Source organism: Haemaphysalis longicornis, unplaced genomic scaffold (assembly GCF_048455015.1).
Source record: "Haemaphysalis longicornis isolate Haplotype H1 unplaced genomic scaffold, Haemaphysalis longicornis Haplotype H1 scaffold_8, whole genome shotgun sequence".
NCBI classification, from domain to species: Eukaryota; Metazoa; Arthropoda; class Arachnida; order Ixodida; family Ixodidae; genus Haemaphysalis; species Haemaphysalis longicornis.
Window position 1 is genome coordinate 24,796,991 of NW_027526445.1, and position 72,089 is coordinate 24,869,079.

The following is a 72,089-nucleotide window of genomic DNA, read 5'->3' on the forward strand; positions in this document are numbered from 1 at the left end:
AGGCGCTGCGGAAGGGGCTGGTTGAGCTGCAAGGCGCGTGGCGCTTCCTGCCACAGCTTTCCCACGGGAAATTCAGCATCCCCCTCTAAAGTTTTCAGTTCGTCGTTTCCGTTGACGTTCAGCTTCGCGCGCCTTCGTTGTATCAGTAGCTTCTTGACGTAGTTTGAATGAGTCAAGAGCATAAGGCGCGTTCGTAGCACTTGCTCCTGTCCCGGATTTGTAGCGTAGTGGGAAGAGCACCGCGTACCTCCCGGTCCGGCCAGAGAGTCGTGGGATCGAAACCGGGCGCCGATAACTATTTCTTTTTTTATGGTGTACTATCCGGAGCTGTGGGTGTAAGGAGGAGAGTTGCGGATGCGCAGTGAGCTTGTGGACGGCGCCGCCATCAACGCCGGAGGACCACGCGAGCCTAAGAAATGCTCAGCATTTAAAATGTGCTAAGTTATATGTAACTATTACGGCATTTCATAACTGACATTGAGCGCGAGTATTTTGTACGCGATAACGTTGTAAGCGCCGGTGTCAAAATACGGCTTTCCCATTGAGTTCCGAAGTGGGAGTTATATTCGCAGACCTATCCGAGGGTGAGAATCGGCCACGCTTACTAGAACTGAACCTTCGCCGTTAATCCACGCTGACCGTGGTCTGGAGAGGTAAGTCAAACGAGTGCTAGAGACACAACGCGATGGCTAGGGCGCAGCCCTAACGAGTGCCGAAAGCAAATCCCGGCAGTTCGTTTTTTGCACTCTGCATAAGGTTGGTTAATGAGCTAGTAAAATTTGAAGATGCACAGTTTTATCATAGCAGAGCTACTGCCAGAATAGCTGAAAAATCCAACTACATAATATCTGAATTAGGTACGTTAATTAAAAGAGTGACAGAATTATATAGAATATTTGCATCTATAAAGTACTCGCGGCGAGGCCCTCGTCTGAGCAGTAAAACGTAACAATATTTATTTCTGGATTGTACCGACAAATTATGAGTCACATTAGTTAATTGTAAGTATACCCCTCCCGTTCACGCACCTGTAGTTACTGCGGAGGGTAATTTCTCATTCTTTACACCATCGTGGTAGTGAGAAAAAGTAAATGAATCACAGCTCCCGTCTAAGGGCACAATTTATTATCGCTTCTTGCGCGATTTTACCTACAATCGATTGAGAGCTACTGGTCATCGCGGGAAAGTTGTTTTTTCTGCCACCTTTTTGGGAGACGGAGGGACCTAAAGAAAATCAGCCATCCCAGTACTACCCAGCTTATCTGTACCACAAAGACCAGCACAGCAACTACCACTTCTCCTTTGAGAGAAGAGAAGTTATACAGGAAAATCTGAGGCCGGACGTTTTCCGGCCACTCTGTGGAAACATTGAAAGCGAGGTGTGAATCACGGAGGAAACACCAGCCACGGTAGGATTGAGATAAACAGGATTGGCAAAAGACGTCTGCGTGCTCTCATTCGCCAGGTGAAACGCCAGTCCCGGGACCGCGTTATTTTTTTTTGTTGTTGTTGTTGCAGTATTTCCATAACATCTAGTTCTATCCGGGCTTTGAGTTAAATGAGCACTGCACGTCTTGCGTTATTTGTCGCAACTTTTGAAAAAAAGGCGCAAAAACTCCTTTCTGTGGAACTTTTTGCATCAATCAGGCGATTTTTAGGAATCTTGTTGAACAAAAGGTACTTGTCTTAGCACGCTACAAACAACAGTCTGTTAGTGTTCACGGCTGTAATCATGACATACGGTTGTTGCAAGCTGTTCGGAATTGTTCAATGGTGTTGCGATCTGACACAGTGTGTAGTGAGTGTGGTGTCTGCCTGAGTGACATTTTAGGGGCACATCACTTTAGGGGCCCGCCTTATGGTCGCCGCTCATTGGCTGTTACGCTGTCTAGTCACCGCCACCATCAGGCGGCGTAGAGAACCCTAACGGAAGCTTTGAAACACAAGCGGCTAACCTAGCCATTACCGTTCGAAACTCCTCAGCCTTAGGCACTTGTCTTTCATCTCCCCATTATTTAGCGCTACGAAAGATGCAGGCACAGTTGAGTCGGAATCTCCGTAATTAACCGGATTCCACCATCCATTCATTTAGTTAGGAACGGTCATTGGGTTGGTTTTTATAAATTATGCTGGAAAGTAGCCGCAGAAGTCACCCTTTCAAAACTGCGCAGTAAAACTCCGGAATGTGTTAGACATACCCAAGCACAACAAGAACGCAACTCCTGCTCCGGCTGTTGCAAGTAGAGGCACCGCTAGCAGTGCGAACACGGGACATTTTAATTGCGTTAGACAAACCTCTGCTGAATTCATCAACAGAGGAGTGAGATAGGGAAGGGAAGAGCGTGAGCGGTGCTATCAATCCGCGAATAACGGCGCCACAGCTTCTCCGGCCAATCACTGCTCTGCACTTCGACAGCTTTCACGTTGAGTGAAACTGGTTTAATTTTTAAGTGTGATCTCGATTTCATTGATTCGAACTATTGTTATTTTTGACAACCCATGTCGTATATATTACAGCGGTTGATTGCATTGGGTATTATAAAATTCTTTCTAAATGGTAAGCCAAGAGAAGCACAGGCGTTTTGTCATAGACAAAATAAAACATTTGGTCGTACATCTCCATTGCAGTAGACCAGAATGGCGTGTTGCCTGTGCTGGATGGTACTTGGGTGAAAAAAAGCGAGGGATATTACATACGATAGACTTCGGCCTTAAGCTAAACTTTTGGGATGGCTGTCGTTCTGTCGCTCGTTGCCTTGGCGTCGCGCTGGCAAAATATTAAGTGTGTGGCACTTTGCTTCGCTGCAAAACAACTACAGCCCGAGCTCATACATGCGAGTTTACTGAGCGCGAAATAAACGTCAGGCAAACTGGCAGACAAAAATAGGTACATACTCGACAGGACCAATGCTTACGTAATGCGTAACACACTTTGGGGGTTAACAGTATTTAGTGAAAAAAACAACGTGGTGAAAACGGCGTAGAAGACATGCGAGATAAACTCCCGCTATCCGAGCACACGGTGCAAGAACAGTGTGAGCGCGGGAGAATTGAATTTAATTTAGCATTCCTTGCATTCATCATCATTGTGTCATTGCAATCATAATGGGAAGGAGCAAAAGGAATGGAGCACGCTGTAGGGGTAAGAGTGGGACGAAAAGGAGATACGCGGCGGAACGGCAGAAGACTCACCTTCTTCAACGACACTTGTACGTTTTAACTACAAAAGCTTCTTTTTTAGTCATAAGGCACGTTCCCAGTCACTGAACGTTTTAATTATCCTTCTCCGTTTTATGGCCCTTTGAGTTCCCCTAAAAAGTCGTTGGAAGTGCTTTGTAAAATCCCGTCTCGGCGTAGGGGTGTTACCAGACTAGGCATCATTAGCATGTATTTATTTTTTGTGATATCTGTGAAGTACCCTTTGTTATGTGGGTGTGCCTTGGAGCGCACTGTATCCCGTCTTAATTTTACGTCTGATTTTTAACGGTCCTTACATATCATCATAAAAATCCACCTTCATTTCTATAACGCTACGCACCAAAGGGCTTATGTTTCCACATGTTCTTTAATTAACGATGTATGCGATTGTTTGTTTATTTCAGGCTTTCGATTGAGATTCCCTTATGGGATGCCTGAATCTTTGCTTCGTGGTTTACCCGGATTCAATTAACAGATCGATTGTGGATGCCTCAATGAATTTATATATTCTCAGCTTACTTGTATCCCTCAACTTTGGTGCTGACCCGCCGAAAAAAACTACTGTTCGAAACAAAGCTATATTGCCGCGAACCATACATTGGGTTTGTTTATTTGTGTTTTGCTTTTACCGCCCGACTGCGCCGGTCTGTGTTATCTCTGCGCCAAGGGAAGCGCGTGTTCCATTCTTTCTTTCTGTGCCGCATGTGTTATCTGTTGTGATAGGGAAAGCATTCCGATCTAACGTGAACAGCCCAGAATAATCTTCTTGGATCTACTATGTTCTCGATGCAAATCGACGTTTCGAGAACCACGCGCGCCAAAAGATAAAAAGCCTGCAGTGCGGACGCCGGGGCATTCGATTCGACGAAACTCAGCTGTGCAAGTCACTTTGTTGACCGCTGCTTCGCCGCCTCTGTATTCTTTTGAGTTGTTAGGGGAGCACAAGTTCGCTCCAATAAACGTGTTTCTCATTCAACACAACTGCATCGTCCTTGTCTTCGTGACATCTGGTGGAGGTGCTGGGTATGAAGGGTGTGTACTTAGCACCTTCACCAGACAAGAAGGGCGTGCGGAGATTTCTCGGGCTGTGCGCATACTACCGGCGCTTCGTCGCAAACTTCGCACGCATTGCAGAGCCACTCACGCGCTTGACGAAAGATAGCACCCCTTTCAGCTGGGAAAACGACCAAGAAAAAGCATTCGGCGAGCTGCAAAAACGCCTGCAAAGCACGCCCGTGCTCGCTCATTTCGACGGAAATGCCGAAACGGAAATGCATACGGACGCCAGCGATATAGGCTTGGGTGCCGTCCTTGTCCAAAAGCAAAGCGGTTGCGAAAGGGTAATTGCCTATGCTAGCCGTGGTCTGTCGAAGGAGGAGAAAAACTATTCTGCCTCTGAGAAAGAGTGCCTGGCTATTATATGGGCGATTTCAAAATTTCGCCCATACGTGTATGGAAGGCCATTCAAGGTTGTAACAGACCACCATGCGCTGTGTTGGCTCGCCAATTTGAAGGACCCCTCTGGCCGTCTTGGGCGGTGGAGCTTGCGCCTGCAGGAGTTCGACGTTACAGTCGTTTATAAATCCGGCAGGAAACACTCCGACGCCGACTGCCTGTCCCGCGCCCCCGTCGACCCACCACCACAAGACTCTGATGAAGACAGCGCGTTGTTCGGGATCGTGACGGAGAGCGACCTAGCCGCCCAGCAGCGAGCCGACCCCGACTTACGCGTCATAATCGAGTACCTCGAGAGATGCAACGTTGCCGTTCCTAGGACCTTCAAACGCAGCTTACCAGCATTCAGCCTAAGAAACTCCGTCCTTGTGAAGAAGAATTTCAGCCCCGGAACAAGAGCGAATTACCTTCTCGTCATCCCCGCGGACCTTCGTGACGACATTTTGGAAGCGTGCCACGACGACCCGTCTTCCGGACATCTGGGCACAGCCCGCACTATTGGAAAAATGAAGGCGAGGTACTACTGGCCCGGCCTTACCTCTGACGTCACCCACTACGTCCGGAGCTGCCGTGACTGCCAGCGACGAAAAACGCCGCCGACAAGACCCGCCGGACTTCTGCAACCGATCGCCGTCCCATCGAGACCATTTCAACAGATTGGAATGGACCTTTTAGGCCCGTTCCCTACGTCACGATCACAGAACAAGTGGATTGTCGTAGCGACAGACTACATGACGCGCTACGCAGAGACCGCCGCTCTTCCGAGGGGGACTGCACAAGAAGTGGCGAAGTTCTTTATAAGCCAAGTTGTGCTGCGACATGGAGCCCCGGAAGTCCTAATCACAGACCGCGGAACGGCATTTACTGCGGAGCTGATGCAAGGAGTATTACGCTACAGCAACACGGATCACCGAAGAACGACGGCGTACCACCCCCAAACGAACCGACTAACAGAACGTCTGAACAAGACAATCGCAGATATGCTGTCAATCTACGTTGACGTTGAACATAAGACTTGGGACGAAGTGCTCCCGTATGTTACGTTTGCGTACAACACGGCTATCCAGGAGATGACACAGCTGACGCCGTTCGAGCTTGTCTACGGTAGAAGGCCGACTACGATGCTCGACGCCATGCTTCCGCACGTAGAAGACGACGACTTCAACGCCGACGTCCACGGATATCTTCAACGTGCGGAGGAGGCCAGCCAGCTCGCTTGAGTTCGTATAACGGACCAGCAGCTGGTGGATGCGGGCCGCTACAACCTCCGACGGCGAGACGCCGAGTACCAACCAGGGGATCGTGTGTGGGTTTGGACTCCCATTCGACGACGCGGACTCAGTGAGAAGCTCCTGCGACGGTATTTCGGACCCTACCAGATTCTAGGACGTGTTGGCCAACTTACCTACGAAGTGATCCCCGATGGTGACTCCGGCACATCACGACGACGCACGCGGCCTGAAGTCGTCCACGTGGTTCGCTTAAAACCTTTCTACGGACGATTACGAACTTTTATTTTCATTTGTTAGGACTGTCGCTTATGTTAGCATCGGGTCGATGCACTCTTAGAGGGGGGGGGTAATGCCGCGAACCATACATTGGGTTTGTTTATTTGTGTTTTGCTTTTACCGCCCGGCTGCGCCGGTCTGTGTTATCTCTGCGCCAAGGGAAGCGCGTGTTCCATTCTTTCTTTCTGTGCCGCATGTGTTATCTGTTGTGATAGGGAGAGCATTCCGATCTAACGTGAACAGCCCAGAATAATCTTCTTGGATCTACTATGTTCTCGATGCGAATCGACGTTTCGAGAACCACGCGCGCCAAAAGATAAAAAGCCTGCAGTGCGGACGCTGGGGCATTCGATTCGACGACACTCGCCTGTGCAAGTCACTTTGTTGACCGCTGCTTCGCCGCCTCTGTATTCTTTTGAGTTGTTAGGGGAGCACAAGTTCGCTCCAATAAACGTGTTTCTCATTCAACACAACTGCATCGTCCTCGTCTTCGTGACAATATAATATTGTTTTGTAGAATAAACGTGAGCACCCATGAACTTACGTAAAAGGAGCATTTGCATGCAGACGAACATTACAAATGCCCACGCATTACAAAGGACTTGTCACCCGTCTGCTAGGAAAAAATGCACTACGATTAGCTACTGAAAAGGGAAAAATAACATAGAATGATTCAAAATTTCGTGCCTGCAGTTATGGCATGAGTGTCAACACATGATTCCTTGCATTTTACAACCGAATTCGAAGGAAACATGTGTCGAGGATCTAGCAGTAAGTACATGCATGCATTCGTGGCGTTATTAACTATCTTTTCCAACGTCGTATAAACCTGTCCTCGACAAATATTGATCCACAGAATTCGCTTCTTCATATCAACCTATGAAAATAACAATGGAATCGTTTGTCACTCCCGAGGTCACTATTCAGAAGATATGGAGTGCTTTACGATAGTGATGGGGCGCTCAAGGTCATTTCTTGCCTTCTACCTAATTCCAAGGACGGTAGTTTGCACATGGTGAACAATTGATTGAAAATCAGGTTCTGGTAATGTTTACTTGCGAACACTTTTAGCATTACGAGTGATACATGGCGCCCGTGTTTTTACGTCGCAGCTGAAGACACAGACAAAGATGACGAATAAACGTATGATTTGTGTTCTACGTGGTATAGATTTTATTGGCTTACTTTTATTATGTTTGAGTGCCATCAACATGTGCGGTGACTGCGACAGCATTGACCATGATTGCATTGTCGCTTGCCCATCCACACACCCATGAAGAAGCGACGGCGACAACCATAATACTATTTCGTTGAGTCGAAAAATTTTGCGTGAAATTGTCTAGAAAAAACTGAACGCAGCGATGCTAAGCCCCCCACAAACTAACCCAGCAATCTGCCCTACTTCTTTTCTATTGGACAACTATAAATACCACTTCACTTCAAGACAATGCAGCGTTTTCTACCATTTCCTCAAGCTGCTTCTCATTTAACGCCAATGGCGTTTTTAGGGGCGAAGCACCTAAAGCCATGGGTCTGTCCATCCCTTGTCTCTCGTGGTACGTGACCGCCGCGTGCTATCGGAGATGTCGCAAAGTGGGCCGCGTTGCACTCGCAAGAACCGGCTGCAACCGGCAGCGCAAACTCGGCACCGGGAGCGCGAGCTTGTCTGTGTTCGCCAACGGAGGCGCGAGCGCACGTGCACTGCGAGGGGGAGATCACGCAAGAGATCACGCCACGAACGCAGGCAGTCGCAGGCAGAAAGAAATAAAAGTTCTTTCTTCAAATACGCACTCAGATGTATCCATATGAACCCTACCACGATCCGAGGAACGTGTATAGACTTAGTGTTTGCAAACTTCCCATTGCAGCCAGTACAAGAACCTCTGTCACTTCATTTCACAGATCATAAAGCCATCGTAATGAAGGGACCTCGCAATCCAGTCATGACAACGACGAAATGAAACGAACAAATGAAAAAACGAACAAGAACAAAAGAAAAGAACAAAATAAAAGTTGATTTGTACAATGTATGCACACAGTCTTAAGTCTTTCTTAATGATGTAATGGGCGAACTTTCACGGGAGAGTTACGGTTACCGATGATCTCCCCCTCTCGAGCTTCGCCCCACTTATCATCTTTCATTCCGTGGATATGGCGTGATTTTTTTTCGAAATCAGTTTTCCTCGTTTATTTTTATTCTCAAGTGACCTGCGTAGATGGAAACGACATAGCCGACGACGATGATCACTTTGGCCCTGCCGATTGACTGGACCACCCAGATACAAAAGCTGTAACGAGAACGTCTGGTGTTTAAAAAAACTAAACGACTTTGGGCTTCAATGCCATCTTTTGTGAGGTATGTTTCGGTATTTCCCAAATGAATTGGTTCCGCTTTTATTTTTATTCGTTCTGTGTTGGAATACCAGCTGGATGCCGTAATTAGTGAAAATATACTTCTTGAAATCAACTGAATTTATTTTGAACTAATGGAAAGGTGTAATTTGCTCTATACCTTTACACTTTATCGCTCCTTTTTTCGCTCCCTTGCTTCATTGTGGATGGAAACGACATGCTGCTGCCGGGGTTCTGAATGCTTAGGATGTTGATGGCTCAGACTCTATAGCTGTAGACTCCGCATTTCCAGGAAGGCTGGCTTGTCTCGCTTGAGATTTTGAGATTGCCTGAAATTGCTGTGGAACGCATGACTGCATTTCCAAGTAGCTCGCACTGCTTTGCCCTAACTAACCGAAGCACGTTAATAAGTCAGGAAAAACGAGCACGTTTTTGCTGGGATAACTGGCGAATGCTTTCCAGTGCAAAAAAGACGGGAACCTAGACGGGAGTACGGACTGGATAAGAGCTGGACATTACTGAAAGTAAAAACATTGAAGCATGAGAGCGCCGGGCCCCCGAAAACCACGCTTCCGCTCACATTACATCACTATGCGCAAAGCCCGAGCCCCTAAAAGGGGGCAGACCTAACAAAAGCAGAGTCGAAGCTAGGGAAGACCAGCCGCGCCGTTTTTCCTCAGGCTTAGCATCTCCACGGCAAACGTGGGAGTATTTTGTAGCGCCAACGTACACTATGCTACCCTGGGGCAGGATTGGCGGTGTGACCAGTTTTGCCCTTGAGAACTAGAGGTCAAACCACACACCCTTCCGCAAGCGCCTGGCATGGAGTAGCGGCCCAATAACGTGGAGAGATAGGCGGCAGGGGAGACATACGCGAGGAAAGCGAGGAGGCCCCTCCGCAGCGACGAGCGCGCACAACGAACGAAGGCCGCGAGGCCACGTGCGCGGCAGAACGGCGGTGGATGAAGGAACAAGAAGATCACGCTGTAGTGCCTCGCACAGCGGCGAGGCTAAATCAACGCCCTGAGGCGAAAAAGAGAGGAAACGGTACTACTGTGCATAGCTTCCATACCTTCAAGTCTTAGGAATTACCGTGGGCTTCCTTCATTTTTTATCTTACGTCGTTGGACGCACGAACGTGCATGTCCAGCCGTATCAACATCCACACTTTACTGCTGCTTCGCTCTTGGACCAGTTTCCACCAGGTCAAAAAAACTGGCAACGCACCTGTTCGCTTCGCTGAAATTGAACTTCTGACGTGATCGTTGCATGTCCACGCTATGCAGCGCAGAGGGTGTCTCTGTCTTCTGTGAGACAAATGGCGTAACAAAAAGTACCAGCGTTCTTTTATTCCCAAATTCAAGTTGATCAATTGTTTGATTGTAGGGTTTAACGCGACGACGTAACGCAGGCGATGAGACGCGCCGTAGTAGACAGCTCCGGATTAATTTATACCAGCTGGGGCTCTACCGTGCGCCGAAATCTGGTACACACGGGCGTTTGGGCTTTTCCCCTGAATCAGAAAAGTGGCCGCCGCGGCAGGGGATCGAACCCGCGTCCACGTGCTCAGCAGCACAACGCCTTAGCCACTGAGCCACCGCGGCGTGTACAGGAATACCCAACCCAAACACAGACAACCCAAACTCGCTTGTGCTTGTTAGATAACAACAAGCCATCAAACATGTATTCCGTCATATAACGTAATCATTACACCACTTCACAACTGACAGTGATTACTGCTAGCAGAGTCCTTCAATGCTTGATAGACCCTGCTGCTATTCTGTCAGCGAAAGTTTTTTAGCCGCTGGTGTAAAAATACTGCTCTCGCTTAGAGTTAAGCAGAGTGATATTCGGTACCTACCCGAGTGGCAGATCACGCTTGCTAGACCCCAGCCCTGACCTCTAATCAACACTGAGAATGCCCTGGGGAGCGAAGTGAACCCAGCACCACACACCAAATGAGGCTGACTAGGGCGCAGTCATAATGAGTGCAACGAACAAACCCCGATAATTCGTTTTTTCATAATCAGCATATTTTTTGTTTGTGAGCTAATAAAACTTGAAATGCGCACACTTTTATCAAAGTAGAGAAACGTTGGGTGGCCTTTTTCACGGTACCTTCATGATGCTACGGCAATGACTGAAAAAATACGGGTAAAGGTTATCTGAATAATTATACGAGTGATAGTATTATTCACAGTATTTGCTGCGATAAAGTTATCTCGCTTAGGTCGTCGCTTGAGCAGTAAAACGTCAAATGCATTGTTTGGGAGTCGTGCCGATTAAACATAAGTTACCAAATGTATTTGTAACAATATCTCTCTCGTTCACGTACACGCATTTAAAGCCGGAGGTGCTTTCAAATTCTTTACACCTTCATGGTACTTATGACAAGTAAATTAAACTCGGCTTCTGGTCGTGCTTGCAAAATTCTTTATCATGTCTTCCAACATACCTACAATAGTGTAATATCTACTTGGCACCGCGGGGAAGTTGGTTTTCCTCGCACGGTATTGGGCTTAAGGAAAGACCCCAAGAAACTCCGCTATCCCACTCCCATTTAGCCTCTTTCTAACACAAGGAACAGCGCAGCTACTCTTAATGTGCATTTTCCGAAGCGAAGTGTGCGTAACATCTTGGGGACGAAAGTTCCCACGACGTGAATAGATGAAACACGTGCTGCAGACCACTGAGGAAACACCGAAGCACAAGCTAGATAGACATAAAGGCACCAAAATAAATTGAGTACCAACGCCCGCGACACCAAACGCCACTCCAGCAAACACCCTTGGTGGAGCGGTAAAAGTTCATTTAGGCTTTCTTATACTATATTTGTAATGTCAAGTGTTATCTGTACAAGTGGTTAAAAGAACTTTGTAGAGCGTGCATGTGTCTTCGCTGTTTTATATAAATTCAATAATGATTCACCCAGAATATCTCTTTAGAATGGATGTTCTGGAACACGTGATTCTAACCCCGTACTGTGTGTCAAATGAATGCTGCAAAAATTGCCGCTATCGCAGCAACTCTTAATGACATCCACAAAACTACTTCTAAGCTTACCCACTTTTACGTGAATGAGGCAATCTTTAGAAGTGTGTTATATACGTGGTACTTCCTTCGGCTCTCAATTAGCCTCCTGCTATTCAGTGTTCGGTCGACTCGTAGTAGAAAAATAGTGGCTGTAGTAGAGTGTAGTTGTAAATGTATTGGTGTAGGGATATGACACAGCGTGTAGTGAGCGTGATTTCCTGCCTGAGAAACATTTTTATTTTTCTTATTTCAATCATTGGACAATTGTTATTTTTGCCAACTTTTGAAGCATTTTCCAATGACAGGTCTCTGTGCTGGTTATTATATCTTCTTCTTTCGGCTGTAAGCCAAGACGAGCCCAGAAGGATCATGGTTTATCAACGACGAGAAAAAACTTTCGCTCGTACAAGTCCATTGCACTAGACGACTACACACTGTTGGGTGCGTGGCAATGAAACTCAGGTGAAATGCCGAACGCTACACGAAACATGATGGTTTATCTTCCGCAATTTTTAGCAAACATTTTGGTACACCGGTACTTGTGTCGCTGGTTCCACCTACTTGCCGCAGGCAAGAAATCAGGTGCACATCTGTTTGCGTCAGTGCAAAAGAACTGCGGTGATCCACGGTGGTCTCTGATCACGAGTAGTGTGTAAGCGCTATTGTTTTAACCACTAAGGAATAATACCGCTCCCACCTTGACTTTCGAAGCGGAGTGATACTCGGACACCTACCCGAGGGGGAGATCTGGCAGCGCTTACTAGACCCCAACCATCACCCCTAATCCACGCTAAAACGGGCTGGGGAACGAAACCAAACTAGTACGAGACACAAAAAAATATTGTTTCGGGCGCAGTCATGACGAGTACAAACACAAAACCCGAATGTTTGTTATTTTGCAATTAGGACACATTTTGTTGGTGGCCTAGTAAAACTTGGCAGGCCAACATTTTTCTCATACAGGCAAACGTTGTGCCGCCCTCTTTACGGTAACTTCATGGTGCTGCTGGAACGGCTACATTTCATCTAATATATTTGAGTGATAGTATTATGAAGAAACGTTTGCTGCCGAAATGTTTTTGTGGCCAGGTCGTCGTTTGAGAAGTAAACGCAACATGATTTCTTTCTGAATCGGGTCGATATATATGACATACATCAGTAATTTATAAGTATACTACTTTCTTTCAGGCGCATGGGCTTACAGCCGACGGCAATTTGTAGTTCTTTGCACCTTCATGGTACATGTAACATTTATATGAAACTCGGCTTCGGGAGGTTAGGGAAAAATTTAGTATCACGTCTTCCACGATACCTACAATAGATTCAGAGATATTGTGAATCGCGGGAAAATTGGCTTTTTTCCACGGTATTACGCTTACGGAAAGACCTCAAGTAATTCCGCTTCCCGAGTTCCTTTCAGCTTCCCTTCAACACGAAGAACAGCACAGCAACTCCCATGGACTCTTTCCGGAGAGAAGCCGACGTAACGTTATGGGGACCAAAGTTCCCAGGCCATGCCGTAGATGCATGAAAAGCGGGCTGCCGATCCTTGTCGAAATACCAAAGCCCACGCTAGACACGAGGTAAACAAGACTGTCAAAAGGCTTCCGCGTATTAGCGTCCGTGACGCAAAACTTCCGTTCCAGTACAGTGCTTCAAGTAGGTAATAATGTTTCTTTCAGCTTTGTTTGGCTGTTATCAGAACAACTGTGTTTATCCACATTGTTTAATAAAAGAAAAATGCAGATATTCTCGCCAACTTTGACACTTTTAGGAAAAATGCTAAACGCTAGTGTAAAATTTAAATGTGTTGACATAAATTGGGCAATTTTCAGAAATGTGGTTTTTTATATCTGATTTTTGTGTTATCGCTATCTATTTCTGCCATTCAGTAGAGCTCAGTGTCTTGATCGGGAGTTGTAACTGGAACTTGTTTGGCATGGTGATGTGGTGCAGTCTGTTGTGCGCGTGGTTGGCTGCCTGAGGAACATTGTTTTTGGACACAACCATTCGAACTACAGAGAATATCGATAAACGCAAATCGTTTAAACGGAACGTTGGTTGGTTTTGTATTCAGATAATGTGAAAATAGCTCTCGGTAATTGGAACTAAAATTACCGCGTCACTGTATGAACGGAACCAGACATGGAACTTCCAGTGAAATCCAGTGGCACGAGAATCAGCTTTTTACGGCTCCGGCTGCTTCGTTCTTTTTTGTTTTTTCTTGCTCCATGTTTTCCTAGCCTACTTGGCCTCGTAAGTCTCGTCTCGTTAGTGGGCAGGCTGGTTAGGCCAACGAATGCAACATCACAGTTCTTGTCCGGTCTCTATTCGAGACGCCGAGGATGCAGGGCTCAGGTCCTGCCGGCTAGTTCGTTGCCTTCGTTGATCTATTCGCGCTTCATTTCTGCGTTGCCGTGGTGGCTCGTTGGGTGGCTCGTAAGCAGTCGTGAAGTTGAGGCCTCTAGCCACCCTGAAGATGCAGTTGCAAGGACTCGAACAAAAATAATTAATGCATTCTGTAGTACACAGCGACTCATTGGTGCCAATACAACTTTGTGAATGTTGCTTAACCCTTTGCAATTTTCTTGCTTTCTGAAAACCTACCATCTACTTTCACCGAGTAGTGCTTAGAGTTCCATGACATGGCATTAAGAGTGTGTTCGCACATAAATTTGCACTTTCAAACATCTATTTCAGTAAACAGAACTCCTGTTAAACGGAGCTAATTTTTTCGCTGCCCTGAAGTTCCCTTTATCGAGAGTCTCGTGTATTGTTATTTCTGGTGACCCGTGTAGCATTTACCTAGCGCGGGTTTCTGCAATTATGATCTTCTTTCGGCTGTAAGCCGAGAGGATCACAGTATATCCACGTTTTATCAACAATATAATATAAATTTAGCTGGTACATGTTCATTGTAATAGGCGACTACGGAGTGTTGGGTGTGCTGGAATAAAACTCAGATCAAAAGCCACAAGGGGTATCAAACAGCATAGTTTATCTTTGGCAACTTTACAGGGACCCTGCAACACTTACCATCGAGTACAAGGAATGTATTTTGAGGTAAAGTGTATTGTCCCAGCAATCTCCTCCCGCAAGAATTATGAAAATCCGTTCACTATCCCCGAAACTACGCGCGATGAGAAAACGCGCATAATTGTTCCCTCACAACTCGATCGCGGCGATAGCGACGAAAGCGGCGCGCTGTCTCCCGGAGAGGGGGCGGTTAGCGTCGTTCTCTTCGGTGGCCTTCAATATATCCCTGACCGGAGAGGTTCCTTCTTTTCTCCGCGACGTGTAGGGGTCTATTTCCGGTCTGGTGCCACAAAAACAGGCATGGGTGCATGCCCACAAGCGCGCGCTCGGCCTGGTTGAGCGTTTGTGCAGCAATAAACGTTTGTTGTCGAGGGGTCCATTCAGAGAAGTATTGAGCGACTCACACAAACTCCTCGCGCACTCAAAGCACAAAAAAGGGCAAAACTGTGCCTACAGGTTCTGGCTTAGAAGGTTTTTATTTATTTATTTATTGATACTGTGAGCCTTGTTCAAGCCCATACAGGGGTAGGCATAAAAGAAAAACAGAAGAGTAGCGTACAAAGATTGTCAGAGCGTATACATCAACAAAACACTGATGAGCAACTCAACGCAAACAAACCAAGAAAATGCATAAAAGAAACACCCAATGCAGAGTTCATACACATACAACATAAAGCCAGCATACACTGCAGAAACAAAAATAAACAAAAATGGTACACGTTGCGTGTTTATGCGTTCCTGCGTAACCAAAGTTCCTTGACTGTTTCAGCAAAACCGTCGACACAATTCATACTTACAACCTCACACGGTAACCCATTCCACATTTCGATAGCCCTCAGAAAGAAAGAATGCCTAAATGTGTCACAATGGCAAATGAATGGCCTCACACATTTACTGTGGTTTGTACGACTGGAATGACGATAAGGTGGATTGAGATAGCCGTCTCTATCTAATTTCAAAGCGCGGTGATAAAGCAAGAACATAAACTTTAAATCGTCGACCCAACGCCTGCATTCCGAAGTTGGAATGCGCTCTTTGATGCGCAAATCACTTACACTTTGTTTTGCACGAATATTTGCAATAAATAAACTGGAGATGCATGTTCTGGATTCTTTCAAGTTTGTAAGAGAGGTTCGCCTGATAAGCGCTCCAAACCATGCGGCAGTACTCATGAATCGGTAGTACGAGGCTCTTGTATGCAGTGAGTTTCACATCAGGCGGTGCTCTGTAAAGTTTTTGGCGTAAAAAAACCCAGTTGCCTATATGCCTTTGCGCAGAAGTTATCAATAAGGGCGGTTCAACTTAAAGGAGATGTCAGCGTAACGCCAAGATATTTCGCGGTATCAGTCCGATTTAAGGATCCCCCCTAGACTGTAAGTAGAATACCGAGGTGTCTTTTTTCGAGTTAGTGTAATGAATGTCGTTTTACTTGCGTTAACTCTCATCCCCCATTAATCGCACCAGGGAACGATGTTATACAGAGCTGCATTTATTCGCAATTTATCATCCGTTTCATGCACAGTGGTATATATTACACAATATTCGGCAAAAAGACGAACAGTCACTCCAGGTTCTGCACACGAATAGATATCATTTATGTAAATAAGAAAAAGTGTAGGCCCCAAGACTGATCTCTGCGGCACCCCTGAAATAACGGTTAAGGAATTGGACTTAGCGTTATTTATTGTAACAAATTGGGTGCGATGCGAAAGATAGGCTAGTACCTATGATACCACCTTACTATTTATGCCTGTCGGTTTAGGTTTCGTTAATAATTAATCGTGTGGAACCAGGTCGAGGCCCTTAGCGAAATCAATAAATATTGCATCTGCTTGGAGCATTGAGTTATTGACCGATGCGAAGTCGTGGGTCATTTTAAGTAATTGTGTTGTTCGTAAACAGCGCTGACACACAGCGTTCGTACACAGCGCCGCGTACACAGTGTACACAGCTCTGACGGCAGTGGAAATGCAAGAAAGTAGCCGCGAAGTGGACCAGTGACAGCGGATCGGGCAGCCATGACCTCAATGGCGTCGTTTAGGCCATGCTATGGGCGCATAATGAGAACTGAAGAGAGCGGGGTTGGTTTTTCTGCGTCTTTCAGAGCGAATTGCGCCTCACCACTTCTCGAGCACGTGTAAGATTTGGCTCAGGTATTCCTGGAAGTGTAATCAATCATCGCGTAGGTTTCCTTGCACTGCTGAAAGAGTGTTGCAGAATCCCTTTAAGCAAACACTTTGGTATTTATTTGTTTTATTTATGACATACTACAGACCCCACAATGGGTCCAAGCAGGAGGGGCAGAATCACTGCAGTGTAACACACAGGCAACATAGGTTCAAATATAGCAACAGCGGAAAAAGAAAAAGAAAACACACTCACAGACAAACCTCAAACGAATATTTATTAAAAGGGACGGCTCAAGGCCACATGGGGAAGAGTAGGGAGGGCAGATGAAGACCTCAATAGTGTCTCAACACGGAGGAGTCCAGAACGAACCGCCAAAGTACGGATAAAGTCTGTTTGATGCGGCCCTTCGGACGTATCCAGTACTCGTAAGCGAGTACCCAGGCAGGCCGATGTGTCTCACGTGGCCCTACGAGACGTATGCAGTCCCATACAAGGTGATGGATGGTTGGCTTCAGTGACTGTCCACATGCGTAGCATACGTACGAAGGGTCGGATGGTGATGCCACCGCAGATGAAAGATCTTCGGAAGCTGCTGCCGTGGAATTGCCGCTCCTCATTGTTCTATTCGAGGTGTGCCTCCACCTGGCCACGACGTCATCAGTTAAAGCGTATCCGCAGCGCGCACGGTTAAGGAAGACATGTGCAGTGCGGCTAAGCCCAGGAGGCAATGGGTCCGGGTTGATGGGCACGGTTGAAAGGATCTCCTGTCGGCGGCGCTGTTTGCGGCAGCGGCGTTCGCCATCGGGATCAAAGCAGAACTCCTCAGTGCGGGAGCCGTCATGCTGCGGGCGGAAATTTCGACAAGCCTCCCTCGCCAGCTGATGGGCCCACTCACTACCGAGGGCTCTTGCGTGCCCGGGTGTCAGGCGAACGGTCACGGTAACGCCAGTGCGCAGTCGCAACGTTAGACAGGAACGTTTAATGTTATGAGCGACCGAGTGCCATCTGGGTGGACCCGTGAGATAACGTAAAGCCTCTGCGCTGTCCGTAAATATGCTGACGCTTCGGTACGTTTGGTGATCGCTGCCAGTAGGCGTACAGCCAGCTGGACACCCTCGTCGATGGTGCGAAGCTCCAGCGCTGTGGCGGTAGGTGGTATGGTCATCTTGAAGGTGCGGGTTGTGTCTACGGCCGGTACGCGTGTAACGGCGGCGAGGGACGCCGTTTGTAAATGGCGCCGTCACAAAACAGCCACGAAGACAGAAAGTGTTGATGAGTCTCCTGTGTTCAAGAAAGGTGCGGTGACCGTGGGGACATGTCTACGCGATGGGTAAGTTCCTTGGTAACGTGGAGTGGGTGCTGGCCATTGCTCAGTAATGAGCTCATCCTCCCAAGGTGTAATGTGCTTATGTATGGTTGGCACAGACGTGTCGAAATCATCACCGGCATAGTAAGCGGTGGCGCTGGTGAGTGAGATTGCGACGGTCTTTCGCCCCCTCTGCCCTGGATCGGATTATGCTTTCGAGAGTGGGAAGACCAGCGTACCGATAGAGCTCCTCAATCCGTGTGTGTCGTGAAAGCCCAGTTATAGCTCGAAGCGCTTCCCGGTAAAGGACTTCTAGCTGGTGGTTCTGGAGTTTGGTGAGGTAATAGCATATGGCGCCATATGTGGCTTTGGACACAAGTACACTTTGCACTAAACACCTAGCGACGTCTTGCGATGCCCCGCCAAAGGTGTTGGAGATGCGGCGAATTAGGTGCAGGAGGCTACGCCACTGCGGCCGAAGTTGCTCGATCTATTCTGTAGCGCCACCATTCTGGTGAACGGGCACCCCGAGGACACGCACCCAATCCTGTGGAGCAGGCTGGAGCGAAACGCCGTCAAAGGTTAAATGAATCCGGGAGCGCTCTGCCGGTGTGCCCCGTATGGCCAGGAAGTGTGTTTTCGCCAGCAGTGGGAGCTAGGAGGGCACTGAACGTGTCTAGGGCCTTCTGTAAGTGACGCATCGTGGCATCGGTTGTAGGGTGGTCACTTGCCTCAATCCAAATTGTTATGTCATCGGCATAGGCCGTGACATGAACAGCTTCCACCGTAAACACCCCAAGAATCAACTTCCTGAGAGCCAAAATAAAAAGAATAGGGGAGATGATAGCCCCCTGGGGCACCTCACAGCAATTGGTGAAGGAAATGGTGTCGTGGTGGCCAGATCGAATCTCGTATGTGCGGTTAGCCAGGAAGCTCCGTAAAAAATTGCGTAGCCGCTTACCCGGATAAGCATCTACTAGGGAATCGAGTACCGCTGCGTGTGATACGGTGTCGTAAGGCTTTTGCAAATCAACAGCAACCAGAATGTGTGGCCGCTTATACCGGCTTGCTCTTACCAACTTTCGTAGAAGGTAGAGACTGTCGTGGCTGCTTAAATTTGGTCAGAAGCCTGTCTGAGCCGTGTGGAAGTAGTTGTTTTCTTCTTCCAAGTGTTGACTCAGTCGAGTCGTGGCCATCCGCTCAATCAACTTACAGACGGTAGACGTAAGCGAGATTGGACGTAAATTTCCAAGGACTGCAGGATCCTTGCCTGCCTTTGGAATGGGTACCACAACAGCGTGCTTGAGGGCTGAAGTGACGACGCCACTGATCCATATGTCGTTAAGTGCCTGAAGAAGCTCCTCTTTCTGTGTTACTGGCAGATTGCGAAGCATAGACCAAGACACACCGTCTTTTCCTGGTGTGCTAGACACATTGATTTGCTCAAGGGCAACAGTGAGCTCAGCGGATGTAAATGCCACTCAATCTGTTCGCTGTCGTCCACTGGCTCCAGAGCGTAGATATAAGGTGTCGGTTGAGACGGGGGTTGGGTTTCGAAGACCTCACCGGATTGCCCAGTACGAAGTAGCACCGCATCCACTGTACGCTGCAGCTTTGTACGTCCGGCTAGTATTCGGAAGGTGCTCCACAGTTTCCGGGACCCAGTGTGAGAGGAAAAACAGTCGCAGTGCTCTTCCCAACGCTTGCGGGCAAGGAGCTTCGCGTATTTTTAATGTTCGCTGTCTGGTGGCGGAGGCGCACAAGGTCAACATAAGTGCGACCTCCGGACCGATAGCGCTTCTGCAAGTCGTCGCGAACATTCCATAGATTGATCAGGTGTCGGTCAGGAGCAGGAGTGCCTGGTCCACTTCGACGACCGTTGTAGCACCATTTGCAGCAATCAAAACGCGATTTAGCAGAATTGTAAGTGAGTCTAAGTTCGAGTTGCGATGTCTTTCTATTCCGAAAAGGTAAAGCTCCCTGAAACGGGGCCAGTCTACATACCGGACCTTCTTTTTAATTTAAACACACAGACACATCATTCAACTTCCCAAATGATCGATCGAATATCGGTCTTTCTGTCGCTAGTTCCAGCTACTTGCCGCAAGCAAGAAATCGGGTGCGTTTCTGTTTGCGTCAGTGCAAAAGAACTGCCGCTGTCACTCATACGTGTCTACATTACTGTGCCGATCGAACTGTCGAGCCTACAGGAAGCAAAAACAGGTACATAACGTACAGGACTAATGCATTTTTAAAATTGCAATTTAAGTTGGGCTTTCACCATAGCTAACGAAAAAAACTGCCGCATCTTGCAGTAGTGGTGCCAGGCTGAAACAAACAGTAGAGCTTGCGGTCTCTCTGTTATCGTCGGAGACTCGGCTCGTCCACCTCACGAGGATTTTCGGACCCGCGGAAACAGGCTTCGCCACTACGGTGTCTCTAGCGCAGGTTTGGCATCTGTGCTTCACACTTGAGGGGTGCATGTATTTTAACAGCCGAGGAAAACAGCACGTGAGAGGCCGAGCCACGGACGATGGCCGGGCTGTTGTCGAAATTAGATGCTGGCCGATGCTGGCCACTACTCACAGGGCGCACGCTCATAGGCGCCCGGTATTTTTTTTTTCGGAGCTCCACACGCCGGGAAAGCCCATGCGAAAGCCTGGGCGACGCTAGGCGCTCCTCACGAGGCAAACGCCCACGTGTGGTTGGGCGGTCTGAGCTTTCTGGTAACGCTCGACGGCGGAACTAAAAGCTTGAACAGCTCATCTATGAAAACAACCGACGCGATCAAAATGGCGCAGAAGACATGCGAGGTAAACAAGCGTAGTCCGAATTCTTCCGTGCTCCCACGCGAGCAGTGTGAGCACGGAAGAATTGAATTGAACTGAGCATTCCTTGCATTCATTACGGGAGGAGCGAAAGGGACGTGGCGCCGCGTGAGGGCAACAGATAGTGGGAAAGAAGTTACCCGGCGGATAGTAGAGAACTAACCTCTTTCAACGACATTTCTGTGTGTCACTTACATGAACTTCTGAGTCATAACGCACGTTTCCAATCATTAAAAGGTACCCTTATTATCTGCCTTTTATGGCCTTTACAGTTCCCCTAAAGTTTGCTTGGAGATGCTTCGTAAAATGCGAAGTATTCGTCTCTCTGACACCGGAACTAAGGTCAATCTGTTCAGTGATAGCTGGGAGGACCATTCAACTTTAGTTAAACGCTCTTCCCAGTATCACTGAACAGATTCACTTTGACCTCATTGACACTCCACATTACAAAAAACACATCCCTGCATTTTTGTAGACGCCTCTTTTCATAGGGGCGATTTCCCGCACAAGACGGGTGAACTTCACAAGCGTTGTAGTATCATAAAAGAGCCGAGCGCCAGGCCGAAAAGTCGCTTGTACCTATTTTACCGTTAGGTCCCCGGCGCCACCAAGACACGTGCATGCACATGGTGCCTTACACAGCCACAGCGGATGCTCAAATCGCCAACGCCTGTGGCAGGACATGCCGCCAGACTATTTCCCCCCCGGAAATGGCGCAACGCCGCATGATTGCTGGGGACCTCGCCAGATGGATCAGTGTCAGGGGCACCTCGCATTAGTAAAGGCAGCTTTTCGGGCCTGAATTCCCCTTTGAAGTATTTGTGCTCGACCGAGGATGCCTGTAACCAATAAAAAAACCTGTAGGTGCCCGGTGGTACCAGGATTCGAACCCGCTGCCTCCTGCATACTAGGCGAGTGCCGTACCTTTCAGTCATCAGTGGGGTTTAAAGTTACGACCCCTTCAACTGGCGCATTTCCCGACGAAGTAGGGTAACGTCGCATGCACGAGATCCCCTGCGCAGGGAATGCTTGTACCAAGTTCGTAACTGGTTGGTGCCCAGTGGTGACGAAGTAACTACCACTTTTTATTACCAATGACATGGACCGACGCGGTATTACGGTTTCCAGGATCCCCCGCATGGAAGGCGCCTGTATCCACTTTTATTCTGTTGGGTGACCAGCGGCTGAACTCGGGGAGCAGCAGCCACCCACGTATTCCGCCGTGGAACGGCGTGTCCAAGTCCTTTCTCCTCTGCCGAGGCAGTACAGGGGGCGCTTGTACCCTTTTGACTGGTGGGTGCCAAGCATTCCTGGAAAGCGCCCGAAGAGGTTCGAGAGACCTCCAACGTGGCCTTCCACGGCTGCTTTAGGGTCAATCTCGAAGCTCTTATTCTCACGTCCAAGGTGTCTAGAGGCTCAGGGGACGCTTGTACCTTTTAAAGAAACTGGTGCGTATCTGGGGGCCCAGGATTCGAACCTGGTTCCTCGCGCTTACATTACGAGTGTTTGACCGCTCTACCATCGCCGTCCTTCAGAAAATGCAAAATTTCGGAACTTCTCCATCCTTTTTTTAATCTGGAGTGTCAATAAGATCAATCTACTCAGTTACTGTGGCAGGGGCATTTAACCATTGTTAAAGAGACTGACACTCTGTAACACTACACGTATACGTGGTAGTGTTCTGGAATGTGTTCTATCCCATCCACTTTTTATGTGTAATGCTTATTCCTGTTATAACGCTTATAAACCCACACCATTTCTCATTCACACTACTCGAGATTTCTTTGTTTACATTGATATATCGATGGAGACTTCTTGTGCCATTGCTGAATTTTTTTGAAGCTTTCACCACAGTCGATAAACAGAGCGATGCGAGTGGATACGATTTATCATTCATTTATTTTCCATTTCAACCCCTAATTTTGCGAGCGACCAGCCTAAAATCCACGACTTAATTGAAATCTATGTAACTGTATTTTTACAACAAAAAGACCGGCACCTATCGCTTGCACAAAAGATGCATCTGCGCTCAGGCGAACACATTCAGCCATGTTAACGCCTTAAAAAGGACTTGGCAACCACCCGCCTGGAACATATATGGTGCGATGACTGGCTACTTTGAATAAAGAAAAAATAACAATGAGTGATGCCAAAGTACGCTCCTATAGACCTGTTATCATTGTCGAAGCATGATGCCTCGTATTTTTCAATAGAATTCGAAGACAGCGTGTGGAGAGGATACAGTCGAAAATATTCGCCCGCACGTGTTGTGGCCTTAGCAACGTTTGTTGCGGTTGCCTTGTCAGCACGTCCTCGACAAGTGTTGAACACTAGTTTTCGGATCATATTTCGCACCTATGAAAATTTGTGGCTCCCGAGGTTATTTTAGCTCGGAAACGAAGCGCTTCATGATGCAGTAAGGGGTTTGCCGATTCTTATTGGCCGACACTTCATCTGGAAGACAGGAATTTTCAGATGATCAATTAACGTATGTTTCCAGTGAAGGCCTGGTGATTTGGCACTCTCCAGTTTGCGCAAACATTTACGGCAAAAAGCAGACCAGCACCCGTGCTCTTTCCCGTCGCAAAAACTACCAGGTAAACATGACGGCTGCATAAATGATTTTTGTTCCTTTTGGTATTAAGGATTATTTCTTTCCTTTTATTGCCGTCCTTGGGCTTGACGGTGGGACGACAATGACAATGACTGCTTTGTGTACTGGCGACTCACACGCCAGGGAAGATGATGGCGAGAAATATATTATTGATTAGTTTTCAGCCATATTTATACGTCCAAGTTGGTATGGGAACAATTTAAAGCGGTGACGTCGCGCAATATTCTAACCCAATTCACCATTATAACGAAACAACATTCTCGAGGACAGCTACTAACCTTTATACACATCCGGCCACCACAGCACATCGCCCCCGCTCCCTCAACCTCCTTTCTCCAAGCGTGCTGCAGCCTTTTATTAAAATAAGTTTTCCTCATCCTTTTTTCTTCCCAATTCTGCTACGTATATCGAGACGACATCGACTGTCACGATGATTACTTTGTTACTCCTGACCCAATGTCCCACACGGAGCTACACCTACAACACTAGGCTATCAAAACATAACGGACTATATGTTGCAGGCCTGTTTGTTACGGGGTAAGTAGTTCAGTTTCTCAATTAAGAAGGGGGGGGGGCACGGTACTTCGTTTATAGGCGATAGCTTGTGTTGGGCTACTTGAACGAGAATGCTTTGGTCTCTATGTCGGTATGCCTGTCTATAACTTCAATCAGCCAGCCGGACGAAGTGAACGAAAACTGCGCAATAGTCTTATACACCCACAGCCAAATCTAAATGCTTAAGTCCACCGATAAGGTTCATTCTTGCCCACATTGTTTAACAAAAACAAGACAATACACAAATATAAGGCTGAAAATCAATACATGGGTGATGTTTATTTGCAGTGTTCCTTTATTAAAACTCACAAATGCTTTGTTTTGGCGAAAGCTTATGAAATACTACATCAACTGCGGAAAACCGTCGCCTGGTGTTGCCCGCGCTACTTGGCGGAATTTAAAATATCAAACTACAACTGTTATGGAAGGTTTAACTATAAAGGTTCCACGTCCCGCTTAGAACGCACGTGAACTAAGGAAATGTTTTCTGGAAACGTTGTAGTGGCGCCCCTCGTTTCCCGGGAGTCTCCGCCGTATGGCAGCGCTGGCATAAATGCACCCGGCCTGGAGCAGTGGAACGCCGTAAATTTAAATGACCTTGAGCCAACCTCTAGCATGTTTATCTTGGGAGGAGTACAGTGGGAGAGGAAAGGCATGAGAGGTAAGCAGGAAAGCGAAGGGAGGCATTTACTTGTCAAATGTCGAGGGAACGCTATCCTCTTTTCTTGACATTTGCAACAAAAGCAGGAGATACGGGGTGACTTTTTTGTTCAGGGTTGCATGTTGGCTGGAAGCCATTGTAATGTAGGGTGTGTAGATAGGAATTGTACTGCACATATGACGATTCGGTATGACGGCATATTTAGGCGAAGATTGTATACGCTGACTTGTGCCGTCGTTGGCGGCGTACACCGCGACGCCTCCAGGCAAAACCAACTTTATCCCTGTGCTGTAATGATAATGAGAATAATAATGATGATGGCAGATCCTTTGAAGTGTTTGTCAGGCATCCAGTCCACTATGAGTAATTGGCCAGAGATAAAGTGTTAAGTGTGCTCAATTTGCGGGATAGGTAGATTCTTGGAGCTACCCGACCGTAGCTGACGCAGATGCGCGCACAAAAGTGTTACCCTGTATTACGCCACAATGGGAGCAAATCAGCCTAGTACCTTGCATCATGCCACATCGCAGTTGCGGTCGCTTGTTCTCATCGAACAGTTCACCTTCAGACACGGCATAGGTAGGCCATGGTGGTTGAAGAAAGCGTTGAAGCCCCGTGGCACTTCTTTCGTACAATCACAGAGAGCACCGTGAGCCGAATGCCCGGATTTGACGCATACATTTTATTCAACTTCAAAACAATCAAGAGGTGCGTTTCGAACGAACCCAACGTCACAACATGCGTTGCAAGTCTGAACCGCGATTGACAGACGATGGGTTGCCTGCTCCTGCCCGTCATAAATTCAACACTCACTTCGCGCGCGGTTTGAGGGGACGAACAGTAAGTCACTTAACTCTTGCGCACAAGCCGAGATGGCTTTTAGCCGCGCACACTGCACATACCCCATGCGAGGTTGAGTCGTACGTCGCTCGAGAAAGGTAATCCATACCATGGGAAGCACTATCTACACGCAGAAGCACAACGTCGCAATTCATCGCGAAACTAAGGCGTCCACAACCCACACACCATCGCCTCCTGTAATGCCAAACGCATCTCGCACTTCCCAATGAGAGTGAGTGGTACGCCTGCAGTGCCCACATGTCGCGAGGTGGGGCCCCGAGCTGAACCGGGATCACGCAACCGTGACGGAGTTCTGGAGCGGTTTGTCCCATGTTGCCAAGGCAACCTATGTTTGAGATTGTCAAAGAATTGGCGGTCGCTCCAGAGCTAGATAGCTCAGAGCCGTGCCGGAGAATGTTTTGCCAACGTTGCCGCTCTCAACCACGCGTCGCCCCAAGCTGAACTGGTCTAAGATTGAAGCGTTTTGTGCTCGGGTTCTGTATCGGTTTAAAATGTCTTTTTCACATGCCACCGGCAGGAAGTACCACCACCGCAGAATAAGGCCCGGTACCAGCGGGTCACATCTTATACGGCGCGTTCTGGATAAACCGTGTGCGTTGAATGAAACGGACCGAGCGCCCGGTCCTCCCCGACCGGCTGCGAATTCGCGTCGATAAAAAGTCACGTGCCGCCGATAGCAACTTCAGCAACGTACACCGCGAAAGGGAAAGGCCAGGCCGCCGCACAAATGCAGCCAGATGTTTCGTTCGCTTTTCCAGCCTTGAGCGGAGTGCGGATTTAATGGTGTCAACAAAGCTTGCCCGTAGCAGACGGCAGTCTGAGGAGCGCCATAGCGGATGTACGTCACCACTGAGGAGCGCAGCATGATGGGAGGGAAGGCTCGCGCGCCATCAACAGCGAAAAGAGGAGGAAATGCGGCGCGACGATAATGCGCGGTTTTTGATTTCCGATTTCTCAGCTAATGCTCATCGCTTTAACAAAATTCTTGCAGGAGGAGATTACCACTACATTGCTTTATTTGGTTACATGTACATCCATGCATCCGCGGTAGGTGTTTCAGGACCCCTTTAAGGTGGGAACATAACCATTATTTCTTACCCTTTCGTTATGGTAGGTCACCACCTTCAAAAAAATTTTGAAGTTTAGCCAAAAGGTAAAAGTACATTTTCGGCTTGTAAAGTTTATACGTTAAAACTTTAAAATTTTGAAATTGCTAAAATGTCTTACAAAAAAGTTATTTAAATCAAAATGCGTGAAAATACGCATGTTGCGCAAACAATCACACCTTCAAAATTGTAGTTGCGATTCAAACACGACTTGGTAGGAGCGTAGCGAAGACAATAAACTGTGCATCTAACCTCCACAAATGTCTAATCTTTAAGCTAAGTTGAATAATCATAAAAAGACTGAAAAATGTGATATCCGGCAGATTTCGATTTTATAAAAGTGTCCATAATATAAAGAGTTACGAATATTTTTCAGTCACTCTACTTTATTGCACAGGTGTATATATAAAGAACCGATTTAAAATTTTAGTACTAAAATAGTTACTACGAGCAAAGTTATCACTATTCGCATAACTGATGGATGCAAAAGCTTAAGTTTTGAGAAAAATTGATTTACAAGTTTAGACCTATTGTACATATTATCAAAAACAGTAAACGCGCCCAAAATACACCAGGCTCATAGCTTGCTCCCTCCTTCTAACCGGCACGATCTCCTGTAGACCGAGCTGAAGCGCAAATTTTTGTTGCCTGTTTTGCGTCTTACAGTTGGCTCACCTGCGCCCTTCGTCATATGGAGACTGTCCGTGGATCGGCACGCCATCCTCGTACTATACCTGTATCTGCAGAATATATATTACTATAACTGTCTTCTTGCAATGCTTGAACAAAATATGCGCGCTTAAAACTACATAAAAAACACCACAGAGAACCAGACGCAAACGCAAGACAACGCCAATGCACGCAACGTGAAGAAGAGCGTACCACCCAATGCCCTGTAGTCAAAATTGTAATACATCGAGTGCACAATATCCTGCAAAATTCATCCAAAAGCTTTAGAATGTACCTTAATAAACTAGCGTTACGTGACGTATCTACGAAAGACATTCATGAAAACACGGCAGGTGCTATGGAATCGGAAACCTTCACTTCCGATTTCGGATGCGTCTCAGAGGGATTAAAAATGATAATAACTTTCGAACCGATTATGATAGCAGCCTAATTGTTTTTCTAAATATTTTTCAATAGAGAGAGATGTTAAAAATGCTAAATTAAAAAAAAGCTTTTTTTCAGAAAATGCGTTTTTGAAGGTGGTGACCTACCTTAACTTCTGACATCCACCAATTTTTGCATCTGTCGCTCGGTCATCACTTGTATTCCCGGTCTATGTAACCACTCTGAAGTTATGGCTCATTATGGTTTCATACTACTACTACCAGTAATACAGAACACAGCACATGTTTCCATTCTAATTGGTTAAGCCAACTGCGAACAACTCAAGTGGTTCTTCATGCGTGAGAATGTCCACCAGTATTTTGCGTAGTGTTCAAGCAGATATGACCCTTAAACAAAACTAAAATTCCAGTTCTAGTTGGGCCGCGAGCACGTGTCAGAATCGTGTGCACGCCTTGTTTGCTGTCTGAAACGAACAGAACGTTTGTGCGCGTAGGCGACTGAGTGCCAGTAATTAGGCTGCCCCAAACGTAGTCTAGTCATCTTTAACACGTGGTAAGCAAACACTTATTTGGGGTGCAGCAGTGTTCGTTGTCAGATGCCCGTATCAAAGTATATTTTCAACGAATGAGCGTATTCAGTAAAACCCCACTGATGCGTTTTTACGTGGCCGCAAAATAGCTACTTACGTTACAGGAAACGGCAAAATACTAGAAAAATATCTACAATGGAGAACCTGTTTGCTCTAAACCTGAAGAAATCATGTATCGTTGCACACCGCTCTTTGTCACGACCCACGAGAACGACACGCTTTCCTATCCCTCGCAACGCCTTGTGTACTTCTAGATCGTCACTTGACCGCTTGTGCTTCTGAGCAACTGAAGAAATGTCGAAGGGAGCAATTGTGGCGGCACCCCAAACCGCTCGCTAAGCCAATCCCCTTTTGCCTCGCGTTTTCGTCCACTTGAGTAGAATGGTCAACTTCTGTTTCAGCGAGAGTTCTTTTCTGATTCGTGACGCTATAGGTGAAAAGAAGTGCACACTTGCGCATCATATTAGATCCTGCGTAGGTCCGCGCAAGGAGATAACACTGGAGCGGTTGGGAAGCAGCCTAAGCAGTGTTGCCCTTCTTATTCTACCTCACCAGAAAAAATATCTCGCTCCAGTTCATTAGGGAGTTTTCATGGTAGACGAACTGTGATATTACAAGAATTCCGCATTGAAATAATGGCGAGAACTTAGTACACAGGAACATTGATCTACAACACTTTGTATTGTGAATTCCTCTTAGCAAGTAGAGAGTGTTTGCTCACGTGTTGTGTACGACGCAGCTGTCAATGCAGAACAGGGGCACCCGTAAATCTGTCGCAGGTAAGGATCCCTATATCCTCACAAGACAGGAATCAATTAGTGTTGGCTTGTTTGTTCGTGCTTGTCAGTGGCATGTGCGTGCATTTCTGGGCGAAGGGTCTTTTTGCGTGTGCGTGTGTGTTCGTACGAAGGGTCCAGGCCACGTTTTACTGACACAAGTTATAAATCGCTTAGCCTTAGGAGCTGCAGTGTCTAACAGCCAGCTGGATGTCGCAAAGAGAGAAGTTGCCGAAGACCGCTTCGCATGAGGACTGTTTTTTTGGTCTTCCATATTGAAAGTGGTTCATAAACGCTCTAAAAAGAAAGTTGTGCGCAAAACTCAATCTTTTTTTCTGTAGCTTCATATACTTTTTACAGACACAGACCGCCTTCTAGTTGGACTTTAGAAGATTTTTGGAAAATCTTTAGAAGATTTTTTACGATCAGTATATAATTTCAACTAAAATTTGAATGTTTTCTGATTTGTCATTTATGCTAGCTACTTCTTGCTTTCTTATTTTAATGCCCAATTTCTGATACAATGCTTAGGCGCTTAAGAAATCATGAAATGAATAAAATACATTTTTTCTGCAGCTAAAATATTAGACAATACACACCAGCTTGAATAAAGCGAGATTATAAAGGCGAAATTGTAGAAAAATACGAGCATCGGAACTCAATAAGGACTTTTGTATGCCTTGTTTGGTTATTTGTTCGGTTGTTGGGCTTTGTGCGTGTTCATTACGTTTTCCATTGCTAATAATGTGAAAGAGTAATATGAAATCGGCAGTTAAAATGCCGATTGTGTGTTGCAATGTCAGTCGTTAACCACAGAGTAAACTAGAATGAAGCACCTTAGGGTAGGGCTTTACTTGCGTGCGCAATGTAAACGTGGGCCGGACCTTAACAGATAAGCTTCGTTGCGTGGATCTCCAAGTCACGTGCTAACAGCTCATGCATCGCTCGTACTGTAAGAGCTCCACGGGCACAACTTCAGCCCAAGAAACCCACACAGCAAGTATATGTTGCTGTATTGATTTTACACCACCAACGCACCTAACAAAGACACCTTTTATTCCAGCTTGCGAACTTTGGGTGAAAGGGGGCGAAATCTACAAGATCGAGGCGCACTCTTTCTTTATCTTCAACCAGCTCTGCGGACCGGACAAGTACATTGTATAAGACAGACATATATGAGAAGTAAAATAAACAAACATCATGATCCTTATACAGCGTTAAACGATACTTTTATGGGAGTTCTGCGCTGCCAACACTTGCTTCCCAATTTTTTAACACCAGAGCTGTTTAGCTTTTTGTTCCGCCGTATAGCATTGCTAGAAAAACATTGAAGACGAAATTACTAGCGCGTGTGAGCGTGCGCCTCGTAAGGAACTCCCGTTGTCGCCAACTCGACTTCGAAACGCTCTGCTAACTTGTTTCAAGCATTCCTGACATGATCTCTCGCGTGTTCTTCCACTCGCCAGTTCACCTGCGTTTGGGGCTAAAGTGGGTAGCACAAATGTTCATTTTGCGATACAGACGCTGAGTTCGCAAAGACGGTTGCCGCGGGTTTTCGCCGATGTTAACGCGGTCCCTTTGGCACAGATGTAAAAGGCCACGGACAAAACATTCCTGCCGGCCATTCATGACACTTTCAGCGGTAATTTCAGAACTCCATGCGAGATGCAACAACTGGGTCTCTGACGAAGGGAGAGGGGACACCAGCTCGGCTGATTCGAAAACCTTGCACTGTTACTGCAAACCGCGCCAAGTTTGTATATCGAAAAGATCCCATAAAATGATACGAAGCCAGAACCCTCTTTGAAGGGAGTTTTATGCTGTGAATCTAATAAAACATACATCCAAAGGTCACATAAGCAGATGTGTAAAATGAGTACCAAAGAAAGAACGTGCCCTACTGGCAATGTGGAAATTGCTCTAAGTAAGATGCGCAACAATCTTTGGCCGATGTGGTGTAACATCCTACAAAAAAGAGGTAATTTTTTAACAGCAGAGTTGTTTCAGCTTGAGTTTCAGCCAAGCCGGTCGTCGCTCAAAAATCCGGGCAGCAAAGTGAAGAGCAGGAGAAGGCTTGGCCAAGATGTGTAAGGGAAAGTGGAGAGGAGGAAAGGAGCCGAAGACAGGTGTCGAATGTGCGCGTCGTTTCGCAGATGTTCGGGTGGGGAGCCGTGCCGGGCTTCGCTCAAAACTGGCCGCAACAAAGGGGAGAGGAGGAAACAGCAAGACCAGGAAACGTCCATTCCTCGTCCTCCACTCGCGTGCAAAATGCACTCGGCACTCAAACACGCCAAGTTAGAGAAAGTGAGGACCAGCTGCTCCGCTGTATCCTCAGTCTTCGCATCTCAATCGCAAAGCTTGCCGAATTTTGTTTATAGGACATCTCCGTGCTGTCGCCTACCTCTTCTGAAATTCACTATAGCCACGCAAGCAGGCCGGCCCAGATACGTCCAAGTAGAACACGCTGAAGGAGCCGCGAAACCTCGTTTTAAAAATGACAATTGACAAGTCTTTTCCTAATGGCTACGTTACACAGAGTAGCGCTGCTGTCACACTAGACCGACATCATTCTTGGTGACGCAGACAGCTATCGAGGTTAATAAAATATAGCGTAAGGCTTTCAGTAATTCTGCGCAATGTTTAGCGCAGTCACGTACATTTTTCATTTAGAGTGCTATCGTTTCCCTTCGTTAGGCTCGCACTCACAAGGCCGTCACAAGACAGGTATGGCTTTCACTGTCGACATCAGCCGCTAAGTACCGCATTTATGATCCACGTGGAAAACCATGAACCAGGTACCATTGTAGGGGCCTGCGACCAACGCGAACAGGTATACTATGGAAACACGGTTACAGGGTAGTTCGGTGGGCAGCACTATTTACCACTCAGTGTTCAGATGCGCGTGCAAAGATAAATTTACAATGTGTAAAGAAGACAAGGTGCTTAAGTCGGATTGCGTGCTTGCGAGGTGAAAGCCTGGGTATGGACATATTAACAACTTCTTCAATGCTACCTCGTATTCGCGTGTCGTGTCTTCTCTCGCTGACTTTCCTTGTTTGAGGGAGCTACTTCAACTTGTTTCTGTTCCGCTACACCATGCTTGCGTCTCTTTCTTCGGTTTCGTTCCTTCGTCTTATTGCGTGAATTATGTCAGTAAGCAGCCTGACATACGCCACAGCTTCTAAAAATTGATCGTGCCGCTCTGATGATGGCGTTTGCTTTGAGAGAGAATACTTATGACAATGATATTGAGATATCAAATTCGCACCTTTGGATGACTCCACCGATATTTCCAGCTTGATCATTGCAACTGTAGCAAAGTGTGCTTGCGGGGATAGAGTATATCTAAGATCAAAAATGCCTATGTTCCACGCCTGTCAGTCGCAGAAACAGATAGAAGGAAACAGTGCAACTGAAAATGGGTAGTGGAAATAGTAATCAGAGGACACGATGATTCCCGTGGACACGTTTTAAGTGCCGGCGGCATCTCTAACCCTATGGGCTCTGACGCATCTGCTCAGCAACAGATGGGAAATGTGGTCTCTCATGGAAGTATTCCTGATGATAATATACATGAGATGATAGAAATGCTGCCGTGCGACCAAAACTGGTGGCGCTTGGTGCAGCTGAAAGAACAACCAGCTGGAATCACGACAACCATTACGACAGGAAGGTTGCACCCCATACACATATCTCTTCACACATAAACGACAGACCAATCATAATACATACAAAATTCCTGAGATGAAAATAAATTTTGAGGCTTTTGGAATGACACACGTGCACTCTTTTTAGGGTCTCCCTGAAGTGTTTCGCCACTCTTTTATAACCGCAGCTGTTTAAGTCGAAATTCCATCTTTGCCTCGTATCGTTAATACTCGCCACAGCAAGTTGGAGAGGGGACGTGCACAGGAGGGCAGGAGCCCAACAGCAGGCGTGGGGAATCCACAACTCAATTACAAAAACCACTTCCCATGCTCGGAAATGAACATGCGTCCATCGCGCTATTAAACCGCCGTCTTTCTGATTGTGATATTTTTACATTTGGGCACCCAGCCGCTATTACCCATTCTTCACCTCTTCCTCAACGCTTATGACACCCGACTATGGCGTATACTCCAGGTGCAAAGATATTTCAACACCCTATACTTCACATTTTCCCTTACACCATTAAAACCTCCCAATCTCTACAACTGGGAATCACAATTCATAGAACAATTTTTCACCCCAATAACATCCACTTCTTCGCATGTGAAGCTTCTTTCCGCGAACAGATTCATTTAGAAGAGCGCCGACAAGCTGTTGCTGCCGTAGTCATTGCCGATTCGAGCCCTTTCTGCGCAGGCGCGCCATGGTTTTTGCAGGGATGCCCGGCGAGCGCGTAGATTGTTTTCGAGGGATAAAAACGTTTCATTATTGCCGGCTTCATTCAACTTTTTGGTTTAACAAGTGGCGCAATTTACAAATTTAGTACAGTTACTGTCGTAGTTGATCGCCTGAAAAGGGAAACGCGCCGCTGCTTTCACTTCAGTCGTGGTCACATGCAGACTCGCTGACGGCGAAAGTGACGCAAAGTGCTCACGCTCCTCCTTGGGACACCTTTGGGGCCCCCATTTTTCGCCTCTCTGAGAGCGGTCGTCTTCCCTCACTCCAGGGTATTTTTTTTTCACCTCTGCTGATGTACCGTCACTTGTTTGAGCACTGACTGAATTTCGCATTTCGCGATTTTGAACACTGCGACAGTGGCAACTGCGGTTATCGTGACCGAACTGATGAGGCCAAGCTCGGTTTGCCTTACCGAGAGTTAGCGGGGACACTGCAGATCCGTCTGATGAGTAACGCAGCAAACTGCGGCTGCTTATAACCACGGTGGTTGCTTCTAACCACGGTTTGCTAAACCATGGTTAAGAGTGCCCGTACAAGCAGGGTATTAGAATCGCTTTTGCGTTGTAAATAACAACCAGACGCTAGAAATGTGTGGCCTCATATGCATGAATTAATAGCACTTCATAACTGACAATAGCAAGAGGTAATCTGTATATGCTACCGTTTTACCCGCTGGTGCAAAAATAGTGCTCCCACTTTGAGTTCCGGAGCGGAGCGATACTGCATACCTACCCGAGGGGGAGATTTGACCCATGCCCTTGACCCATGCTTGAGACTTGACCCATGCCCTCGCCCCCCAATCCACGCTATCAACGCGGTGGGGAGCGAAGTCAAACGAGTGCTCGACACAAAATGAGGTTGCCTATGGCGCAGTCCTCCCAATTTCTAGAAACAAAGCCTGCACGTTTTTTTTTCGCAAATGGCATGCGTTTTCGTTAGGTATTTACCAAAACTGGGAAGTGTACACTGTTATCATAGCAGAGAAACCTTCGCCTCGCTTGTTCACGTTTGCGACGTGATGCAGCTTGCATTACTGAAAAACCGGCTACATGCTATCAGAATTAATTATAGGAAATATAGTATTATACAGAATTCTTTTTTAGCAAAAGTTCTTGCGTCCAAGTTGTCGTTTAAGCAGTAAAAAGTCACACGATTTCTTTTGATTTCGTGCAGATAAAACATGGATCAATCATTTATTTGTAAGAAAACCCCTCCCGTCAACACACATGTATTTAGAGCCAACCGTAATTTCCAATCAATTACGCTTTCGTGCTATGTAGGACAAGTAAATGAAATTCGGTTTGCGTTCGTAGTTGCAAAATTGACTATCACGTTTTCCAAGGTACCAAAAGAGATTGAGATCCACTGGACATCGGGCGAAAGCTCATTTTACCAGCATCGTATTGCGCTGATGACCGGATGCAAAGAATATCAGCTATCCGAGTGCAATCCCCATTCTACGTTGAAAAGCAAAGCAACTTTCTTTCCCATTTTCCGGGGAGACATGTACGCAACGTTTTGGGACGAAAGTTGCGAGGCCCGCTCTGTCGAGACATGAAAAGCTGGATCTCGATGACTGAGGGAATACCGCAACAGACGCTAGACACAAAATAAACAAAACTGCCTAAACGTGTCTAGGTACCATCGTCCGCGACACGAACGTGGCTCTTAGACGCTCTAATTGCTGTAGGGCTGACAATTACTTTTCCATTTTCAAAACGACTGCTTGAATTCCGCAATATCAGTAAAAGAACAATGCAATCCTTATGGGAATTTTTTAGGTTTTTAAGTACAATGCAAATACGTGTTATTTAATTTAAACCCCTTGACATGACTGAGGCGATGTGTAGAAATTATAGTATGGTATTTAGTAATTTTTTTCGTCTTACTTTCTATATTTCTCCATTCAGCATTCCAGACTGTACAACCCTCTGTTAGTAATTTGTAGGGAATGGTTGGGTGAATTTTAATGTTGCGCATGCTGAGCGAGGTTTCCTCCCTGAGAAACATTTTAAAACAAAGCTATCTAATACTTTCGTGGAACGCTTTTGCGGAGGATGCGGAAATTAACCTTTAAGTCGGACACGAACTCCTCGAAGCGCATCGCTTGATTCGCCAGGCTCGCTGTCGGCGCTGCTCACTAGGCCCAGTTTTCGGATCGTTGTGCTCACGTAACGGCGGTGGCCGCGACGGGAGCTACCGCTCAGCTGACAGGGACAGCTCTGCTCAGACAAGGAAAAAGCTACAGAGGAGCAAAGAGGCTGTCAAAGGTGGTGCGTACGGTGAATAAACCTGCACCAAGCCCCGCTGTTCCGTAAAGCCCACAAATAGGTTTGTGAATTGTGTGACGGGGGTGGTCTGCAGGATCCCCCTGTCGTGAAAAAGTGCTACATGGGCCAAACAGGCTGGTGCCTTAATGTAAGAATCCGAGTGGCACATGCGGCTGTGAATGTGCCGATGGGGGCTGGCCACCTGGCTGAAAATTGACGTAGTTGCATGGGTTGCACTCCAGATTTCTGCCAGACACGCATCGTGTACAGGTCGTCGTACCAAACCCACTGAGAAATTGTTCAAGCTTTCTTTTAGGCACATAAAAGGAAAGTTGCGTCAGTGCACCATTCTTGGCGCTGTCCGAAATGGAATTCAATTTTTTGGGGGAACGGTGGTTGCACATGGGCGATGGATGAAGGCTCTTCGCACGTGTAGGAATATTTTTCACCATTTGATATTGGGCGGCGGTCTAATGTGGGTTGTGATATGAGCGATAGCGTTTTGTATGTTTTCACTACGTTTTTATGATAAGCCCATCAAATATCATGCAATTTGCGGTTTCTTGTTTCTGTGGCAGCAACTCAGGTGAAATTCTGGAGTGTGCTTCGTCTCCTCTTTAGCTTTACCCCTGTTGTAATGTTCGCTAGTACGACGAATTCTTTAGTCAGCTGCCAACGCACCCAACTTTGCTATTTATTCCTCATATCCGAGAAGCAAATGAGGCCAGCACAAGTAACACATGAGAGAATGCAGAAAACCTTTTATTGACGCGGATATCGCTGTCATCTAGGAGAGGCGAGGTGGAGTTGCGCGTAATGACGCTAACAAGCGCGAACAGTTGGCCCCCAGATCGTGCAGTGTCAGCTGCGTGGTTACTACGTGAGATGGCACCGTATAAAAAAACAGTTGTGTTTCGCGCCGCAACAAGACAACGACACTGAAGGGCGAATTCCGCGAGCGTGAATGATTTGCTGCGATGTCAAACTCCAGCGGCAAGCGGAACGCGATCGCGCGCTTACGATCCACTCTAGGAATTCTGCCTCTCGCAATCGACAAGGTGAGCTCATCGCAACGCAACTGTCTGCAGTACACGCCAAGCAACAGGACTGAAGTGGTCGCACCTTTGCCGAAGCGACCCGCCAGCAGGACGTTGCTCCTTATGCACACAAGCCAAGCCAAGCAGTTGTTGGGGGGCTCCCACTTGGGCTCCGGCCAAAAACAAGTTTTTCAAGGGAATTTCAAGTAGTACAACGATCGAAAAGGGTCGCCAGAAACTCATGAAGCATCCTGGACCCTGTACAAAACAATATTATTCCGCAGGAGCCCCTGGAACCATTGAAATCTGACGGAAAAACAAGTAAGGCGGCGGTCAAGCCTAACCACCGAATTTTGATTGAATCCGGCTGAAACTTCACCCTCAGTGTTCATTCCTTGCCATAAACTTCCATCGGAACTTACAATTAGGCTAAAAAACAAGAGACTGCGTCTGAATTGGCCAAGAATTTGCGAAGAAAGTGCAAAAACCTACCGTGGCCGTTTTGCGTGTGGGCGCAGCCATCTTGGTATCAGTGTTGCCAGCGCAGACTTCGGAATCGGCTAAGTTTGATGAAACTTGGAATTTGACTTGGCTGCTACGCAGCTTCCCTTGCTCCTGGCTCCAGTGACTAGTGGATTCGCGACACTGAAGTGAAGGTGTGGTTTGTGTGCCTTCAACGAGCAGCGCAACGCCTGGCTATGACAACTGGTCATCGCAGCTAGTTCACTTCGCAATAGTGGTGCAGCGTGCGCCAGTCGGTTGGATCACTCCCGTGTTCCTCTCGGGTGCAGTGGGTTGACAGCGCCCTTTGGAAGAGCAGCCGCTCACGTATCCGGCCGGATCCAAGATTGTTGACTAAACGGCGTGGCTTCCAACGCTACTTTGATCATCGCCGCATCGCCCACCAATCAGCGTGGGATGCTACCATCGGCTACCTTTGTAAGGGACGGCATCACGGGTGGCTGCTCAGTTTGGTAAAGGTGCGAAAGCGGTCTCCAAGTTCGCTAACCTACCTGTTTTGTGCAAGTAGGACTTTGGCGTTGTTGAAACAGTATCCCCTTGTCAAATTGCTGCGCACTGCTGCCAAACTTTTACTTTGATACATGGCTGGCAACGCTAAGGAGATTATGAAGGCTCTCGAAGACTTCAAACGAGAAATGAGAGCCGAGTTGCGGAGTGTGAAAGATAGTGTTAAGTTTTGTAGTGATACATGTGACGAAACAAAAGCGATCGGTGCCGGCCTGAAGGCACTTCGACAGGAAATAGCTCATCTGCTCGAAGCTAATGAAGCCCTCCAAGACGAAAACAAGCGCTTAACGCGGAGAGTTGACGAGCTGGAGCAGTACACAAGGCTAAATAACTTGGAAATAAAGGGCATCAGCTCAGACGAGGATCCTGTTGACGTTGTCAAAAAAATCGGCGACGTTCTCAAAGAGCCCGTTTCTAGCCATGACATTGACACGTGTCACCGAATCCCAACGCGGAAGCCAGGCGAGACCAATATCGTGGTTCGCTTCGTCCGGAGGGATAAGCGCCACGCGCTTCTTGCTAAGGCTAGGAAGCAGAAGCTCACAACTAAGCAGCTCGGCTTGTCTCAGGCCAACGCAGTGTACGTCAACGAGCATCTTACTCAGGCCAACAAACAGCTGCTTGGTGCCGCTATTGCCCGCAAAAAGGAAGTGGCATGGAAATTTGTCTGGACGAGCGGAGGAAAGGTTTTTGCGCGGAAAGACGAACAAATGGACGCTGTGAGGATACAGGACTTGTCTGATCTGACCAAGATGACGAAATAAGAATGAGACGTTTGCAGCATGCTCGTCACCCCTGAATTGTCACCATGCATTTTCCAACTGCCTGTATTAGATACAAAACCGATCACTTTAATTCTAGCTTTAGCAGTGTCAACAAAAAATTGTTTTCAGCCTTCCATGTTAACATTCGTAGCATGAAAAACAAGCGAGACGAGGTTGATTTATTACTTGGGTCACTGTCGGTTGAGTTCGACGTTATGCTTTTCTCAGAAACATGGTTTGGCACTGACAGCGATGTGTTCTCCTTCGATAACTATGTTTACAATGGTTTATCCAGGCCCCATGGAAGAGGGGGTGGGCTTGCTGTATATGTTAAAAAATGTCACTCACATTCTGTGATTGGCGATGTTACAATCACAAATTCCAATGTTGAATGTTTAGCTATATCTCTCAAGAATATAATCGTTGTTGCTATGTACAGACCCCCTCAGGGTAACAAATCACAATTCTTCGATTTTTTGGAAAGCCTCTTCCTTTTCCTCGACTCCACTAAGCTACCCTTCATTTTAATGGGTGACCTAAACATTGACCTATTATCGGACGCCGCTCATGCAAGGGAATTGCAGAGTCTCCTTTCCTCGTATGCATGTATTAATTATATCAGTTTACCGACTAGAATAACTTGCAACACGGCCACATTATTAGACGTTTGTATCTCCAATGTACAGCTTCCGCACACTGAGTCTGGCGTAATATCTTCCGATATTAGTGGCCATTTGCCGATATTTTGCTTCATACCCCTCAAAATAAATGCCATAACAAACACTGTTACCCACATGATCAGAGATTTCAATGACCTTGCGCTCAACGACTTTCACAAACAAATCGAAGATACTAATTGGGAGCCCGTATACAAGATCACGGAAGTCAATGCAGCATATTCTGCTTTCATAGATATGTTCATAACCCAATATAACACCGCCTTCCCACAAATAGAAAGAAAAATTATTCCTAAGAAGTTTAAGAAGCCTTGGATGAACCAATCACTTTACTCAAGGATCAGGAAGAAAAATAGCATGTATCACGATTTTCTCAGCAGCAGAAATCTCACTCTACTTGCTGAGTATAAAAAATATCGAAATAAACTCAACAAAGATCTAAAAAACGCGAAATCGGACTACTATGTAAGAAATTTCTCCCGCATTCAAAATGATAGTCGTAAAGTTTGGCGAGAGGTCAACAACTTGACGAATAAAACCAAATCTATGCAACTTGATGAAATAATCACAGAAAATGGTAAATTAACTGGTCACGAGCTATCAAATGCCCTGAATGACTACTTTATTAATGTCGCTTCTCCAAATTCTGTCACGCAAACTCCTGTAAATAGCTCGCTGAGCCTCACCGCTCCCTTAGTCAATTCTATAGTACTCGCGCCCACAACTCCTCAAGAAGTAGCTACATTGATCCTTTCTTTAAAAAATGACGTATCTGCAGGGTACGATGATATAAAGGTGATCCCGTTAAAGCACGTTTGCGCCGTTATATGCGATGTCTTGTCACACATTGCAAATCTAATGCTGTCAACTGGTGTTTTTCCTGAAGATCTCAAATTGGCCCGAGTCGTTCCAGTACATAAAGGAGGCAATATAAATGAACTGTCGAATTACCGACCAATTTCTGTTCTGCCTGTGTTGTCAAAAATTTTTGAAGGTATTATCAATTCTAGGATAGCCGATTTTCTACACAAATATAATGTGATTGTTGATTCACAATATGGGTTCACGAAAAATAAGACCACAGAGCAAGCACTGTTAGTTGTTAAAGACAAAATAATAGATAATATTGAAAACAAAAAATGTACCCTTGGCCTATTTTTAGATTTTCGCAAGGCATTTGATTGCGTACACCATGAGACCCTTCTTAAGAAACTTTGTAACTATGGGGTTAGAGGTATTGCGTTGAACCTATTGCGGAGTTATCTGAGCAATAGGTCCCAATATCTTCGAACAAATAACATATCATCTGATATACAGGTGGTTAAGCATGGTGTCCCACAGGGATCAGTACTAGGGCCGTTATTATTCATTACATATATCAATGACCTAGCCGGCATACATAACTCTCCCGATCTGGTGATGTACGCTGATGACACTAATCTTTTCTTCTCTTCCTGTTCATTACCGGCGCTTCAAAATAGGGTCAATGCTTATTTAATCAACCTTCTTGATTGGTTACAGAGGAATAAGCTTAGTTTAAATAAAAGCAAAACGAAATATATTATTTTCAAGCCCATCAACACCGTGGAAACTAATTGTATACATTCTCATTATGACAGTATAACAATCAATCAAGTTTCTTCCCAAAAATTTCTTGGTGTGTGGTTTAATGAAAATCTTTCGTGGTCTGTTCATATTTCCAAACTTACTTCTGAACTAAGTAAAATTGTTGGCCTATTTTATAGGATTTCTAATCTACTGCCTGTTTGGTTAAAAGTGTCTGTATAATGCCCTGTTTTTTTCAAGACTTTCTTATTGTAATCTTGTTTGGGGTTACCAAAAATTACTTGTCCTGCAAAAAAGAGCCTTGCGGGCTATTGAGGGATATTATGGTGCACCACGAAACTTACGCACGCAACCATTGTTTGTAAAACACTCCATATTAAAAGCCGACCAAGTGTATTATCTGCGGCTTCTTCAATACATTCACCAGAATCGCTTGTACTCTGTTCCTGATAGCAACATGGGTTACAATCTTCGCGTAGTAAAACTAAGAGTTCCGCGAACGCGAACAAATTACGGTGAACAAAAACTGAGTTGTCAGGTACCCAATGCGCTAAACAAATTCCCCTTTCCTGATGAGTTTTTTCTATCTGGAAACATGTTCAAAAAAAAAGACCAAACAGCATCTGATTGAAGGTGAAATTCTAATGTAAAAATGCAGCTTACCGTCTTTGATATATATGCGTATGTGTATGTATGTGTGTACATGGATGTAAGTGTATATATCTATTATTCTATCTTTTTCACACAAGTACTTAAGTCGAATGATTTACTTTATTTCATCCGTATGCACGAAATTGAACTCGTACAAGCATCAATTTGTATTTGCCCATGATTGTGCACATGTTTTGTATTCTAGTAAGTGTTACTTCTTATATATTACTTTTGTTTTTTGATTGCTGCCCATTCTATGTATTAAGTGTTTTTGCGTTTGCATCTGTACTACTTACAGGCTTAGGGTACCGAGGCCTCGTCCGGCTTAACCGCCTTTTGCCTCGGTCCCCTCTTTTCTATGAAAAGGAAAATAAACTTCACTTCACTTCACTTCACCCGCAAGAAAACTGCGGACCGAAAATCCCTGAAAACTTGTCAAAAGTAAATAAATACATCCAAAAAATTACTATTAAACCAGCTGCTTGAGCGCTTATACACCCACATCATTTATAGTTAACAATGCTCAAGATTTCTTCGTTCATATTCAGATTTACGTTAAGATTTTCTTATGCCGTTAGCGAATCTTTTCCAGAATCTTTGCCCCGCTCGATAAGCAGGGCGATACAAGTAGATGCGATTGAAGGTTTGTTTGTTGTCAATTTATTTGACTCCCTTAATTTCCCGAGTGAATAGACAAAAAACCGACCCACTCGATTGAAAGCTAAGGAACGGCATTTTTTACAATAAAGACTGCGGCAGCTCTCCCTTACTCAAAAGACGCATCTACCTCCATGGCAACATATTGAGCTATGACCATGCTTTCAAAAAAATTGGCAAGTACCCGTTTGGAACAAAATATGCTTCTAACGACTACCTACTTCGAATAAAGAACGAACAACAGTGAGTCATGCCATTACAGGTTCCGTCAGTTTTGTTCTCATTATCGACGCATGATGCCCAGTAATTTTGAACGGCTTCGAAGAGAACGTGTGGGAAGGATACAGTAGAGAATGTACGGATGGACGTATTGTGGCATTAATAAATTTTCATTTTTGATGTCGCGTTTACGCATATTCGACAGGTATTGAAACCTAGTTTCACCGTGTCATATCGCACCTATAACAATGACACGGTGAATCATTTGTGACACCCGAGGTTACCATAGCAAGGAAACGAAGCTGCTGAGGCCGCCGTTTGGTTGCTCGTTATATCTGTTCGTTTACCCTACCCTTCATCTTCAGATGATCACACAACGTTCGTTTGGGAGTTCAGCCTGGTGCTTTTCAAGCCCCTCATTATGCGGAAAAGTTTAGCGCGATGGTCAGAGCAGCCATCTGCTTTTTCTCGTATCGCTCTAACTTGCAAGTAAACATTACGGCTGCATGCGATATTTCTGTTCCAATTGTTATTATCATTTATTTTATTCTTTTTGTTATCATTCTAACGCTCTATGATGGTGACAGCAATGACAAGGACCGCTTTCTCCACTGGCGGCGCGCACGCCCACGAACACCATTGCAAGAATTGTAACGGTTACTTGACATTCGGCCATAATTATTTGGCTAACGTGGTACAGGAACTATTTAAAGCAGTCTCTTCGCGTCGCACACAAACCCAATGCACCAATCTAACCAGACCACTTTCTTCAGGACCGCTACAAATCTCTGCAGCTCACGCCACCGCCGCACATTGCTTCCGCTCCCTCAACGACCTTTTTCGAAGTAGTCCTTCAGCTCTTTTTTTAAATGATGTTTTCCCATTCTCTTTTTATTCAAGTCCTCAAGGTATACGTAGAATAAATTGACAATGATGGTGATTACTTTGGCACTCCCGCCGACTGGCCAACACGGAGCTCCAGCTGCAACACTAACACTGTGGTGTCAAAAAAGAAATACCTGTTGCAGTCACATCTGTTGCGAGGTATGTATTTGAGTTTCTCGATTAAGTTGAGACAGTTTACTTCCTTTTTACAGGGAAAGCTGTTTAGCAAATCGTAATTTTCGTTCCTGCAGTTAAAAATCCCAAGAAATTGCCGAGCTTGTGCCCGTGAGTGCAGGCCCCGCGGGGACGGCGTGGAAGTTACACAAAACCAAGAAAATGCCGATAGCTCGTGTGCGCGCGCCTCCTGATGGACGCCCATCACCCATTGCGCATGTTCGTCAAGGAGAGCATACCCCATAGGGAGGTTGGCCAAGATTGGCAAACAACAAAAAAACTACAGTATTCGCCATAATCGTCGCAACACTTTCTCGGAAAGAGAAAGACTCCAGAGGTCGCTTAACCGTGCCCACATTTTCTCGGAACGAGAACAACCCGTCATAGCATACGCCCCTCAATGGTGATGTCCAACATTATCACTTCCAAATCAAGAACAAGAAGCATATTGGGGGCAAATCGCAGACTTAAACCTCCTTGATGGTCGTGAAAATTTCGTATTCCTTCGCTACCTTCAAGCCTTATGGGTTAGTGTGAGCTTCCTTCATTTTTTTGATCTCGGTTAGCGCCTTCGCTGGAAGCCGCAGCCATTTAAAGAGTTGCATTGATTTGCATTGGGAATATTTTCAAACAGTACGACGGGGTATTTATGCGAAGTTTGTATTGGCTGTCTTGCGCCATCGTTGCTGGCGTACAGCGAAACACGTGACGATAATGATAAGCATAATAATCATGATGATGATGATAATGGTCGCCTTGAAGTGTTTGGCAGGTACCCAGCCTAAGGGGGGATTGGCCAGAAGTAAAGTGTTAGTAAAGCTGTAGACTTCGCTTTGACCCCTATAAAGTGTTAACTGTGCCCCTATATGGAGATTACAGATAGATTGTCGGAGCTCACCGCCCGTAGCTGGCGCGGATGCACTCGCAAAAGGGTCGCCTCATATTACGCTACCACGGGAGCTAAGCAGCCTCGTCCCTCGGATCACGCCACATTCCAAGTGCGGTAGCTTGCTCTCGTCTAGCCGTACACCTTGAAGCACGGCATTGGTAGGCCGTGCGTGGTTCACTCCATGGAAAAGTGGCCAGGGCAGCCATGGACGAACGTAATCGTTCCCGATTATCGCTGACGAATGATCTACAATAATGTGTACCAAACATTTGGATCGGGTCAAGATAGGTGTACTAAAGGAATTTATTTTCGGTCGATCGATGGTTTTGCGTTTTTATTTCGGTCATTTTGCTTTGATTTGAGTAGGAGCGTTTTTGTTTCCATTTCCCAATCATTGCGTTTTGATTTTGGCCGTTTCCGCATTTCCTAAGGTCAAACTCGTGTGCCCACCTTTTTCCAGAGTGAAGGCCTGTGTTCACTTTAATTTCTATGCCCGCCTCATCACCCGTTTTGCAGCATAGTCCCACCTCCTTCCATCATCTGCGGTTTATATACGGAAATTGCAAAACGTTCTCTCTTCCAAGACTCGGGTAACGAGGACGTTGCAAGCAGAGACTTCGAAGCTCTGGAGCCGAGCACTTCCACGCAGTCTGGCCTGGCGCTACAGTGACGTGTGACGTCATATGGTCAAGCATTAAAAATTGAACTTTCTGTTGACTAAGATTAAACTATCATTTCATTTCATTTCATTTCATTTTTATTTCCTTAAGGACCCCACTGGGGGGTATTACATAAGGGTGGATACACAGGAAAAGAAAACATTTGAACACATTAATTTTCACAGCACAAGTGATTTGTAACATTTGCAATGAAGGATGATGGGCAGGTGGTTGAAAAAATGGAGCAGGGAAGGCCGTTCCAATACTTGACGGCGCGGGGAAAAAAGAAGCGGAAAAAGGGACAGTTCTGTTGCGATAACGGGACACTTGAAGTGGATGGCTTGTGCGGTGTGAAATGTATGTCGGGGGGTGGATGTAAGGAGCTGCATTCAGGGAAGAATGAAAAAATTTGGGAAAGAGGGAAAGGGTGGCGATACGACGGCGAACAGAGAGGGGTGATAAACCGGATTGTGCTTTCAAGGATGAAACGCTGATGTCGTAAGAGTACTGTGAATGAATGAATCGAACGGCGCGATTTTCGACAGATTCCAGGTCGTTAATGAGGTATGCTTGGGGCGGGTTCCATATGGGGGAGGCATATTCGAGTTTTGATCTGATGAGGGACTGATATGCCAGCAACTTCACATGTTTTGGTGCATGACGTAGGTGACGCTTCAAGAAGCCCAGAGTTTTATTTGCCGATGAAATGACGTTAGTAATATGCGCATTCCAAGTAAGATCACAATGCAATGTGACACCAAGGTACTTGAAGGATGGTTGTGACTGTACAGGGACGTTGGCCATATGATCAGAAAAAATGAAAGGATTTTTACGGCGGGAAAACGTAACAAGTTTGCATTTGTTAGGGTTCAGAGACAAAAGCCAATTATCGCACCATTCTTGAATGTGGTTAATATCTTTCTGGAGAAGAGTTTGGTCGTGAGTGTTAGTTACTGTCCGATAGATTACACAGTCATCTGCAAACATGCGGATTTTGCAGGATACGCTGAGGGGTGGGTCGTTAATATATATTAGAATCATTAAAGTGATTCGATTAAAATAACCTAGACATTCTACTACAATCATTGTGTCATGTGTCTTAAGGATGAGTTATTTCGGGGACCGCCAATTGCACAAATAAATCCGGTGGCGAAACAAAATTTGGCTGGAAAGTGGCAAGCGAGTCCCCACTGCTTCACATGTTTTAGTCAGTATCTACACTAGTTGTGCATGTATAGCGATGAAATTGGCATCGTTGTTATCGGGGCACAGCCGAAATTCTAATGTACCAAACTTGTGTTTCGTCGTCATGGGCCCTTGAAGAGTGGCGCCTTCAAGTGTACGATGGACACTCTGTGGAACGGGTCACACAATGTGCGTGCTTAGGTGTTGCCCCAAAACTTTCGGCACTTTATCCAAAGACACCTAAGCGATTATAATGTGAATTCAATGCGTTACATGCACAATTCAGCGCGCTACATCCAGTAGCATATATCGGCAATGGACCTTAGTAGGTGTTTTACGCCAATTCTCGGGAATATGTGCTTACATTAACATTATGCCTTAAAACGCAACGTGCAATGTCACACCTAGTACGCTTCAGGCTAACGGTAGTGTTCGCAGTGTTTCTTTATGTCTACGACCACACCCTATTTTCTATTTCAACCTCTAATAATGTAAAGCTAGTGAGCCCATGTGTCATCCAAAATGTAAGGTGACTCGTATTGCAGATTCTGGGTTAGATTCCTATACAGTCAAGTATTATCTTCTATTGATTTTCGATTTTATTAGGTTAATTTCACTATCCGTACTGCAGCCCATTAGAAGACTCATTTCTTTACAGCAGCCGCCAACTCCGTATGCACCATTTCTGTTCAATGTGCAATTTTTTCTTTTGCTTTTTAATAGTAAGCAGTATTTGCTGGGCGCTGAAGCTAACACTGAAGACATTTATTCCAAGGACCTTTATGTTTCATTCACTTCCTGAAATTTTCCGAGGTTATGGAGTTTTCTGTGCGGCTAAATGGGATGCACTGGGTCAACACTCTGCCAAGCGTACGATGCGTTTTATTTGGAGGGCTGTTTTCCTCGCCAGTTCATTTGCGTTCGTGACTGCAGTGGGGCGCAAAGACGCCGAGTTCGCGCTTCAGACGCCGATGTAGCGGATCTGGTTGCCGCTGGTTCTAGAGCGTGTTAACAGAGTACGCTTTTTCAGCGATGGGAAACCCTGTGGACAAGACAATCGGGCCTCAGAGTCAAGCAGAGCGTTCAGCAGCAAGTTTGAAAAACATGTAACACTCAACAACCTGGTCTCCGACGAAGCGATCGGAGTAACAAAACACTGCTCTTCCTCCAGCCTTGCATCACAATTTGAAGCTGCACCGATTTTTCTTTCATTCCAAAGGCGCCCGGAAAGAACGCGAACAGCACTGCGCTGCGCTCTTTTCCAACAAATTGTCACAAAAATTCGAAAATATTTCTACAGGCCGTCATTCGTGCCACAATATTTCATTGCAGTGCCTGCCAAGTCACTGTGTAATCACCGGAAATGTTTTGGCTGAGGCAGCTGCAAGGACAAGTTGAAGAACCAACTAGCTTCCGCTCTCGAAGAGCGATTCCGCTATGGGGCTTCGTCAGTTAGTGCGTAAGACCTTTGCTAGGTCTTAGTCCTCAGTCCTTTGCTAGCCGGCAACAAATTCTAATCTATGTTTCATGAAGGATGCAGGCCTATATAAAAGACTATACTGCCTGCAAAAGGACTAAAGTGCTGGCGCCGCAATCTTGTTCTTTTCCTTTTTTTTCGCCCGCCATCTCTTTTATTCCCTGTACAGCCCTCCCCCAGTGCAGCGAGGTAATCCTATCTCTATACCTGCATACCTTCTCAGCCTTTCCATTCGCTTTTTTGCTCTCCCTCCTTCTTCCAAGAATTAATTATATGCCTGTTCGCTGCTGCTAATAATTTATAGTTACTATGTGTTCCATTCAAATGTATTCGTCTCCCTAGTTCACAGCAAAGTTGTAAACGTAAATAAATTCTCCCCTGTTAACTCACTCGGATCAGCCTTAGCTGTACGGTTACAGAAAGAGACTAACAATTGTTTCATGGAAGCTTTCCCAACAAATGCTATAAGGGTTTTATGATAATTGGAAAGTAAGACAACTTTATCATTACAACGGATATCACTTACTTGACATTATTAGTGCACAGTGAAGTCTAAAAGCTCATAGAATTTACTGTTCGGGGCAAAGCACCTTAGTGCATCAGGCTATCGGTGCCTCATGTCGTCGTGTTGCGTGATCACGGTACCAAAACACAAGGACACTCGTTTTCCAACGCCTCGTGCTAGACCGTAACGCGTGCTAAATGAACTCACTGGGTCATTCGTTTCTAACGTCTCGCGCAACTTCTTAGCGCACTTCTTAACATGCTGCGGCGGGTGACGCAAAGACAACTTAAGCGGTAACCACATGCACGCGCATGCGCTCTAGATTTTACGCGCTCGCGCGTTCACGCGTTACCTAGCACCCGCCGGAGACGGCGCGCCTGGCGAAGCGCGTCGTGTTCTCGAAGATCTGGCTTTCCCAGATATTTCGCGTGCTCTCCTGCGCGCCTACCGGCCGGCAGCAATCAGAGCCGCTGCTCGATGCGCTTGCGTTTCCCGGTCGTTAGCCGCGACGGTTTATCGGGTGTATGCGCTTCCTCCGTGTCGCAGCAGCAGAATACATCATCGGCGAATAACAACGTACGCGAACAAACTTCGTCGCCCATCAGCCGGAGCATCGCCCATAAGCATCGCCCATGCCTAGCTACGGGGCGATGCTGTTGTGTTTTAGTCCGAAGCTGGCGTTAAAGGTAATGTTGCTCTGCTGTAAGACGAAAAGCCGACGTTTGTGTGTGTTACAATGACAGTGTAACATATTTGGGAGCTGTACAGTTAGGCCATATCGACAAGGCGGTCCGGTCAAGCGCGGGACGAAGCATGCTCACGCGCCTTTGTCGCCTCCGTGGGGCTGCGTGCCCTCGCCCTCGTCAAGCGCTTGGGCGTGTAGACACGAGAACACGTGGGGAATCGAGCGCGCGGGCGCGTGCCTGTGGTTAGCGCTTTAGTTGTCTGTTTCTCATTTAATTGGTTAAATCCGGTTGAATGCCAGACACGGCGCCACCACCTCAGCAAGCGCGCTATTTCTCCTCCCACCCGCGCTAATCCGGCGCCCAATCAGCGCGCGGTGTGGCAAGAGAGAGACTTACAATCTTTGAATACTCGTATCCACTACATGCTTCGCCCCTCACCTGGTTCACGTTTGTGGAGGTTCACGGGATTTTCTCTGTTTACGCATGGCCGCCTATGGAAGCATTATGGCTACAGAAAACTGTTGTAAGTCTCGTTTTGTCAAAACTGTGTCATGAAAATAATGATAATTTGCCGCTAATACCGCTCTAAGATTAGGCCGAGTTTTATATACTTGCCTTGTAAGTCAACAATAAAGGGTTTCCGACCGGTGTTCTTCTTCTTCTGCTTTTAAAAAAACAAGCTGTGTCTACAACTCTATACCGTACTTTCGTAACTTCGCTGGTCATTCAGTTTGGTGATTCTGTACTTTTGGTGATTCTGTATTTTTTCAGCGAAATTCGCGCGCCCTATCCTCCTTTGCTGCATACTGCGAACTGCACACGCTGCCAACTCCATTTTTCAATACTTCCAAACGATGCCGTGTGACGAACGAGTACGCCACCGCTTCTACTTAACGTCCCCTAGCGACGAGGTCGGCAGCGGTACGAACGCAGCCCCACCCCAGCTATTCTGCCGACGGCTCGCGCTCCATCTTGACGCAGCCTGTTTCCACACCTGCTTGTAATCTCTTCTGTCGCTCGCCCTCCCGGGGATCAAGGGTGGAAATTTTGGCTAACAAGCACCATCTGACATGAAAACGCGCCACTAATATTCAGAAGAAATGAGCGCCGCAGCACCTTATGCTCGACGGCGCCGGTGGTGGATACGAATTTTTTGTCACCAAACTTTCGCTTGTTAATGGGGGCAGCGCACTGATATCTGCGTGGGGCACACATTGCGGTAGTACTTCAAGAGCTTTCAGTTCACGATATCGGCGAGAGTATTCGAATTATGTCTTTCGCTCTCATGGTGAGCATCACTTGATAAACAGTATTTGTAGTAGAGTTTCGGTTGACTGACCGCCGCGGAGCCTCGACGTCCACATTGAGGATGGGAACAACGCAACCTCCAGATAAGCGGACTTTGGCGAGACGCCACAATCTTCATTAACCGATGTCTTTTTGGCCATGGCGTCCACTTTTATGGTTTTCAATATACAAAAAACAGTACCAGGCCATTCAATCGGTTGACCTTCACATCAGCTCCTGTTTATCGTCTTTACATTTTTCTCGACAGACAAACAGTTTCAATGTCCGTCGTCTATCCCCTCGAATACATGCACGTTCAGCTAAGTAGGAGTGATTTTGAAGAGCAGGGAAGCAATTCTACACAGCAACAAAATGTACGTAAATTTAAATGAGGTTAATTCCTGTATTTGTGAATGCTTTCACTGTTTTAACCGTTGTAAGAAGCCCAACAATAGAGAAAAATGCGAATGAAGTGGCTAAGAGGAGGTGCTTTGATATTGTTACCACACTTGGAGGGTATCCCCGCACGGGGCACCTAGAGCAATCTTGGTGACGGTACTGGCGATACCGCGGACCCCGAGCCCCCAAACATAAGCTGGATCCAACCGTGGCGATGTGTTTATAGGTGGAGGGTTAGAAACCACGAACGGTGGCCGTCGGAGCCCAGGTCAAGCTCCGGCGGATGGGCTCCCTGTCTGTTCACCAGGCAGGGAGCTCCGGGACCTCTTTGACTACCAGGGTACGGTCAAAGAAGAAAGTACCCCCGTCTCCCTGCTTTTTCCAATGCCATATGGATAAATCAAAACCCCCCCCCAGACGTGATCGGCCCCCTAAAAGGGGCCGCACCGAAGTATCTTTTCCTTCTTTGCCTTCTATCTCGCTCCCAAAGCCAGATAACTACCCTCGTTTTTTGATCATTGAATCTGTAGACAAATCGAAGCCGCTTTCCTCTCAATCTGTATTTCTTGTTTCTAAATACCTTGAAGGTATCATCGGCAAAACATATGATGCCAAAAAGCTCAGAACTGGTGAAGTGCTAGTTGAAGTTAAAACTCAGCAGCAATCCACAATCCTCCTGAAACAAACCCGCATGGCAGATCTGGAGATCAGGGTCACACCCCACCGCAGCCTCAACAGCTGTCAAGGTGTGATCTCTGAGGCAGATCTCATGTCCGAGACCGAGGCCGACCTTTTGGAAGGCTTAAGGGATCAGGGCGTCACGGCTGTAAAGCGCATATCAATACGCCGAGATGATAAACAGGTAGCAACTAGACACATTATCTTGACCTTCGATCGATGCACCCTTCCAGAATTCATAAATGCCGGTTACATACATTGTTCTGTCCGGCCATACATCCCGAACCCACGGCGCTGCTTCAAGTGCCAACGGTTCGGGCATGGCACAAACTCCTGCCGCGGCCGCCTTACCTGTGCAAAATGCGGCCAACATGACCACCCATCCGAAAACTGTAACACCCAGAGTTTCACCTGTGCCAACTGCCAGGGACCCCACGCAGCGTGGTCCCGCACTTGCGAGAAATTCAAACAAGAAAAGAAAATAATCAATGTCAAAGTAACAGAGAACATCACCTTCCCAGAGGCGCGAAAGAGGTTCGCCTCTTTCCCCCTGGGGAGGTACGCCGACGCAGCTCGCCGGGGGGCGGAGCGGCGTCTTGTTTCGGCGGGGACCCAGTACCGCGAGTCGGACTTGGTCCCGCCCCCGCCCCCCCCTGGGCTGCCTCTGGCAGCCCGACCCGCCTCCGCACCGCTCGCTGAGCCAGCAGCGGTTGTGGTGGCAACCTCTTCCGTCGGGACCGGTGCCGCTCCCGTCCGTGCCTCCCCATCGTCCAGTGCGTTGGAGTGTGCCATGGACACCACGAGCCCCGCCACCGCACCGCCCGTGCCACTATTGGTGCCTCCGACACCACCGGCAGTGGCGGGTCAAACGAAGGGCCCCCGAAGGGGGTCCAAGTCCGGGGGGCCCGGTTCGACGGGCACACCCAGGACATCAGACGATGAGATGGACGTCGGGCCGTTCTTGCCTGCGGTGCACCGCAAGGAACGCGTCCCGATGCCAAAGCCTCCCGACAAGCCAAAGGCGAGAGTCACAGCCCCGAAAGACGACACATAACCAAACACACACACTCCAGTAGCTCTAACACTAAATAATGGGAAGAGAAAACATAATTCAATGGAACTGTAGAGGCCTTCTTAAAAATCTTGATGACGTGTATGAGATTCTGCATGCCAATCAGCCAAGTGTAATGTGTGTTCAGGAAACACACCTGAATTCCAAGAACACAAATTTCTTGAACAGTTACTTGATATACAGAAAGGACAGGGATGGCTGCACGCACTCTTCTGGGGGTGTGGTCATAATTGCTCGGAAATCCTTAGCATGCCACCCTGTCGCTCTGAACACTGTCCTTGAGGCTGTGGCAATTCGAACAATAATATTTAATAGGTTGATAACGGTATGCTCCATATACATTCCTCCTGATGTTGCACTTTCAAGCTCTGACTTCGAGGCACTGGTTTACCAGCTGCCCGAACCATACATTCTTACAGGCGACCTTAATGCTCACAACTCTCTTTGGGGCTCCTCCAGAACGGATGCCCGAGGTCGCCTGATAGAGAAATTTCTTACATCTTCAGGAGCATGCCTTTTCAACAATAAACAGCCTACATACCATAACATAGGACACAACACATACTCATGTCTTGACTTGGCGATTGGCTCCGCAGTTCTCTTTCCTCTCCTCGAGTGGGGTGTGGGCACTGACCCATACGGTAGTGACCACTTCCCCACCTCACTCACATACATAGGTAAAGGCCCATGCAGTCCATCTTCCCATAATAGGTTCAATGAAGCACGAGCTAACTGGAATACATTTACAGAGACATCCAAACTACACCACACATCCATAGGACACCTACACGTCGAAGAAGCTACCCAACTCCTCACGGCGCACATCCTCGACGCCGCCGAAAAGTCCATTCCCCACGCCTCTGGTGCCCCGCGCAACCAGCGGAGGCCGTGGTGGAATGAGGACTGTAGGCGGGCGCGAGAGGCCCAGAACAAGGCGTGGGATATCCTTCGTCGGTACCCCACGTCGGGAAACCTCCTCTTGTTCAAACGGGCCAAGGCGTTCGGAAAACGTGTGCGCCGTGAGGCAAAACGCGATAGTTGGCGTACATTCATAACATCAATTAACTCCTACACAGACACACGGAAAGTATGGACACGTATACGCAAGCTAAAAGGACAAAAGACACACAGCCTGCCCCTGGTTAGCACAACAGGGGACACTCTGGAAGACCAGGCTGACACACTCGCACAACACTTCCAGCACGTGTCCAGTTCAGCGCACTACACGAACACTTTCCTGAAACATAAAGCCTGTTGTGAAAAGAAGTCCCTACGCGACAACAACAAATCACAGACTTCGTACAACTCTCTGTTTTCACTACATGAGCTGAGGGCTGCTCTGAGCACGTGTAAACCCTCAGCTCCAGGCCCAGACAACATCACATACACAATGATACAACACCTGCACGCAGACACTCTTCTAACACTCTTACACCTCTATAACAAGATTTGGCTTTCGGGGCACATTCCAAACTCTTGGAAGGAGGCTATAGTTGTAGCTTTCCTGAAGGAGGGAAAGGACCCGTCGTCCCCCTCAAGTTACCGTCCTATTGCCTTGACGAGCTGCCTGTGCAAGCTCTTCGAGAAGATGATAAACCGCAGGCTCGTGTACTTCCTTGAGTACAACGGTCTTCTCGAGAGCTGCCAGGCAGGCTTCAGGGCGGGGCGATCCACGAATGATCAACTCGTAGCTCTTGAATCTTACATTAAGGATGCCTTCGTGCATAAACAGTATGTCGTGACTGTGTTTTTCGACCTCGAGAAGGCCTACGACACCGCTTGGCGCTACGGGATCCTCAGTGACCTGAAGACTTTCGGTGTTTCGGGCCATATGCTCAACACTCTGGCTAGTTATCTGGCCCACAGAACGTTTCGCGTGAGAGTTGGTAGCGCACTGTCAAGGATTCATGTGCAAGAAAACGGCGTGCCCCAAGGTGGAGTTTTAAGCTGTACTCTTTTTATAATTAAAATGAACTCTCTTGGGAAGGCATTGCCACCTACCATTTCTCACTCTATGTATGTAGACGACGTACAGATATCTTTTAAATCTTGTAATATGTCAATCTGTGAACGTCAGGTCCAGCTTGGTGTTAAAAAACTTGCCAGCTGGGCAGACAAGAATGGTTTTAAAATTAATCCTGGAAAGAGCTCTTGTGTGGTATTCTCCAGGAAGCGTGGGGTCCACCCGGACCCAGACATCACTCTTGCGAATGTGCCAATTCCTGTGAACAAGGAGCACAAGTTTTTAGGTATTATATTCGACGAAAAACTTACATTCATCCCACATATCAGACAGCTCAAATGCAAATGCTTAAAAACAATGAATATTCTTAAGGTCCTCTCACATCAATCTTATGGGGCCGACAAACAACTCCTGCTGCGCCTGTACACGGCGTTGGTGGGGTCTCGGCTCGACTACGGCAGCGTCGTGTATGGGTCGGCGACAAAGACCGCACTGAGAATGCTCGACCCAGTGCTGCATCTTGGCCTTCGCCTCTCATGCGGCGCTTTCCGCACTAGCCCTGTCGAAAGCCTTTATGTCGAGTGCGACAAGTGGTGTCTAGGGCATCAGCGGGAGTATGTTGATCTGCTATATGCATCTAAGATTGTATCCCTTACCAACCATCCTTTTAATCCTATCATGAACAATACATCAAACTTGCAACTCTTTTTAAACAGGCCATCCATTTCCTTACCTTTCTCTCTCAGAGTTAGGGAGGAGGCTTCTGCACTCACGGTCCCTCTTTCAGACACGCACAAGACACCCATCTATAATTTAATTCCACCATGGCATCTACATCCTATATCATGCGACTTATCATTCACATTAGTAGAAAAAAATAGGGCACCCAGAAGTGCAATTCTGCAGCACTTCCTGTTCCTGCAGGGCAAGTACAGGTGCGCAGAATTCTATAGCGACGCGTCGAAAACTGGTTTTACTGTATCTTGTGCAGCGCACGGACCAAATTTTACCGTAACTACAACAATGAATTTTCATAGCAGTATTTACACGGCAGAAGCCTATGGCATTTTACTCGTTTCAAACCACATCCTCGAACATAAAATTCCAAAGTCCATCATCTACACAGATTCTCTAAGCGTTGTACAGGCACTGTCATCCGGAAAGTCATCTAAAAACTATGTGATCAATGCTCTTTTCAAGGTACTAATGACTGCATATGCCTCAAATCTTCAAATAACTATATGCTGGGTACCAGGTCACTGTGGGATCCCTGGCAATGAGACTGCTGATCAAATGGCTGGTGCTGCTGCTCTCATGACCACAGTTGACATAACAACAGTACCTTACACCGACCTAAAGACACACATCAGACGACAGCTTCGTAACACATGGCAATTACACTGGAGTCAACAAACAGACAACAAACTACACGTAATAAAACCACAACTGGGACGCTACATAACTGACACACACAACAGATACACTGAAGTCGCCCTGGCTAGGCTGCGGATAGGCCACACACATGTTACGCACTCCCACCTGCTCACTGGAACTTCGGGACCCACGTGTAGCAGGTGTGGAAAGGGCCTATCCGTAGTCCACATACTAATCACATGCAAGGCACTTGACACAACACGACACAAACATTTTCCTGAATTATACAGACGACATATTCCTTTGCACCCATCATACTTTTTAGCCGACGAACCAATGTTTTCTAGTCAACGTGTTTTTAAGTTTTTAGCTGAGGTAAATTTTCTGCAGCTCTTGTCATATCATGTGTAATCACCCTGGCCCTATACACCAGCCATCTCCATTGTCTTTTGTTTTGCATCACCTTTACTTTTAGTCACATGTTTTAGTACTTACGGTCTCATCATAATCCAGTAACTTCTTCTTTGGCGCTCTTTGCCCATAGTCGGCCTTGCGCCAATAAAACCCAACTATCATCATCATCATCACTTGGAGGGTATAGTGCATATCGTTAACGGGTCCCACAACTACCAGCAGGGAGTAAAGCAATATAAAGTAACTGTCAGTTCGCGGAGTTATTTGAAAATCAATTCTTGTGAAACTGTGTTTTGGTTTTTTCGTGCTAAACGGTGTTTATGGAGAGCTTGCATGTTAGATAATTTTTATAATTTCTCGTGCGATTAGCAGCCTGGATCCACTATCATGCTTTCACTAAAGAAGCAAGGCCGAGCACATGCATTGTGTTCCCGCGAACCTCGTTCTGCAACGAGAAAAGCTCGAGCTCGTTGTTCTTGTGTTTTGAGAAGGGGTTACGATGAAACTAAACCTTCCACCCAGCTTAAAGTGGCAGCGATTAGACGGATAACTTGGAAGGTTATTCGTTGAGGTTAATGAGGCTCTTTGATAAAATCAACTGAATGTGAAACCTTGACCACGGTGTGAGCAACACTTCGACGCCTGTTTTTATTCTAAACTGCGTACAGGATTCTTAACATTTTCGGCGCTAAAGTTTGTAGCTTGAGGTAAACTGGCCGAGGTTGAGCAGTTCCGCGTAGCTTCTGGAGAGCTGCGCTGCGCATGCACGGGGAGCAGCGACGTCACACTGCGCAAAACACGTTGCTCGCTGCCCGGCGTCTCTCACACACCCCACGAGCGCAGTGTCTGTGACGACCTCCGTTTCGCACATTGCGGCCCAGTCCACTTGCTGATCATGCGATGGGTGCCCGGGTGTGCAACCAATGGCTCCTGCGTCGCAGAAACACCGGCGTGCGCATGTGGAACCTCCTTAGCTCTGCGGCGATTGGTGACGCTGCGCCGGAGCAACTTGTTAAATATACATGTCATATAATGCGTATACTGCGTGTGTGTCATTGAAGCAGCAGTAAGCATGATAATAAAACTAACCCTAGACAACCCCGGAACGCAACAATAACCAGATGAACCTTAGCTCATGCTACGTATATTCTGCCATAGCCGAGCTAAACCACTTAACTTCGAATTAAAACGGGTTTTCTTTGTGTTTTCCAAAATTTTGGGACCCCATGAGTTTATTTAGAACAACGTGAGCTTCCGGTGGGAGTAATTACAATTTACAGGCAAAAAGGGTCACACGTAATAAAAATTCAATTTCAAACTAAAAAAAATATTTTCTTGTTATCCTAAATTATGACAAGAACTGAGGCCACATGCCAAAATAATGTATTAATCGAAGTATTTTGATATTTACGCGATGTCACAAAACCAGGAATTCGTTCCCTCCGCTCCTTTCTACATCAGCCCGGTCTTCACTGCAATGCCTTCCTCATCCCAGCTTTCAGCTGGAGGAAACATGAAGCATTGTGATATCTGTCGGAAGAGGCATCCTAGAAGTAGAACTTCCCAGATACTTGCTGTTTAGCTTTTGTTTTCAATATGCATTGTGAAATTTCGGTAATGTCCTAAAGAAAAGACATGCCCCAATTACGGTTCTTTCGCAGATATGGGTAAAACAGAAACAACAACCACAAAAACAGATACCAAAACACTCGGCTGGCTTGAAAGGGAGCAGTTTTGGTAGGGAACGACGTACCAAAACATGACACAAAATAACTGTACGTAATTGCTCACTTCTCTATAATTCATTGGATATAATATGTATGATTTCATTATTATCCTTGATAAGCTGTTGTGCCGTAAGCATTCTGTGACAAAGGTTACGTAAAACGTCTCCACCCCCTTATAAACATTCACAAATATGACCTTGACCGAATGCTGGTTTAGAAATGTAGGTATGAGTAGCGAATAAAATATTATCCTTCCATACATTGTCTTTTTGCTGTTAAAATGTCACAACCAGCCCACGTGGTTCAGCGCCTCTATTCATCAGCGCAGCGTAGGTTCGTGGATAAGACAACCGCTGCACGTGCAGAATAAAAAGAAATCTCCAATAAGATTCGTTTGCCATTAGATGCGCTTCTACTCCGGGACATGATCAGTTGCAATGAGTGCAGTGAAAACAAACCGGAAAAGTATCTCTAAGTTGCAGAATTTTTGGAGCGGGACACGGGCAGGAGGTAAACGCTTGCGCTGACTATGCAACAAAATGCTTCAAATTTTTCTTGACAAGGATGATTAAGATTCAACTCTTGTGTAGATGAAGAAACATCTGAGCCATCTCCACTTACGTCAAACCTGGGGAGGGGCGAAGCAGGCACTGTATAAGTGTTTTCCAGGCGCCTTGGCGTTTTTTCCCACGGAGATGCATCTTTAACCGGAAAATGGGGGAGGGCGAAGCATAGAGTGAAGAAATTTTTTCTTTGCGCCTTGGTGCTTTTGACCACGGAAATGAAACCGCGTGAGGGGAGGCGGGAAGTGTAAATGTACTAGCTTTTCTGTGAGTCTCTTGTCTTTTAAGCACGAAGCTTTCTAGCAGGACACCTTGGAAGACGAGTGCCTGGTCGTGTTCTTTTAGTACCCGCTACATTCTACCACGAGGCGTTGGAAAACGAGTGTCCCGGTGTTTTAGTACAGTCATGTATTGTTAATATGGACCCGTTAATATGGACATAGGGCAATATGACAATAATTTTTGACGAGCGGTCTCTCTCCTTGCAATTTGGCACCGTTATGGGCACCGTTATTTGGCACCGTTATATCAGATTATGGGCGGCTATTTGGGGGACAGAACTGGTACATACAGGCATTTTTGCTTCGTTATTATGGACACAGGTCCACAAAGCAAAACAAAAACTAACTGGTGGTCCCCCGACTCTCGAGCGCGTACCAGAAATTGACTGTTGGCCGAGCATACACCGCCGATGCGTGGATTATTATCGGAACGCTCTCCCTTCGTGTACTGTCGAATAAGACCGGGAACATTCGTAACCAGCACACAGACGACGACGACGAAGGTGCGGCTTGCCTGTAATCTCCGACAACTCGTTGTTTTCGTCTTATCGGGCTCAATCCTCTTGCTACATCCACCCTGCTCATTCTAACGACTCTACCTTCCTCCTGGCACCGATACGACATGGCGGCGAGCTCACGGTTTACCCCACGGGGTTGTCTCCAACCCGCCGCCCTACCCTCGGCCGCTAGGCCTAGCACAGCTACCACTGAGCTGCCTTCGAGCAAGACAAGGCCCTACCATGCCTGACGCCCTGTAACAGGAACGCCTGACACAAAACATGTAGCTGTCAGGTGCATCTGCTGCCGCTGACGCTAGTGCTGGTGCTAGTGATGACTTTCTCCCACTGATGGAGGTAACGTCTCTGCTCCCGTTAACACCCGCCGACACGTCCCCGAAGCGAACGGCAGACAAGACTGCTGGTGTGCCAGAAGCAGCTACCCTACCGCCTGCCGCAAAGCAGGCTTATGGACCGGGCGACACTCAGCAGCCTGCATCCTTAGTGGAGATAGGTTCGTCACCAACTTCCGCAAAAATATGTCTGGCGACTTCTACCCCACGGAACTCCTTGCCCCAAGCCCAGTACTTATCCACACACAAAGTTGCAGTCAAGCCACGAGAGCATTTCAACATTCTGAATCTTTCCACAGAACTTGCAGACGTTGCTAGGTAGCTGTCTCGGCACCAATGGATTCACCGGATATGCTTATCGTCCACAACAAACACGGTATCCGTGTCTGTGCCGCCTCTGGACGCCGCGGCAAAGCTATGCTCACTGCAGCACAGAGCTCTCACTGCGGACACGATTCGACAAGTGCAAGCGTACCTGGTTTCAGGCACCAACCTCCGGCGCTATGTCGTCGCGGATCTGGACCCCGGCGAGAATCCGTACCAAATTTGGGACAACATCGAATGTGACGCACGTCAAGTGCTTCTTGCACGGTATATGGGATCCGCACGCACTTGCCTCGTTACGCTACGGGGCTGGCTTGATCCCCCAAACCGCCTATTCTACAATGGCTCTGCAGTTCGACCTGGTCCTTATAAAGCAGAGGTAGTGCACTGCTACCGTCGTATTAGACAAGGTCACATGAGCAAGTCTTGCTTGTTCCCAGCACCGTATGCGCGTGAGGACAGAACGGCATCGCCTCCACAGCCAAAATTCAAGTGGGGTATCTGCAGCACTGATGATCATGAGATCACCGATAAAGGCTGCCCCAGCAAGAGTAGGGCGACCCGTGCTAAGCGTCGTGTATGGCGTGCTCATTCTCATCCAGACCCAACCTCGACATTAAAACGATTCGATATCTTGGTGGAGGATAATGAGGATTCAATGGAAGATGAAGCCGCAGAGCCTCCCTCGCAGCCAACATATCTAGTCGTTGTTCGCCGTTCGCGGTATCGTCGGCCGCCTGTGTCTGAGGTTCCGTCGTCTACGCAAGACGAGCTCGTTGCCCTGGACCGCACTTAGGCTGGTTTTGCTGCATGGTGAAATAACCAAACTCACCAAGCGCAAGTCTCAATTAACTCGCCGCCAGCAACGCTTACCTCAATCGTCCATGACCATTCAAGTCCGCCTCGTCTTTTCTCCAAGCATCATCAAAGCGCCCCGTCCACGAATTCCATTCCCTTACCGCCAGCCTGCTCAGCATTAACCCACCAAGAACTTCTCCAGTTTGTGGTGCACCAGCTACAGTCATTGGTATCGGTACTTGCTGCTGAAATTCGCTAAACACTCCGTCAATATTCCGGAACCGCAACAGTATACTGTAAAGTGGAACTGTCCGGGTCTCTCTACGAAAATTGGAGGTATCCGTGAAAGACAACATCTTGGAAAGCTCCATGGCTGGGCCCTCTGCTTCAGGACACGAACTCTCTCCCACATCTGCCGCAGGTTACCGCGTACGTGGAGCCGTCAATTCCTGCTCGCCGCTGCCGTAATTTCGCCCCCGGATTATCCGACACTATATTTTAATTTATAAACCTTATTGTAGCGTTAATGTAACGACACGTTGCAATTTTCGAAGTGGAACTGGAGCGCGTTCCTTTCGCAACAAAGGAACTTGTAATGGGAACTCGTTTCAAAATTGGGAAAGAACGAGGAACGAGCTTTCGTTCCTATTTTAGAGGAACGTGCACAACACTGCCCAGCATTACGTTTTACGTTGCCAGGATACCGTTTGTGCGCCCGGCACAAACGGTAGTGAGAAGTTTAAAGCTCACATCGAACTACGCATATCATACGAATATTAACACCGCCAGCAGAAGATTATCTGGAGATAAAACTAATCAAAATAAAATCTCCTAGGTGAATTTTTGAGGGAGCACCGAACAAACTACAGACGGCTCTAGGACATTTCGTTGCAGCATGTTTCGCTGCGGAAATTTCGGTGTACAAACATTTCGGTGCGCAAACGTTTCGGCGACCAAATTATCTGGTGCTTGCCTGTTTGTGAAAGCCGTTATATTTTTCTTTCTGCTTAATCTGGGTTATGGACAACAATCCGGAGCAGTGAATTTATTTTTTGATTGATGCCATGTTTGATCTTTGCCAGGTATTTCTAGAAATTCTACATTTATATATTCTTGTTTAATACCTATTCCTGGGGACGCCTGTTATGCAGCCGATTGAATTCTTTGGCACACGTTTTATGTTTTCATTTACGAGACGTTGTAATTTAATTCCCTCTTTTTTAGCTAAGACAAGTGACCGGTGTTTACGATGGTCCGACGCCTTTTTTGTATTTTTTTAAAATTACACACCCTCAAATTACATAAATTACATGCACACTCTCAATATCCAAAACGTAACAAACACTAGCTAGCCCCCCAGAATGCAGAAAACCTGATGAAGGGTATCAGCTAGGCTGGGCTGCCTTGGTACAATGAATTTGCGAACACTGGTCTAGGATATTGTCGTAGAGGAAGAACGGGCCTTTTTGAAAACAGCCGCAGCTTTTAATGTCCTAATTGTTGATTAAGCGCGTACGGGTTGTGCGTACAAATTCCACCCATCCTGTTCGGGAAAACCAACCTTCGTTTTATGTTTACATGCCTACATTCACCACATTTTAATGTTTTGTCCTAGCGCCCTCCCCTCCTCCTCACCTGCACGCTCCAATCTCGACCAGATTTCTTCTTCAGTCATTATTTTCGGTTTCCCCTGAAAGTCCCACAGGCGTGTTGGAGTTCACGGTCTCCGAAGCCTCACTGGAGTGATACAGGAAAAAGTTTTACATTCACCAGGAGCTCACGAAACCTCTATAATGTGCAACAAAAAGCCACCCATAAAGCCGCTGCGAACAAAAATGGCCACTATCGTTTGCTGGCTACGCGCTTCCGCGCGTTGCGTTAATGCCGATCGTGGACCCTCTACAGGAATAGCTCTTCGCCTGCAGTCTCCCCATTGGGAATTAACTTCAAGTCGCGCATATCATGGACACCCCAGGCATACCTCGCTTTCTTCCATTATGAGGAGCAGAAAAATTGAATAGGCTTGTGTGAGGGGAGCGGCAGCAGTCGTCTTCAAGTTTTCGAAGTCGAGTTGACGCAATGGTGAACCACAAGTGGCACCCCTCTCTCTCTACCAAGTGGGCTGGTGGCCTGGGGTGCTTAGCCTTCCCCTCCCCTAAGTAACGCCACCGTAATTGCGATCGTTGGTTCGTTAGTTTTAGGTAGAGCCGACACTGATTGCAACGAATACGGCATTGATTGAGAACATAATTAAAACGGAATGCACACGCACTTAATCTACCTGGTTTTTCTGTTATTTTTCAGTTGCTGTGGGGGGGGGAGATGGATTAAAAGCAGCAGCGTCTTGCACTGTTGGGTTAAGGGAACGCAAAGCGCTTTGGTAACACCTAAAGTAGTAGGGTTGTTCATATGAAAGTTAAAACAAAAGAAAAAGGTTGAACGGATGCAAATTAACAACGTTAATTTTTACCATCTACTACAGAAATTGGGTTTTACGTGGCAATGCTCCGCCAGGGATTAGCTTTCGTTTTCACGCACGGCGGCGCAAGCACAAGTCTCGAACGTAAAATCATATCAAGTCACGAAATTACAATATTAACGCTAAATTGTTCAAAGAATGCCTGGAACACCCCGTGCCTCAAAATGTCTGTGCACAGAAATGTCCGCACCGAAACGTCCTGCACCCAAATGTCCGACACCGAAACCTCCGGATCCCGTATTAGACAATCTTTTCCAGCCAGGGACCAATTCTATCGGCCAGACGCGTGTCCTGGCTTCCCCAGGCAAACGATGAAAGGTGAAAAGCATTTTCGCGGCTACGCTATTCACCCGTCGGACGCCGCGTAAGTTCAACCAGCATGAAAGCAAGCACAAGCTGTGGCCTGCTGCGTGGGTATTCTTCTGACTTTGACCTTCGAGGAAGCACTAACGGCTGAAGGGTGGGCCAATTGACCAGCTTTTAGGAAGAGAAACGCAGTAGCGACTTGTGGATTTTGGTACTCGAGCCTTGGCATCAAAAACACCCAAATCCTAGCGATGTAATATTGGAAGGAACGCTGTTCCTGCCGTCCCTTCAAAAACATAACGAGCTACCGTTACAGTTCCACCGACCCTTAATGGAACGGTGGCGTTCCTACGTTCCTCCAAAAAGGAACTAGTTCAAGGAACGCAATTCCTTGTAACTCCGTTCCGTACAACCCTGCTGCTGGGGCAGCGACAATTACACCATTCGCCAGGCCCTCATTCCAGAGTCGACGGGTCGCCTTCGTCGCCGTTGCGCCGTTATGGACTCGGACACCTTCCGTTCCACACTAAATGCATCCTTCTCGGCACCCATCCTGGACCCCAGCGCTCTTTTTCGGCGTGTCCTCATAGACGCCTCTTCACATACGTGGGTGGGCGAGTCCCGCCCAGAGGCCGATTTTCGGCTCCTGCCGCTTTGGCCTCCGCGCAAGCAAGCTGGAGTAGTTACAGCAAGGGATCCTTCGTTCATACCGGGCAAGATTTAGGATCAGCGCCTTACGGGTGCGGCGCGACGGCACGAAAAAAGACTGCTGAGGCAGCGCTAGCTTGACTGGGGTGCCTCTCTAGGCCAATCTTCCTCAACGGCCTCTGTCTGACGCACGTTTCAAGCCATGGAATCGGGCAGTCGCCCTCCAGATGAGGCTACCAGGGATTGTATTGCATCAAACAAGGATACGGCACAATTCATCCCCGCCATTGCTCTGTGCTTGTTTCCTGCATTTTATGTCGTGCCAGTGGCCGTGCCGTCTCCATTCCCCCTGCCGAACGATATTGAATAACGGCTTATTAATGAAGCCGTTTTGGGCATTCAGGCACCATTTGCAGTGGCTGAATTCCTGGCAGCGATGAATCACTCTACACAGCGGACGGCTCCGGGTCCTGGCGGCATAACTTACCACGTGTACAAGATCATCGACGACCCAGCCCTTGTTCTGCTTCTGGACTCGGATAATCAGGTGTGACTCTCTGGTCAACTACCTGACCCTTGGCTTTGGGGCGGATATTCTTCCTATTCCAAATCACGGGAAACCAGCACATGTACTTCAGAACTTGCGCCCCGTTGCCCTGACAATGACGTTGTGATAGTTCTTACAGCGAATATTTGCAACACGGTTTCAGTGCTGGCTTGATACCTTTCTATGGAATCACCCGGCGCAAATTAGATTCAGGCCCTATCTCGGTACTGATGATGAATTGGAATAGCCCTCATCCATTTAGTTAAAGGGCGATTCCGCCGTTTGAGATCAGTGCTCGCCATGGACATATGCCAGGCGTATCACAACGTTGGTCACGCGGCCATCCTACAATTTCTAAATGGCCTCCACCTTCCAGACAAAATCAGCAATTTTGTCCCACACTTTCTCCAACACCGTTATTTTTCCATCCGCCTCAACGGACCAATTTTCGGTCACTTTACACCAGTCTGAGCCGTACCACAAGGGTATGTTAGGTCTCCGCTTCTGTTCAACATCGTCTTGTTGCCGCTAGCCTGGCACCTTTTTTTAAATCCGAGATCTATAAATCCTCACTTACGCGGACGACATTACGGTGTGGTCAGTGCAACCAGAGCTGTCACGACAAGCCGAGTGCCCCCAGCAAGCACTAACAGACTGCCAGAGATGGTGCGAGTATGCGGGCATTTTTCTCTCGCAAGAGAAGACTACTTTCCTTCCCGTGGCCAATGCTTGTGGCCGTCGCCTCCTTGCAGTTTCTCCCATTTCAATGCAACTGTATGAGAACACCATACACCCTGTTGACCGTCTTCGGGTCCTAGGACTGGAAATATCGGCATCAGGGTCAGCAGTGCAGTGGCTCCGATCTACTGGAGAGAAAGCCGGACAGATGCTTCATGTCGTTCGCTGCATCTATCAGAAGTCTGGCGGGGCCTGCTGGACGATTTCCCGTCGCATAGTGCGCTCCCAAAATTGTACAGGCTTCCGAAAATGGCCTCGGACGGAAACCCAATCATGATCCCATCCAGCCGAGCGAGGATGCTGCCTCCGGCCACAGACAAGAAAAAACCGGCCCTTAAACCGGTATGGTGACGGACAACTACCCCCGAAGAAGAAAGCCCCTCGCATTGCACTAGAAATGGCGGCGTCACAGACAAACCGACAAATATGTTTATTTGGGATGCCTCGAGGCCGCATGATTTAAGAGGACTTGCCTCACCCCCCAACAAGAAGGTACAAGGCCCAGCGCACGGGCAGTGACGCAGAGGTCCAAGCAATAATGGAGGAGAGCAGACGACTCGAGGAAGTACACGAGCCCGGAGCACCGGCAACAGCACCGCTCCCACCTGCGACCTTGTCTTAAAGCAATCAAGGTGGCGCGGGCCGCCGCTATTCCCCCTGAGCCCACTGCGCCCGGGCGTGCGTACTACACCAGTGCTGCCCGCTGTCGACTGCACCGAGCCCCACCCTCCGCGACAGAAGGGAAGCAACATGGCAGCGCCCAGGCCTGCCGGCGTCCCTATCTCCCCGCCTTCAACTCCCCAATCCCCAGCCGTAGCTCCCGAGGAAGACGACGCCGCATCCGGCCACTGGCAGATTCAGAGCAAGTGAGGGCGGCGCCTCCATAGGCGGAGACCGCTTTTGTTACCGGAAAGGGAAACTAGCGAGACTGCCTTCTTCCGCCCCTCGGGAGGTGCTTCTTTCCTCTCCTCATTCCCAGACGCAATTTCGCGTCAAGTAGCAGCGATAACTGGAGTGCGCAAGGTGCGGGTGAACGTGCCGCGAAATGTGGTGGCCGCCGACGCTATATCTCCGGTGTTCCTCTCAGGACTCTTGGATGGTGCCACACTGTGTGGCTTGTCAATCCGCGCCCGAGAAACCACCGGCCCCAACTTCAGCTGTGGAATCATCTACAGGGCGGATGTAAACATCTCCACAGCAGATCTGCTTGCTTGGATCGAGACGACAGTCCCTCTGAACTCCGCCAGGACAGCCGGACAGGGTGACCCATGGGCAGCACTTCGCGGGGCCACCCTCTCCACAGCAAGGGACGCTCTTCAAGAGGCCTCTCTGGGTGAGAGCTTGTCGCCCTCGGCCACTGCAGTGCAAACGTTGCGGGTGGCTGGATCAGGCGACGGCCTCCTGCCCAGGCCCCGCAAGGTACGTGCATTAGGGTTCCATTCTGGCCCGTCGACTGCGGTGCCAGATTTGCCACCTGCAGAAGCTGCCGTGGCCTCCACTCTGTCTATGGCCCCCACAGCCCCCGCTGGTAACATGCACGACGGGTGACTACAGAGATAGTGCGGGCTACACAGCCCGTTTCATGAGTGGCCCTCGAGACCACGCTCCAACAACCGACACCCCTTCAACCAGGTTCCCAATGCGTCGTTTTAAGTCCTTCACAGCTCCCATAGCAGAGCCTGGCTCCTCCTTCCTTATACATCGACGGCTCTAACGCACCAAGCCACGCGTTCTGCAGTGGAACGTCCACTCGCTGCGGAGATCCACTACAAAGCTCGAAGCCCGCTCCCTACCGGACGACTTCTATGTTGTGGCCCTGCAGGAAGATATGGTGAAGGGAAAGCCACCCCGGTTTCCTGGTTACGTAGGGCACCTCAGCCGAACTTCATGCCATCTACACCCCTGCACCCTGACCCGTTGCCTGGACCTTAGTCACGCGCACAGAAAGTCACGGGCGGCCCTTTACGTGAGACGGGACCTATACATCCTGGTTCTGTAACTGGACACCTCTGCTGTTAACCCTATGTATTGTGTCGGCGTCACTGTACGGATGGGTGGCGCAGACACTTTGGTTGTCAGCATTTACATTAGGCCGGGAGAACCTTGGGACGCCGGCACCCGGGCCGTCTGCGAAGCCCCCTCGGACGTGACTGTCTAATCAGCGGGGAATTTAACGCCTACCACCGGCTCTGGGGAAGCCACCAGAGCGCTGACGGGGTAGGGACATTCTATTCGCGTTAGTCGTTACAGGACGGCTGGTAATCAACACTGGCAGCCCCACCTTTGTACGCCGAGCGTGTCAGATGTGCATTGACCTCACAATGGGATCTGAGCGCTGCACTTACAACTGAAATATGGCAAACACCTGGAGCTCAGAGCACTTCCTGGTAGTCCTCCCCCCGTCCTCCTGGTACCGGTGCTCTCACACCAGACGCTGTAGAGTGGTCGCGTGCACAGCATCCATGCAACAATTTCAGGAACCGCTCCAGACAGCAGAGAACAGCACCCGGCTAAAGGAACTTGCTCATTTCACTGAAGCTACCCACTACATAGACCGAAGTGACCCGGAGAAAGGCGGTACCTGATATTAGGGCACTTAACCTTCGGGCCCTTCGCACCATAGCCCAGAATCAGGCGGCTGTCTACCACAACAACCCTGCCATTTGGTCGGCCTTCAGACGACTGGACCAAGCAGCCAGACGGCACGCCAGGCAGCAGTGCAAGAGGTGCTGGCAAGGCTTCTGCAGCTCCCTTGACAGCAGCCGGGGCCCTTCCCGGGAGTGGAGGCTTTTCTAGTCTCTCACACAGCCGGCCAGCGCACATCGCCTTGTCCATTCCGTGGCCATAAGGTCAGGAATAAGGGCGCAAGAGCTGGATGAACGCCTTGCGAAGTTTGCCCCCTGCGTCAACCCGATGCATCCACTTCCAACCCCGGTTCTATGAACACTATCTTCGGGATGGCCCACTTGATCGCAGGCTGCTACCTGTGACCATACAGTATTCCTCTCGCCCCGCAACCACGGACACCAGCTGACCCTCGTGTGCAAGCGGACAGCAACGCATAAATCCCACTAAACGAGCTCCAGGCAGATGTGTGGCGCTGCCCCAAGGGGCCCTGATCCCCTGGCGCCAACGGCATCATAGATGCCATGTTGAAAATTCTCGACACCGACCAGCAGCTGCGCCTACTCGACTTCTGCATCCATGTCTGGAGGTCCGGCACCATCCCTGAGGATTTGAAGATGATCATTTCGACAGCGGTGCTTAAAAGGCTGGCAAACCAGCGAGTGAGCCGTTCTCGTTTCGCCGTATCTTTGACCTGAGAGGTGGGGAAACTCATACAGACGTTTGTCCTGGGCAGACTGGAATGGCTAGCAAGCCTGCGCGATACTCCTGACTAATGGCAGAGCGGTTTCCAGATGTCTCGCTGCACCGGTCCCGCCCTCGCAAATGTAGTGTCGTTCCTAAATCAGGTCCGACAAGAGAAAGAGGGGGCGTACCTCCTGCTGCTGGACTTCATCAGCTTTTGACACACCACCGCACCAGACTATCCATGGTGCCATTGACCACCTGGGAATAGAGGGGAGGCTCAGGGAATATGTCAGTGGCTTTCTCAGAGACCCCACACTGTGTGTACGCGTCGGCAATAACCTGAGCATCTCCCGTGGAGTGGGGACCTGTGTTCCGTAAGGGAGCATCCTGATCCCACCTCTCTTTAAACTTGCCATTGCTGACCTTCGCATTCACTACCGGAATCCATGGAGTATCCGGTAGAGATGGCCATCTCAGACGACGCCGTTGCACTCTTGACCCGGGGCCCTACCAATGTCGGCAGGCGTGTACGCGCGGCCCTACAGGCGGTCGAAAACAAACATACGTTTGTCTCATAGAGAATCTATGCTCCAAAAGCCCCAACACCCGACACGCCGCCTTCGCAACCTACTCGCCTCATAGAGCCCATGCAATGGTTGCGCTGAATTTTCGAGGCTACATCCTGACATCCGCCTCCATCGCTGATAACAACACCAACGCTGCTGAAGAGATAGCCACAGCATTCTCCTCCACCCCATTCCCTACCGGCTAAGTAACCAGACATGCAGACTTGCAGGAAGTTTCCAGGAACACTCTGACCGCATGCCTTTCACCTCCTATCCTCAAGCTTCTCCAGACGATCAAGATGCGAACCCAAATCCACGTAGTGTGGACCCCAGGTCATGCCAGACATTCCCATCGGGTGGTGGCTGCCTTGGTCGCAGCTCCTCAAATTTTATTATCTGCAGTCGCTCCACCGATATACTACACCACCACTGTCACCTCTGCCGACTACAACCACCTCTTCTTCCCACCCTCAACCGTTGCTTCACCGGACTACAGCACAGACTACAGACGCAAACATATTTAAACACCCTATCCTTTATCAGATATCCACACGACGCAGCAATAGCAATGCCTAACCCGTTATACTCCTAATACGATGTACGATCTCGTATGGGTGTGCTCCGATAGCAAAAACTACGCAAATGAGGCAAATTGCTTAAGCGAAAGTACCAGAGTTCTTTTATATGTGAATACAAGTTAGACTTTGTTTGCCTTGTTAAATGGGCAACGACGCGCTAAAAATGTGCTCTGTCATATGCAACTATTTTGAATTTCATAACTAACATTGAACACGGGTATTCTGTAAGCGATATTGCATTAAAAACTGCAGTTGTCAAAATACCGCTTTCCCATTGAGTTCCGAAGTGGGAGTGATACTCGGATAGCTACCCGAGGGGGAGATTTGACAAGGCTTACTAAAACGCAGCACTGGCCCCGAATCAACGCGGACAACGGGGTGTTGAGAGCGAAGTCAATCGAGTGCAAGACACGAAACGTGATCGAACAGGGCGCAGTCCCAACGAGTGCAGGAAGCTAATCCCGACAATGTGCTTTTTGCAATTGGCATACGGTTGGTTAATGAGGTAGTAAAATTTGAAAGGTCTATCATTTTATCAAAGCAGAGCTGCTGCTAGAATGGCTTAAAAAGTGGGCTACATGTTATTGGAATTAAGTATATAATTATACTAGTGATAGGGTAGTGCAGAATATTTCCGGCGGTAAAGTTCTCACGGCTAGCCTTCGTCTGCGCAGTAAAGCGTCACGTTATTTATTTCTTGATTCCACTGATAAAACGGGAGTCACATAAGTTACTCGTAAGTATACCTGTCCCGTGCAAGCACATGTATTCCCAGCCGACGAAAATCGCTCCAATTTCCTCCCTAAAGGGGTACTTATGAAAACTAAAGGAATATCTGCGTCTGGTTGGAGGGGAAACACCGGTATCACTTCTTTCAAGATATCTACATTAGACGGAGAGCTACTGGACATGGCGCAAGTGTTGGTTTTCATCGCACGTTATTGGTCTGACAGAAAGGCACCAAGAAATTCCACGATCCGAGTACTTTCCAGCTTCTCTGTACCCAAAAAAAGCTCCCAAGCAGCTCCCACTCTCTCTCCCGAAGAGAAGCCTCTGTAACATTTTGAGGACATAAGTTGGAGGCTACGCAGTGGTTATATGAAACGCCAGCGGCCTAATAATCAGTAAATCGCGTATCACGCGCTAGAGATGAGATAACAGCACTGGCAAAAAGGCTTCTGCGTAGCCCTGTTGGCGCCGCAAAACGTCTATTCAGGGACCGCGCTTACTGTTGCAATAAAGTTTTCTTTTGAATTTTTTTTGTAAGTTTAGCACCAACTAACTGCAACCGTATTGTATTTCAAAAAAACACAGCAAAGCCAGCCGACATACCCGTAGTTTTTATTGAAATGCAACAGTGCTTTTTAAAATTTAAGAAAAGTTTACTTTTTTTTGGCTTCTTCCTGAAATTTTTCTTGAATACGTTATAGTACTTCCATCTTTCCATTAACGCTGCTTATTCAGTAATCAGTCACTTCCTGGTAGCATACTAGTAGTTACAGGGAATTCAGTAGTAAGTATGATTGTGTGAGGATGAGCACCGCGTGCAGTGAACGGGCTCTTTCCTGAGAAGTATTGTTAAACAATTTCGCTTTCGTTGGATTATTAATAATACTACAGCCTTTTGGCACCCCTTGTAGCATTTAGCTATAATTGGTCCCTGTAGTGGTTAATATTATATTCTTTCTTACGGTGTAAGCGAAGAGGAGCACGGTATAGTAATGGTTTACAAACATTATAAAACTTGCGGTCGTACATATCTATTGCATTAGACGTGTGCAAACTGTTTGGTGCGATGCAATGGAACTCGAGTGAAAAGGCAAAGCGATACAAAACATGACAGTTTATCTCCGGCAACATTGAGCAAACATTCTGGTACACCGCTCCTTCTGTCAGTGGTACCAACTACTTGCTGCAGTCAAGAAATCAAGTGCGTGTCTGTTAGCGTCAATGCAAAGCAACTGCCGTGATCACGGGTTGTCTGTGATCACGGCTAGTCTGTAAGCGCCAGCGTATTAACCCATGTAGAATAATACTGCTCGAACCTTGAGTTTCCAAGCGGAGTGGTACTCGGGTACGTATACCCGAGGCGGAGATTTGGCAACGCTAACTAGACCCCACCATCGCCCCCAATTCACGCTAAGAACATGGTGGGGAGCGAAACCAAAAGTAGTACGAGACACAACATGGTATTGTTTCGGGCGCAGTCCGAACCAGTCCAAAACAAAACCCGATTGATAGTTGTTGTTTTTTCGGCAATTGGAATTCTTTTTGTTAGTGACCTAGTAAAACTTGGAACGCCTACACTTTTATCACACTAGACAAATGTTGTGCCGCTTTTTTCACGGTGCTTTTATGACAGAGCTGCAACGGCTACATTTCGTCGA